This window comes from Nicotiana attenuata, chromosome 7 (genome assembly GCF_001879085.1).
Source record: "Nicotiana attenuata strain UT chromosome 7, NIATTr2, whole genome shotgun sequence".
In the NCBI taxonomy this organism is placed as follows: Eukaryota; Viridiplantae; Streptophyta; class Magnoliopsida; order Solanales; family Solanaceae; genus Nicotiana; species Nicotiana attenuata.
In genome coordinates, this window is record NC_031995.1 from 108,091,331 (window position 1) to 108,159,833 (window position 68,503).

Here is a 68,503-nt window from a genome sequence, read left to right on the forward strand (position 1 = left end):
GTCGCTTCGGTGACTCAGTCGGTGGTTCCAGTCGCTGAGACGGGAGGTAGTTTCTCAGCGGCTGGTAATGTTGGTGAGTTAAGCACTCCTTTGGCGGCTGCGGCGGGAGATTCCACCTCGCCGGCGGCTGAAGGAGGAAGAGATGTTGTAGAGGGTGAGTACGAGTCTGAATCCGACTTGGACCCCGACGACGTCCGTATGTTCCAGGAAGGCTTCACCAATTCAGCGGTGCGCAGAGGGGCGATCTCGCTTCATTGAGGTTCCCACGGAGTTGAACTTATTGCTCCAGGGGAGTAGCTTGGTCCCGTAGTTTGAGCTGCTGTGCTCGGAGGCCGAGAACGCATTATTGAGGGGCGTCACGGATGTCGGACTGATGAATGAAGTGGTCGTCATGGGCTTGAGGGTATGTACTATTACGTCGGTTCGCTTCTTTTTTGCCTTAGTTTGTTCTTTATCTTAATCGTTGTCTTTGCTTTGCAGTCTTATTTGTTGGAGGTGGAGAGCATCCGTCGAGCCAAGGTCCGCTCGGGGATATTTTTGCGGGCGCTGGAGAAGTATCGACGCTACCGAGATCGGTGGCGAGAGTTGCGCGTGCGCTTGAGGAATGATCCCCGTAGCCGGGCCTTGGTCGAGGAACTGGCGAGGCGGGAGCTTCAGATGCAGCAAACACTTGGCAGAACGAGTGCTCTCGAGGAGCAGCTCCGCCGGAAGGATGAGGAGCTTGAGGCGGTAAAGAGGGCGCAGCTGAGTGTGAGCGCCAGGGCCAGGCTAAGGCGGCGGAGGCCGCTGCGGCATGGGGCGGGAAAGTGACTACGTTGGAGGGTGAAGTCGCGGTATTGAAGCTTGAGGTGAGGGATGCCTCGTCGAGGGCTGGGGCGCTGATGGAAGCTATCCGCGTGCACGAGTCTCAACGGGCGTTGGAGAGGGATGCTGCGGCCTTTAGAGAAGCGAGTCTCGAGGAGCGGATCGGTGTCTTTGAGCAGGACGCTCACGTCATGGCGGACCGGATCACAGCCTTAGAAGAAGAGAATCAGCGCCTACGAGATCAAGCCACTTCTTCCAGCCAGGCTCGAGAACTTTGGGTCTTTGCCGAGGCCTAACGCGATGTATATAAAAATTTGTGGGAGGCCGGCGTCGTGACCGAAGCTGCTTTCGAGGGGGCGCGTCAAAAGGCTCGTGAGGCCCGTGCCGATTGTGGTTTTGACGTGGCGACGCTAGAGGCTGACGCTGGTGCAGATGGTGACGCAGATGGCGCCGAGTAAAAAGATGTTATACATTTTTTCTTCTCTTTTTCTCTTTCCTTGTATTGATCGGCCTTGGCCGGGTGTAAGCGGGGATGACTCGCAATTAATTTCGTGGATAAATAAGATCTCTGTTCCGTTATTTGCTTTGTATCTGTTTTGTACCTCCTCATTTTCCCCTTTAGATTTTTCTTTGCATGCGCTCGAAGGGGTGATTTGCCTTCGAGTTCGACTCTGGTAGGCCTGTTAGTTTTTAATTGCTGACGCCTTTTCTTCTTCGACTCGGGGTGAGCGAGTCGGAGCCGTTTCTTGGCGATAGTGGCACTTAGCCTTAGTCCCAGTTCGGGCGCGGTCGAACTGTCGGCCGTGATGACAGAAACGCGGCCTTGTAGTTTGACCGAGGCCGGACTTTACGTGTCCCCAATCTTAGTTTGAGTTGGGAGTACTTACTTGAAGAGCATGGGCGCCTAACCCGTGCCTCGACTCGTTGGAGGTTGGGTTTTGCTGAGTTCAATGATGAAGGCGCTTGGTCCGAGTCCTAGTTCAACTGTGGTTGAACTTGTTAGATTTGAGGACGAAGGCGTCTAGCCTTATGGTTCAAGAGAGGTCGGACTCGTTGGGTTTGATGGCAAAGGAGCGTGGCCTGAGCCTTGGTTCGACCATAGCTAAACTTACTGGTGAAGGCGTATGGGTTTGATACAATTTGGAGGCGCGTAGCCTGAGTCATGGTTCAACTGTATTCGGACTTCTTGGCGAAGACGCATAGCCTTGATTTCATGGCGAAGGCGCATAGACTGAGTCCTAGTTCAACTGTTGTTGAACTTGGCCGGTTTTGGTGGCGAAGGCTCATAGCCGGAGCCCTAGTTCAACTGTTGTTGAACTTGGTCGATTTTGATGGCGAATGCGCGTAGCCTGAGTTCCAGTTCAACTGTTGTTGATTTTGGTTGATTTTGATGGCGAAGGCGCGTGGCCTGAGTCATAGTTCAACGATATTTGAACTTTGTCAATTTTGATGACGAAGGCACATAGCCTAAGTCATGGTTCAACCGTAGTTGAACTTACTGGCGAAGGCACATAGCCTGAGTCCCAGTTCAAGTGTTGTTGAATTCTGTCGATTTTGATGGCGAAGGCGCGTAGCCTGAGTCCCAGTTCTACTGTTGTTGAACTTGGTTGATTTTGATGGCGAAGACGCGTGGCCTGAGTCATAGTTCAACCGTATTTGAACTTTGTCAATTTTGATGAGGAAGGCACATAGCCTGAGTCATGGTTCAACCGTAGTTGAACTTACTGGCGAAGGCGCATAGCCTGAGTCCCAGTTCAACTGTTGTTGAACTTAGTCGATGTTGATGGCGAAGGCGCATAGCCTGAGTCATGGTTCAACCGTAGTTGAACTTACTGGCGAAGGCGCATAGCCTGAGTCCCAGTTCAACTGTTGTTGAACTTAGTCGATGTTGATGGCGAAGGCGCGTAGCCTGAGTCCCAGTTCAACTGTTGTTGAATTCTGTCGATTTTGATGGCGAAGGCGCATGGCCTGAGTCATAGTTCAACCGTATTTGAACTTTGTCAATTTTGATGACGAAGGCACATAGCCTGAGTCATGGTTCAACCGTAGTTGAACTTACTGGCGAAGGCGCATAGCCTGAGTCCCAGTTCAACTGTTGTTGAACTTAGTTGATGTTGATGGCGAAGGCGCGTAGCCTGAGTCCCAGTTCAACTGTTGTTGAACTTTGTCGATTTTGATGGCGAAGGCGCGTAGCCTGAGTCCCAGTTCAACTATTGTTGAACTCTGTCGATTTTGATGGCTAAGGCGCGTAGCCTGAGTCCCAGTTCAACTGTTGTTGAATTCTGTTGATTTTGATGGCGAGGGCTCATGGCCTGAGTCCCAGTTCAACTGTTGTTGAATTCTGTCGATTTTGATGGCGAAGGCGCGTGGCCTGAGTCATAGTTGAACCGTATTTGAACTTTGTCAATTTTGATGACGAAGGCGCACAGCCTGAGTCATGGTTCAACCGTAGTTGAACTTACTGGCGAAGGTGCATAGCCTGAGTCCCAGTTCAATTGTTGTTGAACTTAGTCGATGTTGATGGCGAAGGCGCATAGCCTGAGTCCCAGTTCAACTGTTGTTGAACTCTGTCGATTTTGATGGCGAAGGCGCGTAGCCTGAGTCCCAGTTCAACTGTTGTTGAACTCTGTCGATTATGATGGCAAAGGCGCGTAGCCTGAGTCCCAATTCAACTGTTGTTGAATTCTGTCGATTTTGATGGTGAGGGCTCATGGCCTGAGTCCCAGTTCAACTGTTGTTGGACTCTGTCAATTTTGATGGCGAGGGCTCATGGCCTGAGTCCCATATTGTGGGTATTGAGTGCTGAAACTCGTTTTGGATTCGAGACCTTGAGCGGCTTATCCGTTGTCTTCCCAACCAGGGTATATAGGTTGTCTTGAGGCGACTCTCGGCTCGAGATATCTCCGTGCCGATTTCTGACCGGAGCTCGTATCAGGGACGTGGGAGATGCCTTACAGGGACCTTCCCTTAGGAGGGGGGGGGGGGCTTCTTCTTTTTTTTTGCACCATCTGAGTTCGGAGAGAGAGAGATGATTTAGATCTTGATTTGAGATCTTCGAGTTCCCCTTCGAGTTTGGCGTTTCTTTTCTTTTGATCCAGGGAAGAACTACGCGATTTTGCTAGAAAATCCCCACAGACGGCGCCAAATTGTTTGAAGTATAAAACAATATAAATAAATCACGGGAAAATCATAGCAAACCGTAATAATCCGTTGGACCAAATGAAGGAAACGAAAATAAGTACTCAGGATTAGGGGGGAGAAACATTAGAAGCCTTTATTGATAATATTGGTTTGGTCTGCCTCTCCATGAAGAGGTTCAGAGCCTTACAATGGTGTTCCTCTTGCCCATAATTTGGGTATCGTTGTCTCTTTTTTCTCTCTCAATAGTGGTCAAGAAGAAGCCCCCCTTTCTAGGGTTTCCTCTCTTGGTATTTATAGCTGTAAGCTTCGTGAGCTGGCAATAAGTGGCCGTGACCACATTGGGATTTCGCCTTCATGGTGGCGAATAGGTCATGGCCTTGCTGATCGAATCAGATGCGGGTTGAATATCGTTAATTCTGAGTGGCCGTGCCACTAATTAATCATGAATTAGCTTAAGACGGGATTAGCTTTGTTAATTATCGTGGGGTCGGATTCTGACCCATACAGACCTACTATTATTTAGCCCATCTTGACCCAGTCAATCTCAACCTAAGTAATGAACCCCTTCTCCCCTCTCCCTCCATTTATCAACTTAGTCCATTTTGATCCGCTACACCTAGACTAGACAAGAGTGTTATTTTGAGATATTCCTAATCTCTATATCAAATGTGTTAGAAGTATATAACGTTTCACATCGACCACAGAAAGACCTCAAAAGAGTTTTAAAAGATTTTGAATTACCACACATTTAGATATGTACATTCTTGTGTCATAAAATATATAAATTATTGAATCCCGCGACATAGGTTCAAACTTCTAAGTATGACTTTTTATACCTTTTTAATTTCCTAATCTAAATTCTTGGCTCCACCACGGATCGTCGTCATCACCTTGAGGTCCCCTCCAACTTAGTCCATTCCGCGCATGCTACCGTGGGGCTAACGGTAGTTATCCAATTTACTTCTTTTAACTTTGTTAGAGTTAGACTATTAAAACTGGGACCAAAACTAATGTCACAGTATATGGGTAAGAAAAGACATCGATAACCAAAGAGATTAACTTATATACACCTATGGTTAAATTTTTATACATCGATGATGTAAATAGATTTTTACATTATCAGGTTACATGAAATATATTTATTTGTAGCCCTCCGTAAAAAGTTAAAATATTCTAATCTGGAAAAATAAGATAAGTTACTTACTACAACAGATAAAGGTGATCTAATAGTATAAAGACAGTATCGCGAATATTAATTAAACTCTTTAAACAAAAAATTAATGTAAGATTAATTTTGTTCGCATGCTTGATATAAGCATGGTATAATATCCTAACTCTATTAGTTGAATTTGCAGTTCTCGAACCACGGCCGATTTAGAAATCCGCACCGGGCTTCACATGAGGCCACTGAAGGGGAACCTTTGGAGTAAGAGTAAAGTTGTTTCCGTGTGATTTATAGGTTACAGGTTCGGGCCATGAAAGCAGTCATTAATGATTGGGTTAGGATAGAGTGTCTATATCACACCCCCTAGAGTGCAGCTTTTCCGCGGACCTTGTGTAAATGTGGAATGCTTTGTATACTGGGATTCACATGAGTCCATAGTGTTCAATCATTTTCCCTTGAGATTGTGATATTGTTGGCTATAAGGGTTTATTGTACGCAGCCTTATCCTACATTTCTGCGAGAAGCTGTTTCCACGGCTCGAACCGTGACCTCCTAATCACATGACAACAACTTTACCAGTTACGTCAAGGCTCCCCACGAGGCCATAGTATTCAATTATTTTCCCTTGAGATTATGATGTTGCCTGGTACTACTTGACTCTCTTCTTTAAATTTCTTATATATATCACTTGCATAAAATTTTCTTGTCCTAAGCACCAAAATCAATGACACAATGCTTCCTGCAAATGTAGCTGCTGTAATTATTAGAAATGCCTGCTTGTAACATTGGACTCCAACACAATTCAAATCCTCTCCAGCTTTTCTAGCAATTCCCTTAGTTGCTAATTGTTTCAACGCTTCTTTATCATATAAATAACCAGCCACTCTCACATTGAGTATATATCCACCTATAGGACTAGCTATAGAACCAAAATTATACAATGTAGCATAGTATTTTAGTCCAAATAACTCAGAAATTATAGCCAAAATCAATGGCCATTGAGCTCCAAAACAGAACCCTATGAGAATAGACTAGGCGTAGAGTGAGTTTCGAACACCAAATGCAATGAGAAGATGGCCAACACAAGAGAGTAGAAGCACGAAAGTAAGCATCAAGGGGCGCGGAAAATTGTATTTCCTTAAGAAGATTTCTGAAGCAAAACCTGAGACTACTCTTCCAAGATAATTCCATATACTCACTAATGATACAAATGTACTTATGCTTGAATCTTGATAGTTTAAGGACTTACCAATTTGACCTAAGTTATCGATCGCGGTCAATGTCCCTCCAACCCCAAATGTAGTAACTACAAATAGAATTAACATGTTGTATGGGTCAGAATCCGATCTCACGGTAATTAACGGAGTTAATCTCGTCTTGAGCTAATCCATAATTAATAAGTGGTATGGCCACTTATTCATAACAGGATTCGACTCTTGTCCGATTTAATCTACGAGGGCACGGCCCATTCATTCCCCCATGGGGACGGAACCTCAGCGTGGCCACGGCCATTTATTGCCAGCTCACGAAGCTCACATCTATAAATACTAAGAGCGGAAGCCCTAGAAAGGGAGCTGTTTCTTCACCACTATTCACAAAAGAGAGAGGAGAGAAAAATATACCCATCTTATGGGAAGAGAAAACACCATTGTAAGGCTCTGAACCTCTTCATGGAGAGGCAGACCAAACCAATATTGTCAATAAAAGCTGTTAAGATTTCTTCTCCTAACCTTGAGTACTTATTTTCATGTTCTTCGCTTGGTCCAGTGGATTATTACGATTTGCTATGATTTTCCCGTAATTTATTTGTATTGTTTTGCACTCATAAAGCACACGATAACTTCTGAGCAAACAATTTGGCGCCGTTGAATAGTGCTTGTAAAATTGTGTGATCTTCACCTCTATTTGGTGGCTTAAACGCGCTTTTAAAGCATGAAGTTGTTGATTCAGGCTCAGCTGATGAAGGGATATTTTCCATTTGAATGGATACATTCAATTGTGAAAAATCAGTAGCAATTTGTCTTTTGCTTTTCCAAAGATTAAGTTCTTCTCTAATGACTAAAATTAGTGGTGAGAATATTAAAACCAGAACAACAGCACCACTTAAAGAATATTCAGCCCTGTCAAAAGTAAGCTTTCTTTGGATGATGATCATAATCAAGAGAAATCCAGCAAGTCCAAGTGAAAAATAGAGAAGATTATATAACATTTTGACCTCATTGTCTTGTTGAGTGACCTTCATAATCCGAATTGAAGGGAGAAAAAAGAACGATACAAGGACAGGGAAGCAAGAAATGAGTAAGATCAAAGACTTACCATTATCTCCATAAAAAGCAAGGTACATTTGTGTCATAATCGCGCCACTTAGGCCAACTGCACCTTTTAATAGGCCTAACACGATGCCTCGACTACTAGGGAAATTCTTGACACAAGTAACAGTTGCACCAGTATTTGCAAATGACTGAGAATTTGCACCAATGCATATATACAAACACATTTGCCAAACATGTGGTTTCGAAATTCGCCCCGTTACAGCCAACCATATCATGAAATAGCCTAAAAAGTTCAAGATTGCACCTATAGCAAGAACTGCCCAAGGTGGTATAATTTCCATAACTAAACCTGCAATTATGGCTAAATTACCACCCAAATCCTTGAAAAAGCTAATCAAGTTTAGTGTTGTTTGATCATAACCTAATGAGGATTTTATTTCCCCTGAATATAGGCCAAATATGAAAGTTGCACCAGCCATTGATAGTATCATTAGAGAAGAAAATGCCATGAACCAACGGCTAGTTAACAAATGGAGGCTAAAACTCCAAATGGCTGATCTACATACACTATCTCTTTTCATCTCTGGCATTGCCATTATCTTTGTTTGGAGTTTGGACTGACATATTATGAGGGGATTTAATACTAATGATCATCGGTTTGTATTCGAGATGTTTTAGTATTATATACATGAATTTTGTCTCTTATATTAATTTCTTTTGTAGCAATTGGATCATGTTTCAAAATCTTAAGACGGCAGCTATATGATTGCTTGTTGAATTCTTTGTGTAATCTGAAGTCTTTAAATGAGATTAACTAAGGGAAGTCATGTTTCTTTTGTTTTTGTTTGTAGCCAGTGTTTTAAAAGGCGTGGGTGAGGCGTTTTACATATGTCGCAATGAAGCGTAAGCTTCGAGGCACAGGCGCAAGCCCCATGGGTATTTAAGTTTTAATATTTCATAAAATAATGCATTAAAATTGAAGAAAACTATAAATAAGTGAAAACTATATATATAAATGTACTCCATCCCCACCAAATATTAGTCAAAACAATCTATTATAAGTTACTTACAAGCACAAGTAACTTGTGTTGAAAAGAATATAGTTTTCTACATGAAGGAACAAAAAGGGATGACTAACCTGCAATTTGAACTTTGAACTTGCTGCTACGGAGGAGAGTGGATTTTTCTTTGTATTTGCAAAAAAAGTTGTGTGTTCGTTGCTCTTGGGAGATAGTAAATTAGGACTTATAGCAATAAAAAAAAAGACTTGACTTTTAAATTTAATGTTTCAGTTCCTTTTAAGAACTTTTGAGTAATTACAAACTGACTTTTGAGAATTTAGGTATTATATTAAGGACTTATTCAGCAAATTTTGTTTTAATTTAAAAAATTCTCTCGGGCTTACGCCTCACTACAAAAACGCGCCTCAACACACGGGCGTACGCCCCGAATTGCTAGGCGTACACCTCTTGAGACTTTCACCCTCCACCATCGCCTCGGGGTATTTTTCGTTTGCCTCATCCCAGGGGTCACCCCGGGGCTCACCCCGAATATACCTTTTAAAACACTATTTGTAACAGAAAATTCATTTAACTATTTTTTCTTTTCTTTTTTACTTTACAAAAAAATTTATTTACTCAATAGGTAAGTCCATAATATAGAATAAACAGAGAAAAAATTATAATATTTAAAAAGTATTAAGAAATAAAGATTAATAATTTAGAGGGTAGAATAGGTATTTGACCATCGAAAGTTTGAGAAATTCTAGTTGAGTGACCTTCTGAGTACTATAGAAACAGATAAGTAATTTTTTTGTTACAAACAAAAGAAACATGATTTTACTAGATAATTTTAAATAGTTGAGTAATCCGGACTGGAAAAGGTGAAATGCCAACTTTTATAAGTTTGGCAAACAGCTTAATATAAGTGAACTTCGGAAGTTTTGCTTATCACAATAATTTTCTCTTGAAAAAATATACTTTTTTCCGTTCCGCCTTATCTGACTCTATTTTCTTATTGGTCTGTTTCAAAAATAATAATATATTCTTATATTTCTTAATGAGAAATTTTTCTAGACACAAATGTCATACCATGTTTGGTATATTTGGCATTCTAATATTAAAGTTATAGTATTTTCAGTTTATTCCAAGAAAAATATTCTGCACCTATAAATAGATGGATTTCTTACCTTTTGTTGGTGTGTAAAAAATATCATAGAGTACATGAAAAAATGATTAATATTGAGGGGGGAAAGAGAGTTTTATTTAATTGAAGGAAGGTGTTTTTTTTAAGGTAGAGCTTTTGGACTCAACAACTAGTTCAGACTCAAACTCGCATGTGCTAAAAGTTGTGTTCAATATAATAACTTAAACTTTTAGATGAGTTAATCACACGTTTCAATATATATAAAATGTCATAACCTAGCAGCTGCTGCCCCAAGTTTTCCTCAACTAACCTTCCCTTAAAAATACTTCTATTTTTAATGACGTCGGGGCAACTATTTGGCCTGCAAAAGCAACAAAATAAATATGAAAATTACATAGAGGCCTTCAGATTTAAAATATGAAGGAATTTAGCAGGCCCTATGACCGGCAATACATGTATTTTAAATATTAAAATTATATTTTTATATGCTGCTATTGTCATAATAGTTAGAAATATGACAATCAATATGTTCATTGAACTACTGATCCAAATATATACTTTTTTAAAAGATTCTACATTTATTACGACGTTCCTGTCTTCTTTTAAATAATTATTCTAGATAAATTAAAGCTCTTTCTTTTTTCTTTCATATCTATAGTTTAAGATAAAAAAGAACAGACGATCTCATATATGAAGAAAGAAATTATTGACGTTAATAGACTAATCTATTCATTGGTAGGGCATTTCGATTTGTCTAATTTGAATTATCATAAGAGTTAAAGAACTTTTTCAACATTGCCACTAAAAAGCAAAAAAAAGTTCTATAGTGTAGAAACAATTTTAGTTTCTATATATCCGTCCAAATTAGACGCTACAAAAAGCCTGCTTTGATTTTAGCCTTGTCCATTTCTTCATACACTTATCCATATAATTTATTAGGGCTGCATTTTCATACATAGTATAAATTCATGCAAATTATTTGAGGGGGAAAAAAAGAAGAAGAGAGATCTAGTGAATATATAGCTTTAAATGGAGGATCCTAAGAAATTAGAAGAAGGATTTGGCAATCAAAAGAAACATATTAGTGATGAAGAGATTGATTATAGTGATAATCAAGGGAAAAAAGATACTAGGATTGATAGTAATCAAGATTTGGTTAGCCATGAAAATGAGCAAAAATATTTGGACCAGCCATTGAAACAAGAGGAAGAACAACCTATTGTTAGGCAGAAGAGTAAAAGGGTTGCAACATTGGATGCATTTCGAGGCCTCACCATAGTGGTATAGATTTAACTTATACACACTAACCGTGTAGAATTTTTTTACACGGTAAAGTTATTTTCGTGTGTGACCTATTGGTCACGGCGTCGAGCGAAGCAGCCACTACTGTTTGTCTTAGGGCAAACGTTCTACATCACACTCCTTAGAATGCGGTTCTTCCCTGAACCCTGCATAAAGACGTGATACTTTGTGCACCGGACTACTCTTTTTTTAATTATCAGTATATTCTAGCATATTATAGCGCGTAATTTACCATAATTTTAGATTATTAATTTCATCTTTTATAGAATGTTGTCTATAGTTATCAATTAAGTGATGTGATAAAAAAAAAAGGGTTGCCCAATACATAAGGCATCTCTCGTTCATGCAGGGTCGGGGAAAAGACCGCATCCTAGCTAAGGGATATAATGTAGACAACTTACCCTGATCCAAGCATTAGTGACTGTTTATACGGCTCGAACCCGTGACCTATAAGTCACATGAAAACAACTTTACTGTTGCTCCAATGTTCACCTTTAATTAAGTGATCCGATACTATGCAATATTTTCGGCGTATAGAAATTAAACTCGATGATTTTTGAAGTTTTTTAATGCTAAATTCTCTAACTTTTACAGCTAATGATATTGGTAGATGATGCTGGAGGAGCATATGCGCGTATCGATCACTCGCCATGGAATGGATGCACATTGGCTGATTTTGTAATGCCATTCTTTCTTTTCATTGTTGGGGTTGCAATTGCTCTTGCCTTAAAGGTACACCATCTTTTATATTTTTATTTTTCTTGACTTAACCAATAATATCTTAAATAATCAAATGTACAAAAAACACATAGTGATGTATCACTTCATCTTTCAAAAATATTCAAGTAATAAATTGACAAGTAACAATTAATTTAAATGTTTTTTTTATCGGATGCTCCCGAAGGGACAACTAATATGAAAGCGAAACGAAATATTTGACTTAGAATGGAAAGATAAGTTATTATTTTGTTTAGAATTAGTCGCTACACTTAAATTTATTTGATAAATAGTTTAAATTTATCCTCTGTCCACCTTTTCGTCCATAAATACATACAATGTTATTTCTCGATTAAAAATACCACTCCCGCTAATGAGATAGTTTATGGGTCCCCTTTTAATGTATTGGCAATATTTTATTGGGCCATGAGACTTCCCATATCTAGATGAGGAATTTTCAAAAACCACTATTGTTTAGTAGCTATTAATTTCCTATAGCTACCATATACATAATTACTTCCTATAGCTACTATTCAGTTGTTACGGTAGTGTATTCGTTGTATTTGTGATGCTGTATTCATGAATACAGTAGCAAAAAACGCCTAAAAATCAGGGCAATCCAGTTGTACACGCATGTATTCACATGTATTCATGAATACAGCAGCAAAAAGCGCCTAAAATCAGGGCAGTCCAGTTGTACGCGCATGTATTCACATCTATTCGTGTTGTTGTATTCATGAATACAGCAGTAAAAAGCGCCAAAAATCAAGGCAGTCCAGCTGTACACACATGTATTCGCGCCATGTATTCATGAATACAGTAACGACAATCACCTTAAAAATAGGTATGTCCAGCTGTCTAAGAGAGAGGAAAAACATAAATAGCGTCTTTCACGCCTTATTTCATGCCTCAATGGTAGTATATACCATAAATACTTATTTTGTATAAAATATAAAAGGTAGCTATAGAAAATAATATTTTAAAATAATTTTAGTTTATAATATATAGCGTGTATACCTTTGCTATAAGAGGTAAAATTTCCTATCTAGATTGAGTATACCCGCCCATTTGTTAGACCCGCCACTATTTCAGACCTCTTTGACTGGGCCCGGATCATCCAATAGAAAGTTGGGCTAGTTCTTAGGCCCATTTATCTTTTGGGCTAACACTAGCCAGCTCTATCCTTTTCTTAGGTGGATTTTGGTCCAACTTCACATTTTGTAAAGAAAATTAACCTAAATAGCCTCTTACACACCCACTTAAACTAAAAATAACTGAAGGATGTATAATATATATATGTAAGATCCATCTATAATATATGTATAACTGTGTATAATTAGTGTTTAATCTATGTATACTGGTTAGAAAAGTAAACAGTGAATTCGACCAGCTATTTGCATAAATATCTCTTTTGTAAAAGTGTAGTTTTAGAGCAATTGTATGAATTTCTTATTTAATTAATAGAGCTATTTCTGACTTTTCAGAGAGTTCCCAAGATTAGTGCTGCAATTAGAAAAGTAACACTAAGGACACTGAAGCTTCTCTTTTGGGGAATTATTCTACAAGGTATCAACTGCAAATTTTGAACCTCCTGTTGATCATGCTATTAATTATAAGATTTATTAACTCAAAGATAAAATTAGAAAAATTGCAAAAGTAAATGTTATGACCTGAAAGAGTTTAACTTTCTATACATTGACAGTGTAAATAGGTCACCTAAATGATAATTGTACAATCATCCATAAAAGGAGAATTAGTAACCTAACATATAAGACATGTTACCTGCTAAAATAAGTTACGCCACATTGATAGTGTAAAATTCTTTACAATATCAGTGTATATAAGTTAGCTCCAACAGACCAGACAACAACAACAACGACAATAACATACCCAGCGTATTTCGCACAGTGTGAGGTCTGGGGAGGGTAGTGTGTACGCACATCTTACCTCTACCTTGAGGAGACAGAGAAGCTGTTTCCGATAAACCTGTTTGACTCAAAAGATTTTTAATTCTTTTTAAGCAAATCAATCAATGAAGAAGGGGTAAATCCTAGTTAAGGATAATTAACTCTAGATCCGAGATGAATAACACGAATAGAAAAACATAGCCGAGTATAAAAGTTGGCGGCGATTATGGCCAGATTTAATATCATAAAGAAAGATGAATTAAGTAACATTAAGTGACAATAAAATATAAATAAAGGAAAGGATTTACCCGATCTTGAGCGAAGCGGATCCTCTCTCATTTGATAAAGAAAAAGACGAATGATAAGACAAATACACGAATCTTAGGATCCTTTTTGGATCTCATGAAGTTCTGGGATCACAGATCCTCTTTTTCTCTTTTAAGAGATATGTTTACATATTTTCTAGAGAGAAGGAGAGGGAGAGGGATAGAGAGAGAGCCCTCCTTTTTCGGGAAGTCCTCCCCTCCTATTTATAAGGGGTATTCCCAGAAAAATATTAAAAGAAAAAGTACAATTAGAAGGAATATTCATTAGAATATTCCTTTTGGGGATTCCAAAGGAGGCTAGTTGTTTCATCACTGTCCGACCTCGGCCTGTCCGACCTCGGCTTTATTGATGATGGTCTGACCTCGGCTTTATTGATGACGGTCCGACCTTGGCCTGTCCGACCTCGGCTTTATTGATGACGGTCCGACCTCGGCTTTATTAATGACGGTCCGACCTTGGCCTGTCCGACCTTGGCCTGTCCGACCTCGGCTTTATTGATGACGGTCCGACCTTGGCCTGTCTGACCTCGACTTTATTGATGATGGTCCGAACTCGGCCTGTCCGACCTCGGCTTTATTGATGACGGTCCGACCTCGGCTTTATTGATGGCGGTCCGACCTCGGCCTGTCCGACCTCAGCCTGTCCGACCTTGGCCTGTCCGACCTTGGCCGTATGTCTTCGCGTGCCGAATTTCTTTGGTCTAATTTTGACCCATACAGTTAGTCCCTCCGCTTATCGAGGTCGTCTCTTGGTCGAGCTCGGTGAGCGGACTTCATTAATCGTAGTTCGAGAAATTCGGATGGGGAGATCGAATAGTATGGGTTGCAGCTGAGGATGCCGATGGAGAATATCTTGGAGATGGTAGTGAAGAGAGTGGCAATGTTGACGCCGAGTGAATAGATAGCTGTCTTTTTTGACCATTGATCCGGGTCGTATGTATTCTGCGACTATTTGCGCAGTGACTTTGTATAAAGAAGAATTTTTCGTTGTTATTCGCCCTGTACTTTTCCATGTTTTCGCTTTTTGCGACTTTGTTGCAAGGTAGATTCCCACATGGCGAGTCCCGGTATTTCTTTCCCTTTATATTTTCTGACGGCAATTGGCCTTAGGGACATTTCGAATTCTCTTCAGCGAAGGCCCATGGCCTTGGAGGGTATTATTTCGATTTTGTTGAAATATTGACCCGTCATCATTCGATCGAGGTCGAACACTTCTTCTTGGTGGAGGCCCTTGGCCTTGAAGGGTGTTATTTCGAACTTGTCGAAATGTTAACCCGTCGTCGTTCGATCGAGGGCGAACTCTTCTTTTTGGCGAAGGCCCTTGGCCTTAAAGGGTGTTATTTCGACTTATTGAAATGTTAATCCGTCGTCGTTCGATCGAGGTCGGGCTCTTCTTCTTTGGTGAAGGCCCTTGGCCTTAAAGGGTGTTATTTCGAACGTATCGAAATGTTAACCCGTCGTCGTTCGATCGAGGTCGAACTCTTCTTCTTTGGCGAAGGCCCTTGGCCTTAAAGGGTGTTATTTCGACTTATCGAAATGTTAACCCGTCGTTGTTCGATCGAGGTCGAACTCTTCTTTTTGGCGAAGGCCCTTGGCCTTAAAGGGTATTATTTCGAACGTATCGAAATATTAACCCGTCGTCGTTCGATCAAGGTCGAACTCTTCTTCTTGGCGAAGGCCCTTGGCCTTAAAGGGTGTTATTTCGACTGTATCGAAATGTTAACCCGTCGTCGTTCGATCTAGGTCGAACTCTTCTTCTTTTTTGGCGATGGCTCTTGGCCATAAGGTCGACCCCCTCTTTTTTGGCGATGGCCCTTGGCCATAAGGTCGACCCCCTCTTTTTTGGTGACGGCCCTTGGCCGTAAGGTCGACCTCTTCTTTTTTGGCGATGGCCCTTGGCCATAAGGTCTACCTCTTCATTTTTGGCGATGGCTCTTGGCCATAAGGTCGACCTCCTCTTTTTTGGCGATGGCTCTTGGCCATAAGGTCGACCCCCTCTTTTTTGGTGACGGCCCTTGGCCGTAAGGGGTGTTCCCTGGGGGAGTCCCAATTTGCTTAATTTTGCTTGCATTGGAGAATATGACGTACTTCCTGGGGGAGTCCCAGTTTGCTTAATTTTGCTTGCATTGGAGAATATGATGTATTTCCTGGGGGAGTTCCAGTTTGTTTAATTTTGCTTGTATTGGAGAATATGATGTATTTCCTGGGGGAGTCCCAGTTTGCTTAGTTTTGCTTGTATTGGAGAATATGATGTATTTTCTAGGGGAGTCCCAGTTTGCTTAATTTTGCCTGTATTGGAGAATATGATGCATTTCCTGTTCGTGTATCTCGAAGAGTGCTCCTGCTTCTATTCCATTTAGAGAAATAGTCAGTTAAAACAAAATGAAAGCGTTTGTTACCTCGATTTGATCGGTTGACGCGTGGAGAGGAGTGATCACGTTTCCCTCTTCGGTTACGCTTTTAGTGGCCGCTGCCTGTTTGGCAAGAAAGCTGATACGACGCAGAGCCGAGAGTACTCTGCATTTCGGCTGGAAAATGTCGGTCTGACAATTTAAAAATTGACAACGAGGATGACAATCCACCGAGCTTCGATTAAAGTGCTTCCCTTTAGATTGAAGCTAAATTTGTCCTCTCTGTGATTTTCTGTATTCTACTTATCACTCTTCTGAAGCCCTTTTTTCAAAAATTGATGAGTGGGGGAGCGCGGTACTCACAAAATTAAAAACAAAGTCAGATTTGAAAAGACTTGTAGCTGCACCAATTTACTTGACCAGCTTTATCAAAAAGGTGATTTTCCCGTATTTTATTGTAGAGAGTGAATATTGGAAAAACTTATGTAGCCTTGTTGAAAGAAAATAATAATTCGGACGCTAATTATTTCCCTTTCCGTATTGATTGATTTCCCCTTAGTGGTGCTAAAATTAGCAATGCAAATCTTTTAACTGATTAAGTAGATCTCATTTTGGAAGCTTTAGAGCTATTGGACAAAGGGCACGGTATCTTTTGTGCTATCCTTTGTCACCTTCCTCTCCTACTAAATTTCATATTATCCCATCCAATTACACTTCCAATTTGTGCATTTAGCTCTAAGAATACAAGAGGAACCAACAGATTAAAAATTAAAATATTTTGAATCCTTTGTGCCGTTGTGTTATTAAATTTTGTGCCATTGTCTTACTTGGCAACCTGGATTAGCAGGTCTACCTGCGTTTGATTAACGAGGATGAAAGTCATATGACACGGGCATTTGGATCTAGAGGAAACTAAAATTTTAACTAGAAAATCCCCACAGACGGCGTCAAATTGTTTGACTCAAAAGATTTTTAATTCTTTTTAAGCAAATCAATCAATGAAGAAGGGGTAAATCCTAGTTAAGGATAATTAACTCTAGATCCGAGATGAATAACACGAATAGAAAAACATAGCCGAGTATAAAAGTTGGCGGCGATTATGGCCAGATTTAATATCATAAAGAAAGATGCATTAAGTGAAAATAAAATGTAAATAAAGGAAAGGATTCACCCGATCTTGAGGGAAGCGGATCCTCTCTCATTTGATAAAGATAAAGATGAATGATAGACAAATACACGAATCTTAGGATCCTTTTTGGATCTCATGAAGTTCTGGGATCACAAATCCTCTTTTTCTCTTTTAAGAGATGTGTTTACATATTTTCTAGAGAGAAGGAGAGGGAGAGGGATAAAGACAGAGCCCCCCCCCTTTTTGGGAAGTCCCCCCTCCTATTTACAGGGGGTATTCCCAGAAAAATATTAAAAGAAAAAGTACAATTAGAGTTCCTTTTGGGGATTCCAAAGGAAGCTAGTTGTTTCATCACTGTCTGACCTCGACCTGCCCGACCTCGGCTTTATTGATGACGGTCCGACCTCGGCTTTATTGATGACGGTCCGACCTCGGCCTGTCCGACCTCGTCTTTTTGTTGATGACGGTCCGACCTCGGCTTTATTGATGACGGTCCGACCTTGGCCTGTCTGACCTCGGCTTTATTAATGACGGTCCGAACTCGGCCTGTCCGACTTCGGCTTTATTGATGACGGTCCGACCTCGGCTTTATTGATGACGGTCCGACCTCGGCCTGTCCGACCTTGGCCTTATGTCTTCGCGTGCCGAATTTCTTTGGTCTAATTTTGACCCATACAAAACCCTCGGTTAAAGAACAACAGACCAAACTGAAATTATATTTTTGTAGGAGGATACTCCCATGCACCATATGATCTATCTTATGGAGTGGACATGAAGATAATCAGATGGTGTGGTATTTTACAGGTCTAAACCTCTTTCATTCTTTCTCTGTGAAATATTTTTAGCTATTTTATGAAATTGAAAGTTTTGTTTTTTTATCTAATACAAATTTTTGTTACAATTTGGGCAGAGAATAGCCTTGGTTTACTTTGTAGTAGCTCTAATAGAGATCTTAACTACCAAGCTGAGGCCTACAACCTTAACCCCTGGTCATTTCTCTATTTTCACTGCATATAAATGGCAATGGTAAGCAATCACAGTTTCCTCTTAACTATACCATTCCATATTCATCATGTTAACTGGTTTCATTATGGTTTATTAAATAGGAACTAATTAAGGATTGAATCTTGTGTGTTTCATAAAATTGAGTTTTATAGCTTGACTTTTCACTCATTCGATCCTGGAAAATATTGCATGAAATGGTTAACTAACTATTTCGCCGGATTCAGTAGCGAAGCCAGGAATTTCCTCAAGGGTGTTCAAACTTGAAAGAAGTAAACAAAATTCCCGACAAAGGGTGTTCAACATATGTTATATTTTACCTATATACGCAGTGTAAATTTCCGACAAAGGACCATCCTTACCAAATTTTAGCTTCGCCCCTGACCGGATTGCAAGAAAACGAATTCCCTAATTAGATGCAACAGTTTTCGCGCAGCTGCTGCATCCTTGCTTCCTGTCACTAATCTAAGATAGAAGCACTTCTTTCTCAGAGTCAACTTTCTCCCTTCTTGCTTCAGTGAAATAAGGGGCATTAGCACGAGCTTGCTTTAGTTGGCTTCGCCCTATCTATTTGTCTATTTCCTTCTAAATAATATCCAACAATCAAGATAATGTGAAACTCTTCTATTCCATAGAACTTGATCTTATTATCATCATTTGCAGGCTTGGAGGATTCGTTACATTCGTCGTTTACATGACAACAACATATGGTCTTTATGTTCCCGACTGGAGCTTTATGGCGCACCTTGATGATAGATCTGAAAGATACATTGTATGCAGAGTTAAAACAAACTAATGATCCTAAATTAAAATAGTATTACTAATCATAACAGTACATAACTAAATCTTGTTAGCTGTAATTTTCAGGTAAAATGTGGGATGAGAGGGCATATAGGACCTGCATGTAATGCAGTAGGTTATGTGGATCGACAAGTCTGGGGTATCAATCATCTCTATAATCAACCTGTTTGGGCGCGATTGAAGGTCACAACATATCAGAGCTAAAGTCACTATTTTGAAACTGCTAAATTTTAGTGACTAATAGACTATTGATAATGTATTTAGGCATGCACATTGAGTTATCCAGCTTCAGGTCCATTTCGCGACAATGCTCCTAGTTGGTGTCGCGCTCCATTTGAACCTGAAGGTTTGCTGAGGTTTGTCTATTTAACCACAGACGACTCGGTAGAAATGTACTCAAGAGTTCACCCGGTGCATTGATCCTTTGTTCAAATTGTTTTCAGCTAAGCACAGTTTCTGTTTCCTCTCTTTTTTAGTACAATTTCAGCTATCATGTCTGGTACCATTGGCATCCATTATGGACATGTCTTGATTCATTTCAAGGTAATTATATTGGTATTTCAAGAATTCATTCTATCACGAGTTTAACTTCTATATACTGACAGTATAAAAAGAACTTTTACAGTATCGGGTCATGTAAAAGATAAGTACGGGTAATCATCCATAAAAAGTGGGATTTGTAACATGAAAAATAGAGTAAATTACTTTTACGACAGGTTGAAATTTTGTTTCTTGTCAGTGTATATAAGTTAAATCTTTCGATCAAGAATGTAATAGCAATTGGAATGGATTAAATTCTGTTTCAGGGTCATGGTGAGAGGCTAAAACAATGGATTTCAATGGGGCTTGGTTTACTTATCATAGCCTTTATTCTTCATTTCTCAGATGGTAAATTCGTCAATATAATCAAGAACTATGTTGCTTGGACTCTCTGAAAATATTGTCGGGTGCATGTCGGATTCTCCAAAAGCAGTGTACTTTTGGAGAATCCGACACGGGTGCAGCAGTATTTTGAAGAGTCCGCGCAACATAGATCAAGAAAATATTTTGTGTCTGGTTATGTTGAAAAGTTAATATAGACATTTTAACACAATATTTGGTTCTGTTTTTCTCTTGCAGCAATTCCTCTTAATAAGCAACTATACAGCTTTAGCTATGTTTGTTTCACTGCTGGTGTAGCTGGAATTGTATTCTCTGGATTCTATATACTGGTACACATGTCAATGCTGCGATTTAAACAACTTAAAGCCAAGATTTTAATGTTCTAATTTTATTCTAAGAATTTGCTTTTGGAAAATGAATACAAAGATTGATGTTTGGGGATTGCGAACGCCATTCGTGTGGCTAGAATGGATTGGAATGAATGCAATGCTGATATTTGTATTAGGAGCACAAGGCATATTTGCTGGATTCATAAATGGATGGTTTTTCAAGAATGAAGATAACAACCTTGTAAGTACCATCATCCCCTACTAGCACGAATGAAGTAATGTCTAGTCAGTGGCGTATGCAGAATTTTACACAAATAGTATCGGCTTAATATCATAACTCGACTTGTAAGAGAGTTTTGATTTAGTGGTTTAGATGTTCCAACTTGATATCTACTTTGCACTTTTGTCAAGCAGTGAGGTAAGGTTTGCGTACACATTACCCTCCCCACACTCCATTTGTGGGGTTTCACTGGGTTTGTTATTGTTGTTGTTGTTGTCGTCAAGCAGTATCGGTGTATTGTATGTATGCATATATTTTTTAAGGTTTGGATATTAAAGTTTTTAGGTCTTTTACTTCTTGTCACTGATGCTTATACCAGGGTAGGCTGCCTATATCACATCCCTTAGGGTGCGGCCCTTTTCCAGACCCTACGCGAACTCAGGATGCTTTGTGCATCGGCCTACCCTTTAGGTCTTTTACTTCTTGCACATGTCCTGATCTATGGTTAAGATACGAGAACTTAAGTAGTTTCCGTGAATATTAACGATTTTATGCTAGTTTCACATTGAAAAGATTGTAATAATTAATTTCTTTTCCTTTGTTTTTTTCCAGGTTAATTGGATTCAAAAACATGTATTTTTTGAAGTGTGGAAGTCAGAAAAAGTAGGAACTTTATTGTATGTGATATTTGGTGAGATAACATTCTGGGCAGTGGTTGCTGGGATATTGCACAGACTTGGTATCTATTGGAAACTATAAGAGAATCACAACAGCTAGATTAAACAAAAGATATGCAAATCTATATCAAATTGTAGTTTTATGGCTCTGTAAATTGTATGCAAATCACTCTATTTTACCATTTTTTATTAATGCCTTTTAATGTGCCGTTGTAATTTAACAATCTTGCATATTTCACACCAATTTTCGTCCTGCTATTTACTTTGTCTCAATTATTAGTAATTCTTTTGGTTTGAACAATTTTTTTTCTTAGTTTTCCATTTGATATCTGGTATTTTTGGGTTCCGACTAAATTTGCATTCGAGTCAAAAAGTCCCACATTGAAGGGTAAAGCATTTCCTAACAAAAGCAATTTCATATCCAGAAAACAAACCCGAGACCTCTGATTAAGAATGAAGGAATACTTCTCACCCTACCGTAACCAGTGGCGAAGCCACATGCTTGTAAGGGTGGTCAACTGACCACCCTTCGTCGAAAAATTGTACTGTGTACGTAGGTAAAATATTACGTTTTAGAGGTATATAACACATATTGAACACCCTTTGTCGTAAATTTTTTTTACTTTTTTTTAATTTGAACACCCTTAAAGAAATTCCTAGCTTCGCCACTAACCGTAACATTTTATTAGTTGTTGGTAATGGTGAACAAACTTTAGACAATAAATTGTAGGATAGATACTTTTTAATTACCGCTGTAACATCAACTCATATTTCATAAAGTATCATAAAAAGATAAAATCCCTACGTAAATTGGCTCTTACGTGACTTGATGTAATTGCGTAAAACGACAGATAGGCAGTCACCTTCAATAATAAAGTGAGAAATAATACTTGTACAAATGTTTCCTAAAGTTGGTTCTTGCTTTGGTGCCTTTTCCAATCCAATCATAAGCTGGACAGATAGCACGAGTGGCGAAAGTAAAATTTTCATTAAGCGAATTCAAAAAGTAAAAAAATAAACACGTAAAGAAGCTAAGGAGATTCAACACATAATATATATACATGAAAAAAAAAAATTAACCTTATATATCGGTATAATTTTCGGCAAAAAGAGGTTGAGTTGAACCTCATTCCACCCACCTAGCTTTGCCCCTGACAGGAGGAGTTACCAACATATTTACTTAAAACCCTCAATCTGGACGTAGCTAATTGTTTGTATCTATTTAGAGATTTAATTATGATTAAAAACATCTTATCGTATATGAATTCGAATAGATTCTCTATTATTATTAATATAATTTTTTTTAATCTTCACAGCTTTGGGCGATCAGAGAAAAGTTTGGAACCAGTAATAGAATGAAATCAGTAACCATGCCAACATAACTCATCAGTTACTCGTAACGGCGTTGAGAATTATTTTTACTTCTTTTACTAAAAATAACTTACTACAACTTTCCTCCGTTATCCGGCTAGAAACAAGTTATGCGTTACAAAACTCAAGTAGAATTAGTAGGGGACATTAGGGGTGTCAATGGATATTTGAAAACCGACTAAACCGACCGAATCGATTTTTAGATTTGTTTTAAAGAAACGGTAGGTTTTTATATAAATCTATAACTGTACCGATAATTAGGGTAGGGCTTTTATTTTATAAAAATAAACCAAAAAAATACCGAACCGTGCCGAATAAATTTTACATGTGGAAAATATATTTATATAGTAAGTTTAAAACTAATAAAGCATTAAACTTTGAGCAAAATTCATTTATAGCCCATCGGCCCAAACATATATCATCCGGTAGCCCAAAAATTACAATACACATATTATAGCCTAAAAGTAATTCTAGTGGCTAGCCCAAAAGTAATTAACTAGAGAAACTAAGAGGCTCAGATCTACAAAGACAGATGCGGAAAGAGAGGCGACCATGCCATGGCTTCAAAGACAGATCTCACCGCCGATCCTCATAGATGCTCCGCCGCTTCAATCACCGCCATCATCGACTGTTTCAACCCATCAATTTTAGTTTCCAAATTCCGAAGCTTCCCCATCAACAAGCAATCACCCTCTTTTCATCTCTGATTTTAGCTTCTTCAATTTTTCCCCATGCTCTGGTGTTAATTCTTGGCCTATTGAGTAATTAATTGTAGGAAAGAGCGTAGAAGGTTTAAAATCAGCCAGTTTAAAAGAAAAAAACTGTTTAAGATCATTGTATGGAGAAAACTATGGAAAAACGTATAATGTGGGAGTGGTGGAGGATTTAATCATGCATGGCTTATTAATTTGTATACATTGAGTGGCAGAGGTGGAGCCAAGATTTCAAGTTTTCGGGATTCTAATATATTTATGTTAGTGGTTCTAAAATAAGAATTTGTAACTATACAAAAAAAATATAAAATAGACTGTCATTATACAAAATAGACTGTCACTATATAAAAAATATACAAAATAGACTGTGACTATACAATTTATATACAATAGATTGTGAGTATACAAAATAGACTGTCACTATACAAAAATATACTAAATAGACTGCCACTATACAATTTATTTACACTAGACTGTCATTACAGAAAATATATACAAAATAGACTGTCACTATACAAAATAGACTGTTACTATACAAAAAATATACAAAATAGATTGTTACTATACAAAATAGACTGTTACTATACAAAAAATATACAAAATAGACTGTCACTATACAAATAGACTGTTACTATACAAAAAATATACAAAACAGACTGTCACTATGCAAAAAATATACAAAAAATAGACATTTCGTATATGACCTGCATTACAGATTTCATTCAATTGTTAGCTAATACTTATCAGATCCAGAAGTACATTTAAAAAGGCAAAAAAGGGTTGCTCTATCGCGCCAGGTAGTGGTCGAACCTACGACCTTCAGCTTAGGAAACAGGCGCTCTATCCACTAAGCTACAGGCGCTTGTTGTCATGCTTATTCCTTTCGGCTACTATATGCAATACGTTTGGGCCGAAGGGCCATTTTTTGTAAGTAGGACAAAACATGGGCTATTAAAATTTTGAGGGGCTATAGAGGGTAGTTTTCTCTTAAACTTTTCATTGGGCCTTGGAATTATGAAAACTGTTACAAGCCAACAAATAATTAAACTCAAAATACTAATTCCTAAAACCTATTATGCTACTTATACTTAAACTAAGTTATTTCAAGTATCTTTATTAGCAAGACACAAAGTATTCTAGCGATTATGAGTAGCAAACTACAATGTATTGAATATATTTCCTTTCATATAATTTAGATTTATCATTTTGAATATTTAATATAGACTTTATTCTTGAGTCCCAGCTTGGTTAATATCTTTTCACTCGTGTGATTTATATTTTCTTTACTTTTACTTGGTTTCTTTTACGTTGTTGTCGAATAGTCGATGGATCTACACTCTAGCCATCTTTTATTTTTTTTTTAACTCATCACCCTTTAAAAAGTAAAAATGTCTAGAGAGTTTTGCCAAGTCCTATAAAAGCACGTATGTTATTGAATTCTACTTCTACTGGTGAATTTTACATGACATTTAAAAAAATTCCGAAAATTAACCGAACCGTACCGATACCGAAGTAAAACCAACATGATTGGGATGGTTTCGAAAAGTATAATTTTGGTTATACATAATAGAATAACCGAAATATAGTATGGTACAAATTTTATAAAATAACCTGCCGAACCTAACCATTGACACCCCTAGGGGACACCAATACCTACTAGAAATCGCCTCACCTAGTCATTATCATTATTTACAAACAGCAATACTATCCAACAACAAACCCAGTGTAACCCCACAAGTGGATCTCGAAAGGGTAGTGCATACGCAGCCTTACCCCTACCTTATAGCCTTACCCCTACCTTATGAAAGTAAAGAGACCGTTTCCGATAAACCCTCAGCTCAGGAAAAGCATAGTCACAACAGCAAAAGGCAAGTAAAATACATCATTTTATGGTTACTATATCACCTGTACATACATACAACTTCTATAAAAACTACACTAAAAAAAATCTAACATCTTGACATAATTAACATGATTCTACAAGGTTAGTCTTGCAAAATCTTGATTTGACACTTGACATACCTAGCTTTTTCACCTCTACATTATACACTTATGTACATATGGTGGTAGAACTAATAGAAGTATACTGCACATGAGTCAAATGAACTTTTTGCTATGAACACAGAACTGTACATTCAGTAGCTGTTACTCCCACCCCATCAACATCTTCCAAACAGCTTCCTCAATCTTGTTCCTCGAGGGACCCGAGCCATTCCCTTCATCCAATAAGACTCGGTAAATTTCCCATTCTCGATCACCGATCAGGTATCTCCCTATCTCAGCCTGGAAAATGCAATTAGCAACCAAGTTAAAACTACTACCTTTAAAACCTAAAATACATACGCTACGTAGCATTACCACACGCAGCATTTTTTTCTTTTTTCTAATTTATCTTTTGAGAAGGGGAGCCTCGGCGTAACTGGTAAAGTTGTTATGTGACCAGGAGGTCACCGGTTCGAACCGTGAAAACAGCCTCTTGTAGAAATACAGGGTAAGGCCGGTACATAGACCGTTGTGATCCGGCCCTTCCACGGACCCCGCGCATAGCAGGAGTGCACCGGGCTGCCCTTTTTTTCTAATTTATCTTTTGATTCAGGTTGATACAGTGTGCTAAGAGTGACAAGGTTAATAGTAAAGCGTAGAGTGATACATCATGACATACCGAAAAGATACCAACATTGAGCATCTTGAGAGCCAATGTAATGTCATAAAAGACAATTGGCCGACCCTTGCCGGATAACTCGACAGGGTTTGCAACCAGTAATTCTGCGTCAGGACCTCGGTTCATCAATGCCACTCTAAGAGGACGACATAGTTCCATTTGAAGACGTGAGCACAAAGCATTCAGTTTGCTGGGATCTACTATTTTCTTGCCATCAGCTTGCATTATGAACAAGTCGAGCTCACATTCTGTTTTAGTTTTCGAAGTGAACCGCCCATATGATATCTGTTGTAACAATGAAGTAATTGGTGAGAAAATAGGTTTATATTAGTTCATTTATCATTGTGGGTGCATGAAGAGCAAACACATCAAAAAGAAGAAAAGTTTTTTATTTGACCAACATAATTTGCCCTTCGGCAGCAAATGATGATGTATAGTAACATCATATGCGGAGTCAGAAATTTCACTCAGATGTGTCTATATATAAAGAAATAAACACATGAAGAAACTAAGGGGTTTCAACATATATTATATATACATAGCTATACAATATAATTTCTAGATTGCTGATTAATACTCTGTTTGATGAAAAAACAAACTTAGGATAAATCAGACAATGCACTAAATCTCACAAACAAACAATGCAAAGATACTATATAGGTTTACTCAATAGGCAAATTTTAAATTCAAAACCTATCTCTGAATGGCATACTGGAGTTCACCACGTATATGGTTATCGAGCTATTTTATATATTCGCTACGCAGATAAACACGAGGCTTTTCTTAGAAAAGACATTTCTGTACCTGAATATTGTAATCTTTCAGCGTCCTCATTATGTCATACAGAAGACCTTTGTGATCTTGGCAAACGATCTGGACGAGAGTATGACCAGGGCTCAACAAATTATCAACGGCGATAGACGCTTTATTGCAGGCAAGCGATCTACTCTGGTGTTCATTAAGAATCTCGAAGCTAAACATGTCTTCGGCAATTTCTTGAGGAAGGAATGATGGCCCTTGAGAACAACCAGTGATTTCGGATCCAACCATTTCTATGTCGCAACTAATCATCGTGTCACCCAGAACAGACTTCAACTGGTCATATGTGTCTTCTTGTCTCTTCTTTGTATGTAGAAGTTCTCTGATAAACAATTCCTTTTCTGAATTAGGACTCTTATCACACAAATGATAACCAAAATACGATTTGAGTTTTGTCAAATAAAGAAGAAGGTCCATATTGATTTTGTTAGCTTAAAGTTTCAATAAATTACTAAGCAGACAACATACTTCAGAAAGGAGGTAGGGGTAGAGAGAGAGAGAGCGCGCGCACAGCAGCAGAAAAGGATTTACGTCTAAGAAACTATGAATCATGGGCAAAAACATTAAAGGTCAGCCTGGTGCACAAAGCATCCCGCGTTCACGCAGGGTCCGGGAAAGGACCACACCCCAAGGGGGTGTAACGTAGGCAGCCTACCCTGATGCAAGCATCAATGGCTAATTCCACGGCTCGAACCCGTGACCTATAGATCACACGGAGACAACTTGAACGTTGCTCCAAGGCTCCCCCTCGGCAAAAACATTAAGAGACCAATTATTTCCGAACCTTGTGTCAGTGATGAAGAACAGGTCCATCACTTTTCCATCCGGTGTGGTGGATACCTTCACCTTCTTTATTGTGAGCTCAAGATCACAAAGTACTGCCGTGACATCTGCCATAATTTTGAAAAAAATTACTACAGGTATAAGCAGATAACCCTCTCGGACAAGATATTTGCTAGCCGGTTGCCACCAACAAGAAAGAACCAGAGCCATTAATTGTTTAAATAAGTAAGCTAAACAGCTAAAAATAGAACACATTCACAAGGTTTAGATTTTAAAATAAGAAGCATTGTGCGGCAAGTTTAAAGAACAAGGTTCAAATTAGTTACCGTGTAAAAGACCCCTTCGATCATAACAACAAAACGTCAAGAGGAATACATCAGGAGGCCTTGGCGACTGTAACTCAGCGCAATAATATGACATGCCGGAGGCAGATGAACAAGATGGACAAACTCCCATCAATCTCTTCTTTAACAAACTCCACCTTGTCTTTGGTGTTCCCACCACCCAAAACACTATGTAGCACCATATCCCGTCGGTAGATACATCTTCAACAAAAGAATCAAATTTAATATGGCAAATTATAGATCAAAATTTAAGATGAAAAATTTACAAAAATGTCCACTCTCCAGACACACAGAGAAGCTCTCTTCACTCCACTAAAAAATAAGGGCAGTCCGGTGCACTAAGCTCCCGGATCCGAAGGGCCGGGGACACACATACACACCAAAAGTAACCAGTAGGTTCAATTCTCCTTTGCACCATAGAATCCCAGTTGAAAAACATAAGCATTCCATTCATAAATTCAGTACCAGCAGATTCTCAACCAAATTTCAGAAATTCAACAAGTGATTGATTATACCAAAAAAAAAAAAAAGATTGAATCTTTTCACTCCCTGCCACACACACACACACACACACAATGAAAGCAATAATCAAGAAAGATTGAATCTTTTCACTCTCTGCACAAACACACACACAATGAAAGCAATAAACAAGAAAGATTAAATCTTTTCACTCTCTGCCACACACACACACACAAAAAAAATTAGCAATAATCAAGAAGATTGAATCTTTTCACTCTCTGCCACACACACACACACAAAAATGAAAGAAATAAACAAGAAAGATTGAATTTTTTCACTCTCTCACACACACACACACACACAAAAATGAAAGCAATAATCCAGAAAGATTGAATCTTTTCACTCTCCCCCCCCCCACACACACACACACACATGAAAGCTTCACTATAGTTACTATGTAAATGGAAGTGGAAGAAGATAAAAGATGGAGCAAACATACCAACTCTGACAATAGAGAGACCAAAGAAGAGAATGATGCGACAAAGATCAGAGCCTAAGCCAGTTTTATCAGGACAATTTACAGTAATCACACTTGGGTCTCCTTCTCTTTCTGATTGATTCACAAGCACTACATCATCATACAATATTCCCATCTATATTCTGTCGAGGAGGAGTTTCTTTGTTTTCTCCTCCTTTTTCACCAACTAAATAGCAATAAAGATTCAATATTTTTTTCAATGAATATGCTGCAGCCCCTTATTTCTGTAAGAGAAAAAGGAAATAAGAGAATCTTCTTCTTTCTTTGTTTTACCATATACCTCTGCTTGCTTAGTTTTGTTCCTTACAGATGTTTCTAATATTAGGATTTTCTTGGTGGATATTTGAGAAAATGATAAAAATGGTCTCTTGAGTTTGGAGGTAGTTTAAGATGGTCCATTAAGTATATTCTTAGCAATTTTGGTCCTTTAGAATTGTTGAGAATGAGCACCTTTGATTTGTGTTAAATATTTGACAGGCCCTGATTGTTAAATTTAACGAAGATTATAAAATAAAAATGTTAATGTGAACTCACATTTAAAGGTACAGTCACTAATGCGTGCATTAGGGTAAAATATTACATATACCCCTGGTGTGCGAATAGTCTTCGAACCCTGCATGAACACGGAATACTTTGTGCATCGGACTGCCCTTTACATCTGAAGTAACTTCTGTTATTTTTGGTGTCTGGTACTGTTTTTAAGTGCAAGATTATTTTTTGTTATTTTTAATGTTCGATGCAGTTTTTGATGTGTAATTTTGGGATTTGATAGTATATCCTAGTATTTCTGGTTAAATCTTTTTTATTTTATAATTTTCATTAAATTTAATAGATAGAAAAGGAATGCCCAGTGCACAAAGCATCTCCCCTTCACGTAAGAGAAAGATTGTACCCCAATGGGTGTGATGTAGACAGAGTTACTAAATGTTTGACATATACCAAAAAGGCTCAAGAGAATATTTAAGAGGTCATTTTGAACCTACTCCAGACATAAAGGACCATTTTTATCATTTTCTCATGGATATTTTGGTTTTCACTTTTCCTNGGTGGGGGGTGGGTATAGTGAAGGCTTTTATATATTTTTATATCTAAATTTATTAGCGAGAAATGGAAGGCTACTTCTAGATGAATTTAAGTTATACTAGCTTTAGTGTACGTGCGTTGCACGTATTTTTTGCGTATATTAAAAAAAGTGAATAAAATTGAGAATACGGATAAATTATGTGCAATAGCAATTGACGTCGAGATAAATACAATATTTATTTAAATTGAAAAATAAATGTTACATGGGCGAAATAGTTGAATGCAGAGTTATTGGGTATCTTCTGAACTTGCAAAGATTAAAAATTTAAGTAGGTTAATTATATAACTTTTGTATTTAATATATTTTTATAAAGATAATATGATATGTTATGTGTTGTATTTGACCTAATATCTCTTTATTGACGATGTTCTTGGAGTAAAAAATACTAATCCAAGTATTAAATATTATATATACCATATAGTATGTATATTGTCCTTAGTAAAGTGTTCTAAACTATATGTTTTTTTGGATTTGGTTAAGGTTGTTCGAATGAGTGAATAAAGTATGATAAAATTTCTTATTAATCAGTACTTTTATCTCCCACTTAAAGTTTGATTTTCCCTTCTCTGCTATATTTATTTTATTTTTATGCTTCTAATGATTTAGGGCATGTTTAATGAATATTATTTCCTTTTTTTTTTCTTCACCATCTAGGCTCCTTAAAATTTTAGATTTTAATAAATTTTAGTGGCTTAGAATTGAAAATATTCTTTAGACTTGCTCATCGATTATATTCAAGTCTTTTCAAGTTATTTAAATATTTGCTCGCAAAATATGACAAGTGGTACGTGATACCTATAAAAAGTGATAATTAGACCATATTAAATTTTATATGTCTAAAATAATTGCACGCACGACAAAAAATTATAAAATATAATTTAATGCGTCTAAAATAAAGTTTATGAAAGATTATAACATATAGTAATACACTAATGTTAATAAAGCTATCACAATTGGTCTCATATTTGCTGGAGTAATTTTTTCCTGAATTAATTTTATACTTGATGGACGACATCTCTTAAAGTTGATTAAAAACTAATATCTAAACATTAAAAAAATAATACAAGATATTCTTAAAAATATACTTCACAATTCTCAAGTGTTTAATTCTAAGACAAATGTTTTGAAGAAAAGCTTTTCCTAATGTTTTAAAAACTTAGAATCGTAATAGTCATACGATTTAAATAAGGAAATAAAATCTTAATTAATTTTAAATACCTAAGTATTAGGAGATACATAGTTCAAATAAGGAAGGATTTAATAAATAAAATTTAGTTGATTTTAAAGTTCTACATATTAGGAAAATAATATAAATACAATTACAATTTTGTCCAATGTGAAATTCATTTTGAAAGGGTAAAAAAGACGAATGACATTTCGCTAAGTGCCTTCGTGCTTTTAATATAGTACTAGTCTCTATATACGTGCCTTGCACGTTCATGTTTAATCAGTTATTTATATATAAAAGAGCAGAAATTAAATTTGTTATAAATATATGAAAGAACAAGGAATTAGATTTATTAAAAGTTACATACAAGAAGGAAAAGTCATTGAAAAGCAATTGTCTTAGTAAAACTACGTACAACAATCTTTTAAATTAAAAATCAATCATATTATCAACATAATAGTTGAACTCAAAACGAACGAACATTGTGTTAAACGCATGCTTTAAAAACAAATCATGTTATCAATCTTTGTCTTTTCTGTAAAGTCTTTAGAAACTTATTCTTAAATTTTATTATAAGTTTCCTACATTAACAATTAAGTCATTTGAAGAGGATGCTCATTCAGATCTGTGTTAGTGAGCCATATTGCTTTCAAAAAAATATCAGTAAGNTAGTATGTTAGTTTCTTCGCAGTTCTTTCATAATATTTCTTTTTTGAATCACTCGAGTTTTAATTCGTTTACTCTTTATGTTTACGGCCGAGATAAATATTTGAATCTAACCTTATTTGTGCGGTTATAGTCCAAGTAGGATTGGTATGTGTCACGACTCAAACCCCCGCACTGGTCGTGATGGCGCCTCTCGTGAAGACGAGGCCAACCAACTAACACAACTCGTCTTTTCAAAAATAATTAAACATTAATAAGCATTTTAAACATGATTTAATGATATAACTAACGGAGGCACAAACCCGACACAGCCCTAATCGGGGTGTCACAAGTCACGAGCGTCTATTAGAGTGTAAATCCAACTACAAGGTCTAATATATACAAAACCGGAATAATGAACAAAGAGAGAAAGGCGGTGCTGCGAACGCTGGCAGTCACCTCGTTAACTCCTATAACTCTGCCACTGATCAGCCAAAACCTGCTACCGGGTGAATAAATACCTGCATCTGCACACGAGGTGCAGGGAGTAAAGTGAGTACTCCAACTCAGTGAGTAATAAAGGTAAATAACAACTGAGCAGAAAGAAATCACGTAAAGCAACCAACATGCTATATAGAAGCAGGGTACAATCCCTTGAGAAAATAGTGAAGCTGTGAAATCTTTAGAAATATCTTGGCTCAGTTTAAAACTCCTTTGAAAATAGTCTTTTCAACAGTTGCGAAATAATTTCAAAATAGCTAGTGCCGATATGCACAGAAATCCGCCCCTCGGGCACAAATACCACAGTATAACAAGTAAAGACAAGTAAGTATACAAGATGAGCACATAAAAGCTTGCCCCTCGGGCAATATCTCAGAGCGGTACCAGCGAAATCTCTAGCTCGCGACGCCTTTGCCCCTCAAATCGGCCTCCACGCGCATCGAATTTATCCAAAACCAGAACGAATACGTCACAATATGCCAATGGAACAATACCCAATCGAAAACAATCGAAAAATATTAAAAATCTCGAAATTGGCAAAACCCGAGCCCCAGGCCCACTTCTCGAAACTTAGAAATTTTAACATCAACGGGTTCCTTGTCTCCTCACGAGTTCATACATACCAAAAGTTCTCAAATCCGACCTCAAATGGTCCTTCAAATCCCTAAATCAAATTTCAAAATCCCAAGCCCTTTTCCATGAATTTCTAGGTAGATTACACAATAAAAACGAGTTTTAAGTTCAAAAATCTTACCTCCAATCGATTCTCCTTGAATCCCTCTTCAATTTCCTTCAAAAAGCTCTCAAAAGATCAACAATGGAGTAAATAAGCCCCAAAATCGCGGATGAAATGTTTTAAAACATTCTGCCCAGGTCTGACCCTTCCTTCTTCGCGAACGCGGTCAAACTCTCGCGTTCGCGAAGCACAACCTTGCATTGATCCAATTTTACTCTATGCGAACGGGACACGCAGGTCGCGAACGCGATGCCTCAGCTCCCAGACCTACGCGAACGCGAGGCACCTGATGCGAACGCGAAGAGTAATTCCACTGGACCCCAAATCCTTATACGCGAACGCGAGCGGACTCATGCGAACGCGAGGCACAAACTCTTAGCCTTCCGCGAACGCGAGCCCTCAAACGCGAACGCGAAGGCTTAAATGTCTGCAACATCTGAACTGAAAATCTGCAACTTTTCAACTTAGAAAATGGTCCGATTGACCACACGAAACTCACCTGAGACCCCCGGGACCTCAACAAAAAGCACCAACACATCCTAAAACCTCATTCAAACTTGTTCCAATCACCAAAATACCTCAAACAACACCAAAACCATCAATTCACATTGAATTCAAGCCTAAGTTTTTTCAAAAACTTCCGAAACACGCATTTGATCAAAAACCCAACCAAACGACGTCCGAGTGACCTGAAATTTTGCACACACATCACAAATCACATAACAAAGCTATAGCAACTCTCGGAATTCCATTCCGACTCCCGGATCAAAATCTCACCTATCAACCGGAAATCGTCAAAATACTAACTTCGCCAATTCAAGCCTAATTCTACACCGGACTTTCAAGACCAATTCCGATTACGCTGAAGTCACAAATCACCTAGCGAAGCTAACCAAATCATAAAAACTCCGATCCGATCTCGTTTACAAATAAGTCAACTCTTGGTCAAACCTTTCAAATTCAAAGCTTTCAACTGGGACTATTCTTTCAAATTCATACCGATTTCCGTGAGAACCAAAACCAACGATCTACATCAGTCATAATACATAACACGAGGCAAGTCATGCCCGAGAACTGGCGATCAAAGTGCAAAAGCTCAAAACGACCGTTCGGATCGTTACAGTATGACGACATTGGAATTTTATGTTGTGTGAGAAGAAGTAGGCTACTGTCACAAATATGCAAAACGATAAAGACCCAAATTCAATTTAGTAGGCTTGGCGTATGTGTAGTTTAAATCGAAAAAGAATTTTAGCCTTAGGTGATTTTACAATTATATCCTTAAATTATATAAATATTTAAGGTTATAAAAGTCGATCAATATTTCAGGAATATTTTAATCGTTCAACATTTAGCACAAATTATTAATATAGATAAGTTCACATAAATTTGAACAAAGAGAGTAAATGACTATCCACTAATATCAGTAAAATTGATAAATAACTATTTATTTCAATGTGAGATTTATTTTTGCAGTAGTTGTAACTTAGCACTTTAAAACGAAAGCTATCCAAAATTTTCTAGTTGAAATAGAAAAATAAATAAATTAAGGGCTCCTAACTCTAAAAGAATATAAAAGAACGGGCAAACTTAAAAGTGCTCAAAATAAGAAATACTCCTACAACTAAAAATAGTTGTAATAAGAAACTTGGTAAAGGACTTCTAAAAACCGAGAAGCATTGAAACTTTTACGTTTGCCTTATGTGTAGTTTAAATGGGAAAAGAATTTTAACCTTAAGTGATTTACAATTATATCCTCAAATTATACAAATATGTAAGGTTATAAGAGTCGATTAATATTTCGAGGCTATTTTAATCGTTTAACATTTAGCATAAATTATTCGTGCTTTTATAATAATATAAATATAGATAGATATAGATATAGATCTATAATTGATAGCGGAAAAAATTATATTATATCTAATAATATATATTTCAGTACTTAATGTTTATCAATAACAACCATACCTTAATTCAGCTATATTTATATTTATCAGGAATATAATGTACAAATAGCACGCTTATCAGCATTCTACTAAATAAATTGAAATTTGTTATACCTTAGTTAGACACATTGAGTCCACTATTTTGAAAAAAAAAGATACTAAGTAGTACTATATTGGTAAGTTAATTTTATTTTCTAACAAAAATTTAAAGTGATTAAATAGTTGCAAAATTCAAATGTTCAAATTGAGGATAGGAAGCTAAAGCAGTACAAAACCCCACGTGGCAAATGACAACTGATAAGGATTGAAATATCATTAGTTTTATGTCTGTCGGTTTGACTATAAACTTTATTAGGTCAATGCATTATCTTTTAATCTCATTTGCGGATATCTTGGAACTCAATTATATCGTGATAAATTTTGATAGTATTTTATCGTGAATTCTCGTCAGACCCACACACTTTTTTTAGCCGCCGGTCACGTGTCTTATTTTCTGGATGCTCCCTCTCACGTGCTTATCTGACGGACTTTTCAAGGAAACAGGAAAATAGTTTGTTTTTTTAAAAAAAAAGGAAAACAATTTCAATCTAACCAACCAACTTTGAAATAATGTTCATTTGTCTAAAATAGATAAATTTTCTTAGTCCAAAATTAATACTTTTTAATATCTTTTATTACAAAAAGGTGCTTTGAGACTAAATTTATACGGATAATTTAATTTTTCAAAAAAAAAAGTTAATGTAAAATTTAGATGATTTATTCGAATTAAAACAATATTTTTAGGAGTAATCTTAATATTGTGCTCGAATAAAATGGGACATTTAAATTGGATAAATTGCAAATTAGCAATAGAATCATTTCTCTGATTGAGTTAATGGTTTGTTAAATATTGTCAAACCTCTTTATAACACAATCTCATTTATTCCTATATTTTTTGGCTGCTACAGTAAATTATTATTATAAAAAACATATAATATGAAATGCTGGTTTTAAAGAAAACTTGGCTGTTATAATGAACTGATGTAATAAATAATATCTGTTATATAAAGTTGTCACCGTACAAAGGGGGGAAAAATTGTAATATCAATTTCACTTTTATTTTTTCTTCTTCCTCATCTACTAAAAGAAGTTGATAAAGAAGCTTTGAGATTGGAACGTCTAATCTATTGGTAACAAAGCACCCAAAGAAGTATGAAAATTGTTGCACTCTTTAGCTTTTAAATTTCATCCAATTGTATAAAGGAAATGAGAAGGAAAAAATTGCGAGAGTGAGGTCATAGTGGATAACAAGATTATGTAAATATCAATAATTGAATTGTTTATATTTGAGAAAAGTATGAATGGGATCTTGATCTTAGGATAAAGTTGGAGAATAAAAAGGTTAGTGATATTAAAGTGGAGGTTGGCCAAAATCCAATTTTAAGTAGTGCACACCTTCTTTGTTCCTTCCTTATTTTTGGTTCTCATCCGATGTCCGTTATCTATATTGAAATCCGACTATATTCGAATTTACATCGTGTAGGGCCCCATTTGGGGAGAACCGCACCCTACCAAGATTTTTCCATACTCAGGATTCGCACCCGAGACCTCAGATTAAATGAAGAGCAATCTCATCCGCAGAAACACATCCTTTGGTGATTCCTTCCTTTGTTGTTTTTCCAATGCTTTTTTGTGATAAAGTAAATAAAATGACAATTCAATACAAATAACGTGCGCATTAAATCTACTTATGGTGGCTAATAAAAATTACTTAATTATTTTATTTTTTTTGACAGTGAGAGGTTGAAACTTGGTATTAAAAGCTCCCAATACAAGTGGGGTTTTGTAACATTGTTATTGCATTATAATATATATAATAATGATCATGCTTGTAATTTAATATGTGAAAGTGGAAGGACTAGGAATAGATTCATATCCCTTTGCAAATTAAGTATACAAATCGTCTAACATTTTTTTATATGATGCCGTTTTTTTCATGTTTTATTATAGCCTTTATAGGGGGAGGGGGAGGGGGCGAGTGCGAAGTTAAGAAGGGAGTATATATATATATATATATAAATTAATTTTTTAATTACAAATACAAAGTATGGACCAAAATTAACGAGGCTAACCGATATAGAGAATAGGCAAACATAAAGAAATAGCGAGCTTTGGTTGTTTGAACTTAATACTTACGACATGTTCAATTTTATGAGACGTTGAGTATAAATAATAGGTCGTGAACCTATTAATGAGTTCGTAGTAGAATTTTAAATTTGAACTCATAATATTCAAATTTTGAATCCATCTCTGTGAAAAAATAATAAGCGGGGCATAATTAATCATTCCAATTATGTAGCTATATTCAGTAAATATTACTCAAACTCGATCAAACTAACAAATGCAAGATACATATGTTTCATTCATTAATATACATATTCTTACTGTACTTTTTAACTGCTAAAATTAAAGTACTTAATATGAGGTAAATAAAGAGTGTCACTAAATTCAAAACCGGATGTTTTCAAAAGTAAAGATTTAGAAATTTGGCCCTAAATTATTCAAATATTGAATGCTACCAAGTTGAAAGTGATTTTTAGTGTCAGGGTTTGAAATTTGATTTTGAAATAAAATCAATCCTTGATGAACACTTGTTAAACTTATCTTCTTTTTTCTTAACGAGGGAACCCGCATCCGCTATCATACGGATGAGCATAGAGTAAATCTTGCTTCAGTGTAATAACCTGCAACTCACCTAGAAGGGTAAATTGTACCAGGCAAGCGCATGCGACGACACGCTCGAGCGAAGAAGTATGCAAGTGATTTTCGAACCCTAGATTTCCTATTTGAAAAGTCTGTTACTCAACCAACTCGGGTACCCCAAAAGAGTAACTTCACTTGTATATCTTAAAAACTACAAAATTGGAAAGTTTCCTCAATCCATGCTTTTAAGATATTTTCATGCTGTTAAGGATGAAAATGATTCAGGAACACAAACATGGATGTGTGATTTCAAAAGGCTAGAGTTGGACAGTATCATGATGGTGAAAATGACTTATTTGTCTAACCCTTGTGAAGAAAAAAAAAAGTTGTATATTCTTTATTTCTTTTATTTATATACAAAAACTTTTATTTGGTTTTTAGTGATTTTTTTTTCTTCAAAAAATTACTTGTCACACCATTGGCAAGAAACAATTTTTAAACTATTTTTTTTTTGTTACAAATACCTCAACTATTAATTCTGCATAAGATAAAGTACAAACTCGATTAAACAATACTCTTCGCCAATCTTGATTCAGGAAAAGTGACATAGTAAATTAATAAGGGTTTTTTATAAAATAGCTGATCAGATTTACTGTTTAATTTTTTTGCCAATATATATAATATATATAATATATATATATATATATATATATATATATATATTTATGTTGTACTATACACTAAGTATAAGTGTATTAGGTAATATTATATCGAATATGGCTTATATNTAGCGTAAGTATATATATATATATATATATATATATATATATATATTATATATAAGTTATACATATATTATATATTCATCGGCTAGTTTTAGTTTACAATTATGTGAGCGACGATTTAAGTTGAAAAAATTACTAAAAAAGTAGCTAAGTGCAACAAGGGAATTGGCACCACGTAGTACATCAACTATAAATGACCACCAGAGGTATCGGGTTCGAGCTCTAGGTATGGACAAATCCTTGGTAGGGAGCGCTTCTGTAACGACCCGGCCGGTCGTTTTTGGAATTTACGCCCCGATCCCCTATTAACTGCTTCCCCCAAGTTTATTTCTGCTATTTTGATTTGCCGGGATGTTCGGTTTTGAGTTTCGGAGAGTTTCGGGACACTTAGTCCTTAAATGAGAGCTTAAGTGTTAGAAAATTGACCGTAGTCGGAACAGTGTGAAGACGGCCTCGGAATGGAAATCTGATGGTTCCGTTAGCTCCGTTGGGTGATTTTGGGGTTAGAAGCGTGTTCGGATAGTGTTTTGGAGGTCCGTAGCTGATTTAGGCTTGAAATGCCGAAGTTTGAATTTTTGAAGTTTCCGATCGGATAGAGAGATTTTGATCCGAGGGTCGGAATGGAATTCCGGGAGTTGCAGTAGTTCCGTCATGTCATTTGGGATGTGTGCGTAAAATTTCAGGTCATTCGGACGTGGTTTGGTTAGGTTTTTGATCGAAAGCGTATTTTGAGGAAAATTTGGAGTTCTTAGGCTTAAATCCTTGATTAATTCGAGTTTCCGATGTTGTTTTAGGTGGTTTAATGATTGGTACAAGTTTGAATGAGGTATTAGGTGTTATTGGTGCTTTTGGTTGAGGTCCCGGGGGCCTCGGGATGATTTCGGATGGTTGACAGGAAGGTTGAAGATGTGTTGCAGCAGCTGTAGTATTGCTGCTTCTGGTATTTTCGCATCTGCGGCTTGGGAACCGCAGATGCGGCACCGCAGAAGCGGCTAAAGGGCCGCAGAAGCGGCTTGGGGTCATTTCTTGAGAAAACCACAGATGCGGTGTGAGGCTCGCAGAAGCGGAACCGCAGGAGCGGTTAGATGCCCGCAGATGCGGAAGCTGGTCACTTAAGGGAAAGTCGCAGATGCGACACTTATTCCGCAGATGCCCCAGGACCACAAATGCTGAAATAGCTGGGCAGAACATATAAATAGTTGCCTTCGCGAAATTGAGCATTCTTTCACCATTTTCATCCGGGTTGAAGCTTTTGAGAGGGGTTTTTGAGAAAATCAAAGGGAAATCACTTGGAGGTAATGTCCTTGACTTCATAACTCGTTTTTATGTCATTAAAGACCTAATTAGTGGTGAGAAATTTGGGGAAAAGGGGTAACTAGGGCTTGAGTTGAAGAGACCTGTAATTGAGGATTTGAGGGGTCATTTGGACCCCGATTTCAGTGTTCTTGTGATGAATAGACTCGTGGAGTACGAGGTTTCTAGAAATATAAATTTCACCCGATTCCGAGACGTTGGCCTGAGGGGTAGTTTGGTCATTTTACATGATTTCGCATNNTTTAAATTGGGACTACGGGACGGCATCCCGGGAGATCCCCTGTGCGTATTTATGATCCGAATTGAGGTGCGGGATACCAAGAGATCCCTGGCACGTGTATAGAGGATACCAAGAGATCCCTGGCATATATATTGAGGATACCAAGAGATCCTCGGGATACCAAGAGATCCCTAGTGTGTATATTGAGGATACCAAGAGACCCCGACTATTTATCCCGTTGTGAGGGGTATTTCCTTGTAGTTTGCCTTTATCTCTGTTCCCGTTATTGCACTCTTATCCTACTGTGTAGACCCTTATTATAGACTCTCAGTTTTACTGCTTATTTGCCCTGTCATTTCATTATATATATATATACTTATCTCAGTAGGTCCCTGACCTTCCTCGTCACTACCCGACCGAGGTTAGGCTTGGCACTTACTGAGTACCGCTGTGGTGTACTCATGCCCTTCCTGCACATGTTTTTCATGTGCAGATCCAGGTACCTCTGCACAGGCTTACCATCCTTGAGGCAGGGAGAGCTTTTGGAGACTTCGAGGTACATCTGCCGCGTCCACAGACCGAAGAGTCTCCCTCTTTATTCTATCTTGTAGTGTTAGCCCTTCTATCAGACTGTTGATGTAGACATTCCGGAGTTAGAGCTTTCTTTCATCTTGCGTTCCCGCGAGTTTTCGGGTTTTGGGATAGTGATGTAGAAGTTGAGATATTGTGTTGTATTTGCCGAGCGACATTCTATATACCGTGCCTTTTTTGTTATACTTCCGCAAGTTTCGATTTGTTTTCCGCACTTGTTAGGCTTACCTAGTCGTAAGGACTAGGTGCCGTCACGACAGTTCACGGAGGGCGAACTGGGATCGTGACAAGTTGGTATCAGAGCTCTAGGTTCATAGGAGTCACGGAACACAGGCCGGTTTATTAGAGTCTCGCTGATCGGTACAGAGACGTCTGTACTTATCTACGAGAGGCTATGTAACTGTTAGGAAAAAAATTCTACTTCATTGATTTCCTTGTCGTGTGATATTTTGACATCACAATTCTAAACTTCTGTCTTCTATTCTCTCACAGATGGTGAGGACACGTGCTACTCGAGACGATCAGGCACTCGCGCCCCCTACTGGAGCCGTCAAAGGCTGGGGCCGGGGTAGAGGCCGAGGACGCGCTCGTGGTGCAGCCAGAGCACCCGCGCGAGCTGCCACCGAGGTACCACCGGCAGTGTCAGCCGGAGTCCAGAAACCTGACACGTCTGCCACTACTACTCCAGCACACCAGGAGACTTTGGCACAGTTTATGAGCATGTACACCACTTTGGCTCAGGCAGGGTTGTTTCCTCTTGCTGCAGCCACATCCCGGGCTGGGGGAGGAGTACAGACTCCCGCCGCCCGCACTCCTGAGCAGCGAGTGCATGTTGAGCAGGTCCTAGAGGTTATTCCTGCGCCGCTCGCAGTACTAGTTCAGCCCGAGGACAGGGCAGCGGCTTCAGAGGATGAGCAGCGGAGACTTGAGAGGTTCAAGAAATATGATCCTCCTGTATTCAGTGGGTTAGCATCAGAGGATGCCTTGGGATTTATGGAAGAGTGTAACCGTATTCTCCGCACTATGGGCATATCAGGATCGAGCGGGGTTTCCTTCACTACTTTCCAGCTTCGAGGAGCCACCTATCAGTGGTGGCGTGCTTATGAGTTAGACAGTCCGGATGAGGCAGCTTCCCTGACTTGGGCTCAGTTTTCAGATATGTTCACGAGGGAGTATGTCCCCCAGAGTCTTAGGGACACCTGGTGCGCGGAGTTTGGGCATTTGCGCCAGGGCACTATGACTGTCTCGAAGTATGATGTCTGTTACATTGACTTGGATAGACATGCACCAGCCTTAGTTTCTACAGCTCGCGAGATGGTTCACCGGTTCATTGAGGGGCTTATTCCCAACATCAGATCTAGCATGGCTCGTGAGTTAGAGATGGATATATCTTATCAGCAGGTGGTGAGCATTGCTAGGAGGATTGAAGGTATGCATGCTAGGGACAGAGAGGAGAGAGAGGCCAAGAGGTCTCGAGAGTCGGGCCATTATACTGGTGCCCGTGCCCCAGCTGCAGGTCGTCATGGTAGGGGTCACCCCATTCATTCAGCTCTTCCAGCAGCCAGTGGTATTCTAGCTCCACCTAGGCCTCAGGAGCCTTATTATGCACCTCCAGTCTCTAGTGCGCCTCCTGCACGGGGTGGTTCCAGTGGTCAGTCCAGCAGACCTGGCCCGAGCCAGTCACAGCCGCCGCGTCCTCCCAGAGCTTGTTTTGAGTGTGGTGACACACACCATGTGGTGAGGGATTGCTCCAGACTTGGGAGGGCTTCACCCCCACAGACCCCTCAGCCGCAGCGCACCCCGCAGAGCTCTCAGGCTATGGTCCTTGCACCAGTTGCTACTCCACCGGCCCAGCCAGCCAGAGGTGGAGGTCGGGGAGGTAGAGGTCGCCCTCGAGGGGGAGGCCAGGCCAGATATTATGCTCTTCCAGGCCGTACTGAGGTCGCCGCCTCCGATTCTGTCATCACAGGTACTATCTTGGTCTGTCACAGAGATGCATCGGTGCTATTCGATCCAGGCTCCACTTATTCTTATGTGTCTTCTTATTTTGCTCCGCATTTGGGTGTACCTCGGGATTCTTTGAGTTCCCCAGTTTATGTTTCTACTCCTGTGGGAGATTCTCTTGTTGTGGACCGCGTTATCCGGTCATGTTTGGTTATTCTTGGTGGTTTTGAGACCAGAGTCGACTTATTATTGCTCAGCATGGTCGATTTTGATATTATCTTGGACATGGACTGGTTGTCACCCCATTATGCTATTCTTGATTGTCATGCCAAAACCGTGACACTGGCCATGCCAGGTGTACCGCGTATTGAGTGGAGGGGTGCCTTAGGTCACACTCCCAGTAGAGTTATTTCTTTCCTTAAGGCTCAGCGTATGGTTGAGAAAGGTTGTGATGCGTACTTAGTTTATGTGAGAGATGCCAGTATGGATACTCCTTTTGTTGATTCAGTCCCAGTAGTACGGGATTTCCCTGATGTGTTTCCAGCTGATCTTCCGGGCATGCCTCCCGATAGGGACATTGATTTTGGCATTGATTTCTTGCCGGGCACTCAGCCCATTTCTATCCCTCCGTACCGTATGGCGCCTCCTGAGTTGAAGGAGTTGAAGGAGCAATTGCAGGAACTATTTGATAAGGGTTTTATTCGGCCCAGTGTATCGCCTTGGGGTGCTTCTGTGTTATTTGTGAAGAAGAAGGATGGTTCTATGCGCATTGTATTGATTACCGCTAGTTGAATAAGGTGACAGTGAAGAACCGCTATCCTTTGCCTCGTATTGATGACCTGTTCGACCAGCTGCAGGGTGCCTATGTATTTTCTAAGATTGACTTGCGTTCAGGCTATCATCAGTTGAAGATTCGGGAGCCAGATATCCCGAAGACTGCCTTCAGGACTCGGTATGGTCATTACGAGTTCCTTGTTATGTCTTTTGGGCTAACTAATGCCCCAGCAGCCTTCATGCATTTGATGCACAGTGTTTTCCGGCCATATCTTAATTCGTTCGTGATCGTTTTATTGATGACATTCTAGTGTATTCCCGGAGTCGGGGAGAGCATGAGCAGCACCTGAGGACAGTGCTCCAGACCTTGAGAGAGAAGAAGTTGTATGCTAAGTTCTCAAAATGTGAGTTTTGGTTGGATTCCGTGGCATTCTTGGGTCATGTGGTCTCGAGAGAGGGTATTCAGGTAGATCCGAAGAAAGTGGAGGTCGTGCAGAGTTGGCCCATACCATCCTCAGCTTCAGAGATCCGTAGTTTTCTTGGCTTGGCGGGTTATTATCGCCGATTTGTTCAGGGGTTTTCATCTATTGCAGCGCCTATGACTAGACTGACCCAGAAGGGTGCTTCGTTCCAGTGGACGGACGAGTATGAGGCGAGCTTTCAGAAGCTCAAGACAGCCCTGACTACAGCCCCAGTTTTGATATTGCCTATCGATTTGGGGTCTTATACTGTCTATTGTGATGCCTCGAGAGTTGGCCTTGAGCGGTATTGATGTAGGACGGTAGGGTGATTGCCTACGCGTCCAGACAGTTGAAGATACATGAGAGAATTATCCAGTCCATGATCTTGAGTTAGCTGCCATTGTTCATGCCTTGAAGATCTGGCGTCATTACTTGTACGGTGTGCCTTGTGATATATATACTGATCACCGGAGTTTGCAGCATCTGTTCAAGCAGAAGGACCTTAATTTGCGTCAGAGGAGATGGCTAGAGCTGCTGAAGGATTATGACATCACTATCTTGTATCACCCGGGCAAAGCCAATGTGGTGGCCGATGCTTTGAGCCGCCGGACAGAGAGTTTGGGGAGTTTGGCTTATTTACCAGCAGCAGAGAGGCCTATGGCAATGGATGTTCAGGCCCTAGCCAGCCAGTTTATGAGATTGGATCTTTCGGAGCCCAGCCGAGTTCTAGCTTGCATCGTCTCTCGGTCTTCCTTGTTTGATCGTATCCGGGAGCGTCAGTTTGATGACCCTCATTTGCTTGTCCTCAAGGACAAAGTGTTACATGGTGATGCTCGAGATGTGACTTTCGGTGCTGACGGGGTATTGAGGATGCAGGGTCGAGTATGTGTACCCAATGTCGATGGGCTTCGAGAGTTGATTCTAGAGGAGGCCCATAGTTCGCGGTATTTCATTCATCCGGGTGCCGTGAAGATGTACCAGGATTTGAGGCAGCACTACTGGTGGAGGCGGATGAAGAAGGATATAGTTGGGTTTGTAGCTCGGTGCCTTAATTGTCAGCAAGTGAAGTATGAGCACCAGAGACCGGGTGGATTGCTTCAGCAGATAGAGATTCCAGAGTGGAAGTGGGAGCGGATCACCATGGACTTCGTATCTGGGCTCCCACAGACTTTGAGGAAGTTCGATGCCATTTGGGTTATTGTGGATCGGCTGACCAAGTCCGCGCATTTCATACTTGTGTGTACTACCTATTCCTCGGAGCGGTTGGCGGAGATTTATATCCGAGAGATTGTCCTTCTGCATGGTATTCCAGTTTCCATTATTTCAGACAGAGGTACTCAGTTCACATCGCGGTTCTGGAGAGCCGTACAACAGGAGTTGGGTACTCGGGTGGAGTTGAGCACAACATTTCACCCTCAGACAGACGGATAATCCGAGCCCACTATTCAGATTCTTGAGGATATGCTCCGTGCGTGTGTGATTGAGTTTGGAGGTTCTTGGGATCAGTTCTTGCCATTGGCGGAGTTTGCCTACAACAACAGTTATCAGTCCAGCATTTAGATGGCACCGTACGAGGCCTTATATGGTAGGCGATGTAGATCTCCGGTGGGTTGGTTCGAGCCAGGTGAGGCCAGATTATTGGGCATAGATTTGGTTCAGGATGCTTTGGAGAGAGTCAAGGTGATTCAGGATAGACTCCGTACAGCCCAGTCCAGACAGAAGAGTTACGCGGACCAGAAGGTTCGCGATGTTTCCTATATGGTTAGAGAGCGGGTTCTGCTTCGGGTTTCGCCTATGAAGGGCGTTATGAGATTTGGAAAGAAGGGGAAGTTGAGTCCAAGGTTTATTGGACCTTTTGAGATATTGAGGCGAGTTGGGGAGGTTGCTTATGAGCTTGCCTTACCTGCCAGCCTGGCAGGGGTTCATCCGGTATTTCATATTTCGATGCTCCGGAGATATCACGATGATCTATCGCACGTGTTGGATTTCAACTCAATCCAGTTGGAGAAAGATCTATCTTATGTTGAGAAGCCAGTGGCAACATTGGACAGGCAGTTCAGGAAGCTGAGGTCAAAGAACATTGCATCCGTGAAGGTTCGGTGGCAGGGTCAGCCGGTCGAGGAGGCGACCTGGGAGACCGAGCAGGATATGCGCAGCTAGTACCCTCATCTTTTCACTACTTCAGGTATGTCTTTGTGCTCGTTCGAGGACGAACAACTGTTTAAGTATGGGAGGATGTAACGACCTGGCCGGTCGTTTTTGGAATTTATGCCCCGATCCCCTATAACTGCTTTCCCCAAGTTTATTTCTGCTATTTTGATTTGCCGGGATGTTCGGTTTTGAGTTTCGGAGAGTTTTGGGACACTTAGTCCCTAAATGAGAGCTTAAGTGTTAGAAAATTGACCGTAGTCAGAATTGTGTGAAGACGACCTCGGAATGAAAATCCGATGGTTCCGTTAGCTCCGTTGGGTGATTTTGGGGTTAGAAGCGTGTTCGGATGGTGTTTTGGAGGTCCGTAGGTGATTTAGGCTTGAAATGCCGAAGTTTGAATTTTTGAAGTTTCCGGTCCGATAGTGAGATTTGATCCGAGGGTCGGAATGGAATTCCGGGAGTTGCAGTAGTTCCGTCATGTCATTTGGGATGTGTGCGTAAAACTTCAGGTCATTCGGACGTGGTTTGGTTAGGTTTTTGATCGAAAGCGTATTTTGAGGAAAATTTGGAGTTCTTAGGCTTAAATCCTTGATTAATTCGAGTTTCCGATGTTGTTTTAGGTGGTTTAATGATTGGTACAAGTTTGAATGAGGTATTAGGTGTTATTGGTGCTTTTGGTTGAGGTCCCGGGGGCCTCGTGATGATTTCGGATGGTTGACAGGAAGGTTGAAGAAGTTTTGCAGCAGCTGTAGTATTGCTGCTTCTGGTATTTTCGCATCTGCGGCTTGGGAACCGCAGATGCGGCATCGCAAAAGCGGCTAAAGGGCCGCAGAAGCGGCTTGGGGTCATTTCTTCAGAAAACCGCAGATGCGGTGTGAGGCCCGCAGAAGCGGAACCGCAGGAGCGGTTGGATGCCCGCAGATGCGAAAGCTGGTCATTTAAGGGAAAGTCGCAGATGCGACACTTGTTCCGCAGAAGCGGGACCGCAGATTTGGTCCCAGGACCGCAAATGCGGAAATAGCTGGGCAAAACATATAAATAGTTGCCTTTACGAAAATTGGCTATTCTTCCACCATTTTCATCCGGGTTTAAAACTTTTGAGAGGGGTTTTGAGGAAATCAAAGGGAAAGCACTTGGAGGTAATGTTCTTGACTTCATAACTTGTTTTTATGTGATTAAAGATCTAATTAATGGTGAGAAATTTGGGAAAAAGGGGTAACTAGGGCTTGAGTTTAAGAGACCTTTAATTTAGGATTTGAGGGGTCATTTGGACCCCGATTTCAGTGTTCTTGTTATGAATAGGCTCGTGGGAGTACGAGATTTCTGAAAATATAAATTTCACCCAATTCCGAGACGTTGGCCTGAGGGGCATTTTGGTCATTTTACATGGTCTCGCGTATTTGCTTAGAATTTAATTATAGAATCAGTTATTTGAAGTGTTATTTACAAAATGCAACTGAATTGAATAGATTTGGGCCATTTGGAGTCGGAAACTCGTGGCAAAGGTGTGGTTTCGAGTTGATTTTGAGTCGGTTCGAGGTAAGTGGCTTGTCTAACCTTGTATGAGGGACCTTCCCCCTTAGGATATGATATTTGGTAACTGAATGCCTTGTACGCAAGGTGACGAGCGCGTACTTGATCTAATTGTTGAAAATCCGGTTTTACTTTAAGTATTTTAACTGAATTCTTTTCTCACTTGTTTTATTCTACTTGCAAACATAGCATGTGTTAGTTTAGAAAAGCATGCTTAGTTGACTTAATTGCCTATTTTCTTAAACTGCCTTAATTGCATTACGTGAAGCATGTTAGGCTAGAATTAACTGTCTACTTGTTACAGACTTAGTATTTATTTCGATATTCTTGAGCTGCTGCTGTGTGTTTTAAATTGGGACTACGGGACAGCATCCTGGGAGATCCCCTGTGCGTATTTATGACCCAGATTGAGGTGCGGGATACCAAGAGATCCCTGGCACGTGTATTGAGGATACCAAGAGATCCTCGGGATACCAAGAGATCCCTGGTATATGTATTGGGGATACCAAGAGATTATCGGGATACCAAGAGATCCCTAGTGTGTATATTGAGGATACCAAGAGATCCCGACTATTTATCCCGCTGTGAGGGGTATTTCCTCGTAGTTTGCCTTTATCTCTGTTCCCGTTATTGCACTCTTATCCTACTATGTTGACCCTTATTATAAACTCTCAGTTTTACTGCTTATTTACCCTGTCTTTTATATATATATATATATATATATATATATATATATATATATATATATATATATATATATATATATATATATACTTATCTCAGTAGGGCTCTGACCTTCCTCGTCACTACCCGACCGAGGTTAGGCTTGGCACTTACTGAGTACCGCTATGGTGTACTCATGCCCTTCCTGCGCATGTTTTTCATGTGCAGATCCAAGTAGCTCTGCACAGACTTACCATCCTTGAGGCAGGGAGAGCTTTTGGAGACTTCGAGGTATATCTGCCGCGTCCGCAGACCGAAGAGTCTCCCTCTTTATTCTATCTTGTAGTGTTAGCCCTTCTATCTGACTGTTGATGTAGACATTCCGGAGTTAGAGCTTTCTTTCATCTTGTGTTCCCGTGAGTTTCCGGGTTTTGGGATAGTGATGTAGAAGTTGAGATATTGTGTTGTATTTGCCGAGCGGCATTCTATATACCGTTCCTTTTTTGTTATTTTGGTTTTTGATTTATATTTCCGCAAGTTTCGATTTGTTTTCCGCACTTGTTAGGCTTACCTAGTCGTAGGGACTAGGTGCCGTCACGATAGTTCACGGAGGGCAAAATAGGGTCGTGACAGCTTCCCCCGAATGGGGCCCAACACGGTGCAAATCCGGATATAGTCGGGCTGTAATGCGGGTACCGGACACCGGGTGGGAAACGAAAAAAAACTATAAATGATTATTGGAACATAGTCAATGAGCAATAAATCATTTGGACTCAAGATAGAGACTTTTACCACAAAAAATTCACTACAAATCTTTTGTCGATGCCCCCTTTTTCTAAAGGCGAAATCGGGTTTACGACATTTGGGCGGACAACTCTATTCCTTTTGGGAATTTGGGTTTTGAGATTTAGAAGACTCGCCACCTAATGATTGAGTGCATTAGGACACTAAGGAGTAAAAAAAAGAAAAGAACCAGAGAACGGGTAAGGGCTTGAAATTATCCCAGGGGGAAGGTGTTAGGCACCCCCCAAGATTCACTAGTGTGGTTCCCGGACATGCTATAATTTGTGACTTTAAATACAAGTAATCAAGCAAGCATTGTAAATACTAGGTAACTTTCACATAACGGTTGCAAATAAAAGAAGTACAAGAGGTTTAAAGAGTGCTGAAATTTGGAAGAAGGTAGTTTTATAATTAAAGAAAGATACACAAGTAAAGGAGAAGGGGTCAAATAACTGGTGCAAGTAATTCGAAGAAAAAAAAGTAAAAGAGGCCGAAGTTTGGGGAGAAACAGTACTGAAAATCAGACAATTAAAAGAGAGATTTTGCATAATAGGTACAAGTGATTGAAGTTAAAGAAGAAGTTAAAGAAACTGAAAACTAAACAGCTTTAAAATTCTGGAAAAAGGAAGCAAAAAAGTAAAGAGGGAGGGGGATCCTAGGTTTATAAATAACATGGATCATCCACGCAACACCCGGTAACCAATTATACGCGTGGTGTTATCACGCGATCATCATCTCCATGTCTACCCTTTCCCACCCTGTTTAAGGTTTTAAAGCGCGGAATGGTCTCGTTACTTATCGCATGCTATTATCCGTCCCAATCCTATCAGCCCCGAAGGTATTAAGGACTACTAGTCCTAAAGGGGGGGGGGGGGGAAGATTGGCTTTTAGAGTTAAAAAGGACAAAAGTCTAAGGCGACATTCAAAACATACATGACAAATATGGGGAAGCACATGACAGACAAGGCTCAAACAAACCTCCTTAAAACATAAAGAACACATAGTTTTAGCATGTCTTTCAGATACTGATTAGGTCTTTAATTAAACTTACGTAAAGGGGGGTGGTTGATTTATCACATATTTTCAGATAAGAAGTCCGAATTAGGCCTGTCCGTTGGTTGTAATTATTAAAGACTGGTGTAATTAACTGATTACCTAATGGTTTGCCTAGGTGAAACCTATAGGCATGATATCTAACAAGGTCAAACATACCGATTTTAAAGAAGATTACTGACTTTAAATATAAACCAATTTTGCGGATGTTGACAACATTATTACCGATTTTAGACTTTGCGGATGAATCAGATTTAAACGATTGCTCCTATATGCATGAATTCTAAGCGTTATTGTTTTTAAAACGATTATGTAAGTGCAGGAGTCCTATGAGCATGGTATCTAAGATGAAATTGATTATTTTTTAACCTATGGATTGTTTGCCTAATGACATGTGTATATGCAGAAGTGCAGAGACTTATAGACATGATTTCTAATGAAATGCATAACTTATAGACTGGATTTCTAACGTAGTAATGAAACAACTTATAGGCAGGATTTCTAATGCAGTAATGAAACAACTTATAAGCAAGATTTCTATATGTAGATGCATAAACTTATAGGCAGGATTTCTATATGTGGATGCATAAGCGAAAAAACAGGCTATGATTGCAGAAATAAATACCTAAAGCATGATGTCTACCCACATGCATAACATGAGTGACCCTCCCCTTTTCACTATACACCCCCAATAGTTATTACAAATTGTTACAACCCGAATGAATCAAAAAATAAAAATAAAAGAAAAATTACTATCAGAAATTAAAGTTCCAACCAAGGAGAGCCTAATTCAGACTCCTAGTCTGAACATGAGATAAACCAACTTCCAAAGATCATATTTCCAAAGCCTTTCTCATCCTTTGGGTGTGTCAAAGTTCTAAGGAGCTTCATGAACTCCAGGCAGTGCTCACACCCAATTACATTTGCAGGATCAGATTGTAGTGCAGTGTGGAAGGGCCAGCCCTCAAATGTCCAAGTTCAGAGGGAACTCAAGGTCCCCAAGGCAAGGCTCATAGGAGGGGGGCAAAACTTAGAGTCTAAGAATAAGTGTAAGTGCAATAGAGGGGGAATTAGGGAAAGCCATGACAAAACTAGTGGTCATGCCCAGCAATTAAGGTGCTGGCACACCCCTGACCAGCCTGTCAGCTTGAGTTTGGGTGTTAGGACCTATTGAAGGTCAGGTTCAGACCTGAGCAGCAATTTGGATGCGGCCAGGCCATGAACTTTAACTCAACACACATAGGGGAATGGGGGGTATGGGGATTTTACAGCAAGCAGTAAATATAAAGAAAGAACATGCTTAATACAGAGTATAAACAACAAAGTAAACCAGAACATGGCAACCGTAAAGTAAACACATAGGGAGGGAGCTGGAATTAAATTGGGACATACCAATTTTAGGGAAAACAAATAAGTAAAACAGCAGTCTTGAAAAGCCAAGTTGCATGCAAAGCAGTACAAAAGTCTCAGAAGAGAGTAGAGAATTGAAAGAGTATTGTGATTGAGAGTATCCATGTGAGAGTATGAGTATTGAACTTAGGATTAAAAGGTTCAAAAGTTGTTTTAGTGCTGAAGGGTCGAGCCCCTTTTATAGTGCAGCAAACAAGTAAGAACGGGGTAAGGAAATAACATTGAAATCAATCTCCCTTCAATTAAGGGATTCAGATTTCAAACGGGTAAGAACAATTAAGGAAAGGGATTTAAAAAAAATATTTTTCAGGCAGTACAATAAAGGGTAAATACATAGATAAATCGAAGCATAGACAGATTCACACATGCGAGGTAGAAAAAAAAGAACATAAGAACATAGCATAGACAGATTCACACAAAGAAAAGAAGAAGAAGAGTCAGAAAACATTTTAAAACTTTTTCAGAAACCTTAAATCGAAGAGAAACAAATTTTGAAAGAAAAGATTGGGGAAAACGTTTTAAAACTCCAGTAGAACATAGATATAGCATAGATCTAAGAAAACAACCAGAGAAAAACCTCGAATAGCTTAGGGTTTCAGAGAAACCCTAGAAATGAGAAAGGCTTGGAAGAAAGTCCGATCTTGAGTCGGACGAGTTAGAATCAGGCTCCTAATGCTTTGGATGTGCCGGAGCAAGGCCGGAAAGGCCTCAAAACCCTGGATCTAAGAAGATCTGAAAGAACACCATCGAGGTCAGACCTCGAGACTTCGAGTACCAGGAGTTTAAGAGTGAAGGGAGGTGAGTACAGGCCATCCATGGCCTGAGAAGCCATGGATTCCGGTGAGGTTATGGTCGGAGAGGATGAGAGAGGCTAGGGTTCTAGGGAACCTTCGAGAGAGTTTGAGAGAGGGAGAGTATCCAAAGGCGGCTAACAGGATGAAATGGGGGGATTAGGGTAGGCTTAGGTGAATTAAAAAGGAAAGGGGTAATCGTGGCCATTGATCAAAAGGATCAACGGCCTGGATTAAAAGAAAACCGGGCGGGTTGGATAAACGGGTTAAGGGGTTGGGTTAAAATTGATATTGGGCCGGTACAATTGGGGGTTAAGATTGGGTCAATTGGAGGCTAAAATTGAAATGTAATGGGCTACAATTGAAACGAATTGGGGCTATATATTAAATAACCAGTTTTCCCTTTTATTTTATGAAAAATAGTAAAAAATGATTTTGAAATTTAATTAAAAGTACTGAATCAGTAAACAATATATAAATATTAATTTAAAAATACTGGAACCAATTTTATAATTATAAAATGCTATTAATCTTAAAATAGGCTAAAATTGCAATTATATGCAATTTAGCTTTTAAAATGCCAAATAAATTCGTAAAAAATATACAAAAATTACTTTAACTATATTTTGGTATAAATATGGGAATAAGATAAATTGTTCACCAAAAATGGATGATTTTGGGAATAATTATTGATTTTGTACTGCTAAAATGGACAATAAATTAAATTTAAAAACCCCTTAAAAATTAGGAAAAATACCAAAATACTTGGGCATGCTTATATATGCATATACATTATTTTGAAAGTATTTTGTATATGAAAAATACATAGAGAAAAATTGGGTATCAACATTTTGGGGTTGTCATAAAAATATGTTACTACTTTTTAGTCACGGACAAATTGTCTACTCATGTGTGCTAAAGAAAATGAAAGATAAAGACTAGTCCACCTATAATAAGAACTAATGTTGCTTTCACATTTTTCACTACCACTTTAATGTTACTCACAAATGGGAAATATAATCAAATATGACGCAATACTATGATGTTATGTATTTAATGAAATTCCTTAATTGCCTAAACATAGTTCCAACATGGAGAATTAAATATTGAACCATTTCATGTTGATATAAATCTTTACTAAGGATATTGTCTACTTCATTTTCTGTATTTTCTTATACTTAATTGGGGAAATTGTCACGACCCGAACTTCACACATTCGGGACCGTGATGGCGCCTAACATTGCACTCGCTAGGCAAGCCAATGCTACAAAATATTACACCATTTTTCTTTATCATTTTATAATTAAAATTTTAACAGCAACTAAATCGGCGGAAACAAAAGCGAATGCACATGATTTAACTAGTTACGCTTACACTATTAACGAAGTAAATACCACCCAGAAATCGGTGTCACAACTCACGAACAGTCTACGAATACTACAGGTATTGGTTTGAAAGAAAAATATACATCTGTCTCGGAGAAAAATAAAACAGAATAAAATAAAGATAGGAGGGGACGTCAGGGCCTGCGGATGCCGGCAGGACTACCGTGGGTCTCCTGAGTGCAGTGAAAGCAACCAACCTCTCGATCAGCCACTAGCTCCGAAATCTGCACAGAAAGTGCAGAGTGCAGTATCAGTACAACCGACCACATGTACTGGTAAGTGCCGAGCCTAACCTCGACGAAGTAGTGAGGAGGCTACGGCGGGGCATAACAATATATATAACCTGCAACAGTTTATACTAAAACAAAAAGGAAATACAGAATGAAATAAAACAGTGACTTGCATTAAATGAATACGAAATTCGGTCGCTCTACCAACACCCAACTATAACCAATCCTTAAGGGAATTCAACACCACAATAATGAACCTCAGCAGAATATGAATACATAAACAACAAATGATGCGGCGCGCATCCCGATCCCACCATATAATCAATAACAGTATAAGCATTTGCCCTTATTACTCCTTGTAGCGGCGTGCAACCCGATCCCACCAGTCCACCCTTATTACTCCTCAATATATCACCCTTATTCCTCATGTTGCGGCGTGCAACCCGAACCCACCTGTCCACCCTTATTACTCCTTGTTGCGGCGTGCAACCCATCCCACCAGACAATCACATTCACCCTTATTCCTCCTGTTGCGGCGTGCAACCCGATCCCAATATATATATCAGCACCAATCACAAAATAAAGACAAGTATTTCACAAGTTAACTCAAATTCTCCACGACACTTATACCTCAAACCAACACAAGGGAATATCATTACAATTATGAAAGTTCACCAGTTAAAACTACACAGCGAGACCAACTAAAATGTACCATGAAGCACCAATAAGCCAACATAAATCAACAGTGTAATATAATGGAACAATGGAACAATTAACAACACCAATAGAGAAACAACATTGAACAAGAAGCAATTAGACATGGAAGCATCAATAAGCAAGTAGCAAGTAAAACGGGAGAGCAAATTATAGGGAAACGAGGCAAGGGAACAGGCTAAGCAAGTAATTTGGTGACGCATTGGTGCTCTTCACCACACCTATACCACACACATGGTATTTCACATAGCAAGCAAGTCGGGGATCCCTAATCCCTCAAGTCAAGGTTAGACCAAACACTTACCTCAAGCCAACGGGTAGTTCACAGCTCAAATACCTCTTTACCCCTCGATTCCACCACCAATCCACTCGTATCTAGCCATATTTAAATTAATAACATCAATAAACGCTAAAGAACCCAATTTCAATGCATAATTAAAGATTTCCCAACATTTTCTCCAAAGAGTCAAAAATTGACCCCGGGCCCGCTTGGTCAAAACTCGAAATTCGGACCAAAATCCGATTATCTATTCACCCCCGAGCCCCGATATACAATTGGTTTTGGAATTCTACCTCAAATTGAGGTCCAAATCCCAAAATTTCGAAAGCCCTCAAAAACACCCAATTCCACCATGAAAAACCCTAGATTCTAAGATGAAATCTTGTAAAAAAGTTGGAATAGATTGAAAGAAATAAGTTAAGAATCATTTACTTATGAATTAGGAAAGAACTTGCTCGAGGAAAATCACCTCTTGAAGTTTAGGTTTTGAAAAATGGGAGAATGAACCAAAAATCCCGTCTAAGTTATGTTTTGAACAGTTGCAGGTATCGCATTTGTGATCACAGGTTCGCAAATGCGACCAATGCTTCGCAAATGCGAAGCCTGGCCTGGAAATGCGAACAGTTATTCGCAAATGCGGCTCTGTTCTAGTCGCAATTGCGACAATGAGCTTCGCAATTGCGAAGGTCCCCTTCCCAGCCCTCTGATCGCAAATGCGAAGTAACTTCGCAAATGCGATGCTCACATTTATGAGCCAGACTTCGCAAATGTGAAGTCTGCAGATCTGCAACATACCAGAAAATTCCTTAAGGCTCAAAACACTCCGTAGCCTATCCAAAATTCACCCGAGCCCACGGGGCTCCAAACCAAACATGCACACAAATCTTAAAATCATAAGAACTTGCTCATGCGATCAAATCGCCAAAATAACACCTAGAACTACTAATTCAACACCAAAACACATGAAATTTTCAAGATAGTTTCAGACTTCCTATTTTCTCAACCAATGGTCCGATCACGTCAAATTACTTCCGTTTTCCACCAAATTTTACAAATAAGGTTTAAATATTATAACGGAACTGTACCGGGCTCCGGAACTAAAATACGGGTCAACATCAATATCAAACATTATTCAATTTGTAAAAACCATTATATTTGAGTTAACAATTTTCTTCAAAAATTCATTTCTCGGGTTAGGGACCTCGGAATCCAATTCCGGGCATACGCCCAAGTCCCATATTTTACTACGGACCCTCCGGGACCTTCGGAACACGAGTCCGGGTCCGTTTACCCAATATGTTGACCGAAGTCAACTAAAATCATCTTTTCAAGCCAAAAATCATCTTTTCTTAAATTTTTCACACAATAGCTTTCTGGATACGCGCTCGGACTGCGCATGCAAATCGAGGAGGGATAAATAGAGGTTTTTAAGGCCTCGAAATACGGAATTGGATTCCAAAACAAAAGATAACCCTTTGGGTCATCACATTCTCCACCTCTAAAACAGCCGTTCATCCTCGAACAGACATAGAAAAAAATACCTGAGTTGGTGAAAAGATGGGGATATATGCTCCGCATATCGGACTTGGACTCGCAGATAGTTGCCTCAACAGGCTGACCTCACCATTGCACACAAAGCGAAGGGTAACCTTCGATCTCAACTGACGAACCTGCCGGTCTAGAATAGCTACCGGCTCCTCCTCGTTGGTCAAATCCTTGTCCAACTAGACAGTGCTGAAGTCTAACACGTAGGATGGATCGTCGTGATACTTCCGAAGCATGGACACATGAAACACTGGATGCACAGCTGATAAACCTGGCAGCAACGCAAGTCTGTAAGCCACCTCTCCCACTCGATCAAAGATCTCAAAAGGCCCGATGAACGTAGGTCTTAGCTTGCCCTTCTTCCCAAATCTCATCACGCCCTTCATGGGCGACACTCGAAGCAACACTCTTTATCCGACCATGAATGCTACGTCACGAACCTTACGGTCGGCATAACTCTTTTGTCTGGACTGAGCTGAACGAAGTCTATCCTAAATGATCATAACCTTATCCAAGGCATCCTGCACTAGATCTGTACCCAACAACTGAGCCTCTCTCGGTTCAAACCACCCAAGTGGCGATAGACACCGTCTACCATATAGGGCCTCATAAGAAGCCATAGGTGCTCGACTGATAGTTGTTGTTGTAGGCAAACTCCGCCAACGGCAAGACCTGATCCCAAGAGCCTCCAAAGTCAATAACACAGGTGCGAAGCATATCCTCCAAAATCTGTATAGTGCGCTCGAACTGTCCGTCCGTCTGAGGATGAAATGTTGTGCTCAACTCGACCCTCGTACCCAACTCACGCTGCACTGCCCTCTAGAAATGCAAGGTAAACTGCGTACCTCGGTCAGAAATGATAGACTCGGGCACACCATGAAGACGAATGATCTCCCAGATATAGATCTCAACCAACCACTCCGAAGAATAGGAAACTGCCACAGGAATGAAATGCGCTGACTTATTCAGCCTATCAACAATAACCCATACTGTATCGAACTTCCTATGAGTCCCTGGGAGTCCAACAACAAAATCCATAGTGATACACTCCCACTTCCACTCAGGAGTCTCAATCTTCTGAAGCAAACCACCAGGTCTCTAATGTTCGTACTTTACCTGCTGACAATTCAAACACCGAGCTACATATGCATCAATATCCTTCTTCATCCTTCTCCACCAGTAATGCTGCCGCAAATCCTGATACATCTTGGCGGCACCCGGATGAATAGAATATCGGGAACTATGGGCCTCCTCTAGAATCAATTCACGAAGCCCACCTACATTAGGCACACAAACTCGCCCCTGCATCCTCAGAACTCTGTCATCTCTAACTGCAACCTGCTTGGCACCTCCGTGCCGCACTGTGTCCCTAAGGACAAGCAAATGAGAATCATCATACTGCCGGTCTCTGATACGCTCAAATAATGAAGACCGAGTGACTGTACAAGCTAGAACACGACTGGGCTCAGAAACATCCAACCTCACGAACTGATTGGCCAAAGCCTGGACATCCAAAGCAAGCGGTCTCTCACCGACTGAAATATAGGCAAGCCTACCCATACTAGCCGACTTCCTACTCAATGCATCGGCCACCACATTGGCCTTCCCGGGATGATACAAGATGGTGATATCATAGTCTTTCAATAGCTCCAACCACCTCCTCTGCCTCAAATTGAGCTCCTTCTGCTTGAACAAATGCTGCAAACTCTTATGATCCGTGAACACCTCACACGACACGCCATATAGATAATGCCTCCAAATTTTCAGCGTGTGAACAATGGCTGCTAGCTCCAAATCATGAACTGGATCATTCTTCTCGTGAATCTTCAACTGCCGCAAAGCATATGCAATAACCTTGCCATTCTGCATCAACACCACACCAAGTCCAATACGAGACGTGTCACAATATACTATATATGGCCCTGAACCTGTGGGTAATACCAACACCGGCACCGAAGTCAAAGCTATCTTGAGCTTCTGAAATTTTGNCTCTGGAGAGGAGGTGGCTCTGATGGGAGGCTGGTGGTGCACTATAAGACTGGCGTACCCTAAACGGAGGGTACATAAGGACCACGACCCCCTGAAGCTCCATGGGATGCCTAAAGCACTGAATGAAACAGCCTGGGATGATGGCCTCTACCAAAGGTACCCCGACCTCCATATGAGGTCCCACTGAATCCACCGGAGTGACGAGGCCTCTTGTCAGACCCCTAACCACTACCCCGAGCTAAAACCATCTCAACTCATCTGGCCACATTGGCTGCATCCTGGAAAGAAATCTCACTTTATGTCTCCTTAGCCATCTACAATCTGATAGGCTGAGCAAGTCCCTTAATAAACCTCCTCACCCTCTCTCTCTCTCTTGGTGGGAAGAATAAGAAGAGCATGACGGGCCAGGTCCACAAATCTGATCTCGTACTGAGTAACGGTCATAGAACCCTAATGAAGGCGCTTGAACTGCCTCTGATAGTCCTCTCTCTTAGTGATAGGAAGATACTTCTCCAAGAATAGCTGCGATAACTGGTCCCAAGTGAGAACTAGTAGGAGATCTACACTAGTCTCAAGACCCCCTATAACAACCACACACAAACGATAGTCACGGTCTACAATAATAGAATCCCCTACTAGGGTGGACACATACACGGGAGCACTCAAAGAATCACGAGGTACAACCAAATATGGAGCGAAATAAGATGACACATAGGAATATGTAGACCCTGAATCAAATAGAACTGAAGCATCTCTACTGCAAACTGAAACCGTACCTATGATAACTGCATCGGAGGACTCAGCCTCAGGCCTAGCTGGAATAGCATAACACCGGGGCTGGGCCCCACCACCCTGAACTATATCCCTGGGACGACCACCTATTGGCTGGCCTCCACCTCTAGCGGCCTGGCCTCCACCTCTAACGGCCTGACCTCCACCTCTAGCGGGCTGACCCCTACCTTTGGCTCTCTGACTCCTACCTCTAGCTGGCTGGACAGGCGGTGCTGGAATCATGGCACGAGAACTCTAGTGCTGCGATTGAACACACCACTAATCTCGGACAAGTCCTCCGGACATGCCCATACTCACCACACTCAAAACATCCATCTGAATGCTGCTGCTGGGGAAACTGAGAATGACCCTGACGGGCCGGCTGACCGCGATAATAACTCTAGAGAGGAGGTGCTCTGATGGGAGCTGGCGGTGCACTATAAGCTGGCTGCCCTGAAGGAGGTACATAAGGACCACGACCCCCTGAAGCTCCATGGGATGCCTAAAGCGCTGAATGAAACGACCTGGGATGATGGCCTCTACCAAAGGTACCCCGACCTCCAATGAGGTCCTACTGAATCCACCGGAGTGACGAGGCCTCTGTCAGACCTCTGACCACTCCCCCGAGCTAAAACCAACTCAACTCGTCTGGCCACATTGGCTGCATCCTGGAAAGAAATCTCACTCCAAGTCTCCTTAGCCATGTACAATCTGATAGGCTGAGCAAGTCCCTTAATAAATCTCCTCACCCTCTCTCTCTCTCTCTCTCTCTCTCTTGGTGGGAAGTATAAGAAGAGCATGACGGGCCAGGTTCACAAATCTGGTCTCGTACTGAGTAACGGTCATAGAACCCTGCTGAAGGCGCTTGAACTGCCTCCGATAGTCCTCTCTCTTAGTGATAAGAAGATACTTCTCCAAGAATAGCTGCGAGAACTGGTCCCAAGTGAGAGCTGGTAACCCAGCTGGTCTGGCCAAACAATATTCTCTATACCATTTCTTGGCGCAACCTGACAGACGAAAAGCAGCAAAGTCGACCCCATAGGTCTCCACTATCCCCATGTTCCGTAGAACCTTATGGCAACTGTCTAAATAGTCCTGGGGATCCTCTGAAGATGTACCGCTATAAGTAGTAGTGAAAATCTTGGTGAACCTGTCCAACCTCCACAAAGCATCCGAAGACATAGCTGATCCATCACCGGCCTGTGCTACAACACCCGGCGGGACTACCCCAACTGGCTGAGCTGCTGGAGTCTAAAACTGGGGAGCCATCTGCTCCGGAGTGTGAGTAGCGGGAGTCTGTGCTCCTCCCCCAGCTCGAGAGGCGGCTGGTGCTATTGGAAGTATGCCTGCCAGAGTAACACTCTCCATAAGGCCCACTAGACGGACCAAAGCATTATGAAGCACCGGGGTAACGATGAACCCCTCTGGAACCTGAGCTAGACTCGCTGGAACGGTCTGGGCCGGAACCTCGTCATCAAACTCAACCTGAGGCTTCCCCGCTGGTGCTGCTACTCGAGCTCTGGGCTGAGCCCTGCCCCTGCCTCGGCCTCTAGCACGGCCTCGGCCTCGGCCTCTGCCCCTCGTAGGAGCTGCCACTGGGGGCTCGGGCTGCTGATCAGCTGATGAAGCGGTACGTGTTCTCGCCATCTGCGAAAGAACAGAGTAGAAGTTCAATTAGCATTAAGAGATCAAACCGCACAACAGAGATGAATAAAAGTGAAATTGTTCCTAACTCAGTAGCCTCTGGGATAAGCACAGACGTCTCCGTACCGATCTCTCAGACTCAACCAAGCTTGTTCGTATTGTGAGACCTAGGCAACCTAGTGCTCTGATACCAACTTGTCACAACCCGAACTTCCCACCTTCGGGAGCGTGATGGCGCCTAACATTGCACTCGCTAGGCAAGCCAACGTTATAGAATATTACACCATTTTCCTTTATCATTTTATAACTAAAATTTTAACAGGAACTAAATCAGCGAAAACAAAAGCGAATGCACATGTTTAACTAGTTACGCTTACACTATTAACGAAAAACAGAAGTAACTACCACCCAGAAACTGGTGTCACAACTCACGAACAATCTACGAATACTATAGGTATTGGTTTGAAAGAAAAATATACATCTGTCTCGGAGAAAAATAAAATAGTATGAAATAAAGATAAGAGGGGACGTCAGGGCCTGCAGACGCCGGCAGGACTACCTTGGGTCTCCTGAGTGCAGTGAAAGCAACCAACCTCTCGATCAACCACTAGCTCTGAAATCTGCACAGAAAGTGCAGAGTGCGGTATCAGTACAACCAACCACATGTACTGGTAAGTGTTGAGCCTAACCTCGACGAAGTAGTGACGAGGCTACGGCGGGGCATAACAATATATATAACCTGCAACAGTTGATACTAAAACAAAAAGGAAATACAGAATGAAATAAAACAGTGACTTGCATTAAATGAATACGAAATCCGGTCGCTCTACCAACACCCAGCTATAACCAATCCTTATGGGAATTCAATACCACAATGATGAACCTCAACAGAATATGAATACACAAACAACAATGATGCGGCGCGCATCCCGATCCCACCATATAATCAATAACAGTATAAGCATTTGCCCTTATTACTCCTTGTTGCGGACGTGCAACCCGATCCCACCAGTCCACCCTTATTACTCCTCAATATATCACCCTTATTCCTCATGTTGCGGCGTGCAATCCGATCTCACATGTTCACCTTTATTACTCCTTGTTGCGACATGCAACCCGATACCACCAGATAATCACATTCACCCTTATTCCTCCTGTTGCGGCGTGCAACCCGATCCCAATATATATATCAGCACCAATCACAAAATAAAGACAAGTATTTCACAAGTTAACTCAAATCCTCCACGATACTTATACCTCAAACCAACACAAGGGAATATCATTACAATTATGAAAGTTCACCAGTTAAAACTATACAGCTAGACCGACCAAAGTGTACCATGAAGCACCAATAAGCCAACATAAACCAACAGTGTAATATATTGGAACAATGGAACAATTATCAACACCAATAGAGAAACAACATTGAACAAGAAGCAATTAGATATAGAAGCATCAATAAGCAAGTAGCAAGTAAAATAGGAGAGCAAAATATAGGGAAACGGGGCAAGGGAACAGGCTAAATAAGTAATTTGGCGACGCATAGGTGCTCGTCACCACACCTATATGCCACACACATGGTATTTCACATAGCAAGCAAGTCGGGGATCCCTAATTCCTCAAGTCAAGGTTAGACCAAACACTTACCTCAAGCCAACGGGTAGTTCACAGCTCAAATACCACTTTACCTCTCGATTACACCAACATTCCACTCGTATCTAGCCATATTTAACTTAATAACATCAATAAACGCTAAAGAAACCAATTCCAATGCGTAATTATAGATTTCCCAACATTTTCCCCAAAAGTCAAAAATTGGCCCCGGGCCCGCTTAGTCAAAACTCGAAATTCGGACCAAAACCCGATTACCCATTCACCCCCGAGCCCGGGTATACAATTGGTTTTGGAATTTGACCTCAAATTGAGGTACAAATCCCCAAATTTCGAAAGCCCAAGGTTCTACCTAAAAACACCCAATTCCACCATGAAAACCCCAAGATTCTAAGATGAAATCTTGTAAAAAAGTTGGAATAGATTGAAAGAAATAAGTTAAGAATCATTTAGCTATGATTTGGGGAAGAACTTACTCTAGAAAAATCGCCTCTTGAAGTTTAGGTTTTGAAAAATGGGAGAATGAACCAAAAATCCTGTCTAAGTTATGTTTTGAATAGTTGCAGGTATCGCATTTGCGATCACAGGTTCGCAAGTGCGAACTCGCAAATGCGACCATTTCTTTGCAAATGCGAAGCCTGGCCTGGCCTGCTGCCTTTGCAAATACGAACAATTGTTCGCAAATGCGGCCCTGTTCTAGTGGCAATTGCGACAATGAGCTTCGCAATTGCGAAGGTCCCCTTCCCAGCCCTCTGATCGCAAATGCGAAGTAACTTCGCAAATGTGATGCTCGCATTTGCGAGCCAAACTTCGCAAATGCGAAGTCTGTAGATCTGCAACATACCAGAAAATTCCTTAAGGCTCAAAACACTCCGTAGCCTATCCAAAACTCACCTGAGCCCTCGGGGCTCCAAACCAAACATGCACAGAAGTCTTAAAACATCATACGAACTTGCTCATGCGATCAAATCGCCAAAATAACACCTAGAACTATGAATTCAACACCAAAACACATGAAATTTTCAAGATAGTTTCAAACTTCCTATTTTCTCAACCAATTGTCCGAATCGCATCAAATTACTTCCGTTTTCCACCAATTTTCACAGATAAGGTTAAATATTATAAGGGGCCTGTATTGGGCTCCGGAACCAAAATACAGGCCCGATACCAATAATATCAAACATTATTCAATTTCTAAAAACCATTATATTTCAGCTAACAATTTTTTTCAAAAATTCATTTCTCGGGCTAGGGACATCGGAATCCAATTTCGGGCATACGCCCAAGTCCCATATTTTACTACGGATCCTCCGGGACCGTTGGAACACGGGTCCGGGTCCGTTTACCCAATATGTTGACCGAAGTCAACTAAAATCATCTTTTAAGCCAAAAATCATCTTTTCTTAAATTTTTCACGCAAAAATTTTCCGGATACGCGCTCGGACTACGCACACAAATCGGGGAGAGATAAATGGAGGTTTTTAAGTTCTAATACAAAAGATCACAGAAATTAAAATGTTTGTTTATATGGAAAATAACAATTCTAAAAAAAGAAATAATTGGAACTGAGCATATTTAGAGGTGATTATTATTTTTTTGAGGTGATTATTATTTATTAGTTTGTAGATGTAAAATTTATTTATATAGTTGCAATTAATTTATCGAGACAAAACCTTGACACATTCATCAACTAGTTATATATTGCATTCATTAATTGAAAAGGTTCAGGTTCTTACATCTAATAAAAATTACTTTTTTTTGAGTCGAGAGTTTATTAAAATTAGCCCCTTTCAAAGCAGAAATAAGGTATACGTACATATTACCGTTCTCAAATCCCACGCTATAGGAATATACTGAGTATGCTGTTAAAACGCGCTTGAATATTTTGTATAGAATTTTAAAGAAGAGAGAGCGATAGTGATTTTTCTAATTTGGGTAAATAGAGAGAGAGAGCTTTAACTGTACAAAAAATCTCTAGATTGCAAATGGTTAACCGGCTAAAAAGGGTATAATATGTATTAGAATTGTTTCAAATGAATTATAAAAATAAAATGAGTTTATCTTGAGTTTATAGTCAATATGTACTGCTAGTCCAGTTAATTATTCTTCTAAATAAGATATTTTATTTTGGGAACATTAAAGTATTGGCCAGCCGACTCCCCACTTTTAGTTTTTTAATCAAACGTGTTTATATTTCAAATTTTTTATTTTAATAAAGTACTATAAAGGACAAAGATGCTATAGAAACATTTTTTTTTGGGGGTAGAAATGCTATAAAAACATAAAACAGAGGACCCCATGTGTAATTACTCACAAAAAAAAAGCTTTTTAAAATATGAATCTTTATATCAATAGCCGGATGATTTTATTGTTTACTTTTGGGAAAATGACATTGTATAACCGCTCTCAAAATAATAGCCAAAAAAAATGTATATTTTTGTATGTATATACATTCTATATGTTATATATAAAAAATATACAAATTTTATACATTTTTTTGGCTACTGAATATAAATAATTTCTTGCGCGGGCTAGAAGTTATAATACTCCTTACTTTTTTCTAATCAATATTTATAGATTATAATTATAGATAGTTATACACATATTATATATGTATTATATATATATATATATATATATATATATATATATATATATATATATATATATATTATACACTCGTCAATTTTAGTTTAAGTGATTCGGTGGTCGACTATTTATATTAATTCTTCTTTGAGATAATTCTTCTAATACCCCCGCTCAAATAGCCCGGGAAAAAAAAAAAAGCACGAGACAAAGCAATTTGCTTGATATTTTTCAAGTTGGGAATAATTGGAAGGGACAAGAAAATTGGGGACCCAAGAGAAATAATTATTAGATGGAGATTGTGAATTTATGTTCAAATAATCTTAAAAATAACATAAATGAAATTCTTTCCTAGTATGCATATATTTTAAGGACATGTGTATGTATATTTTTGTCAATGAAAGCATATTCTTTTAGTATATATTAATTTAAAATTTTGAATTAGCGTTTAACATCGGCCGCAACTTGTTGCGATTTTTTTTTAAAATCGCCATCTTTAGAGGACCACAGTATAAGTGAATGGACTAAAACTGGTTTTCTGAATTGACCATAGGGGTGGGCATCGCCCAATTAGGTTTGGTTATAAATATTATCGGTTTACAAATTTGATAAACTGATACCGAACCGATAAGATATCGGTTATCGGGTATCGATTAATCGGTTATCGATCTTTATCGATTCTGTTGTCGATTTACCCGATAAGATAACTCAATCTAGAGTTAAGCAAAAAAGAAAAGACAATTCACTGGAGTTAAGCAAAAAAGAGAAGAATTCACATATAGTACACTACCCATTTCTGCGTTCTATCCAATGGACACAACTGGGATAGTACTAATTCTTCAACAACAGTTTTCCAAATACATTAATAATAATAATAATAATAATAATAATAATAATAATAATAATAATAATAATAATAATAATAATACAAAGTAGTAGCAATTTCACCTTAAAATTAACAAGCCCAAACATATAGTACTAATAGTTCAAATTCAAGTTAACAAGACAACAACTATTCAATCTTATAGGCTTCACCAACAAATCAGTGGATAGATGCTTATCAAACTGCAGCAATTCCCACAAAATATTCCAAGGCATTAGCTGCCTCCTCCGATATAATAACAACAATAGTTGATTTAGAATTTTTATTTCACACAATACTGCACTACCACAAGCGTTGAAGCCCTCAAACAGTCCAAGATAAACTGGATGTTGTTTGTCAAATGCTTAACCTGAAAAAAGAAACCATAGAGCAATCCCTATATAAAGATGAATTTCGTTATAGAAATTAAAAGCCTAATGTATAAGACTAAAGACTTACGCTAGGAGTAACTAGAATAAGGTCTATGAAGAATGAAGATGAAGCAACTGAAGAGTGCGGCTGAGAAAGAATAGGAGAGAATGAACTGAAACCCTAGCATATGTGTATACTTAAGGGTAAAGTCGTAATTTTATTAATTCTTATTGGGTTATCGGTTAACCCATTAACGAAATTGGCAAACTGAGGCCCAAACTGATAACCCAATAGTGAAAAAATGCTAAATCGTTACCGAAGCGTTAACCTAATAACTCGATACTGATAACCCAATAAACAATTAACGGTTCGAGTTATCGGTTTTACCCGATATATGTCCAGCCCTAATTGACCACACATTTTCAGCTCACACCTTTTTTAAGCCCCCAATAATAATAATAATAATAATAATAATAATAATAATAATAATAATAATAATAATAATAATAATAATAATATAAGGTGATAAATTAATATGGGTGTCAATTATATGTGAGAAATATATGGAGAAATTTAGTTATCGTATTAAGATATGAATATATAGAGCATTTTATATTGATCGATTAAGTTTTACAACACCTATAACAACATACTCGGTGTGATTTCACAAGTACAGTATGAGGCGATTAAAAAATGTACGTATACCTTACCCCTAGGTTGTATGTAGGGGCGGAGTTAGGGTGGTAGAAAGGGTTCATTCGAGCCCCCTTCGTCATAGAATTACATTGTATATATAAGGTTAAAATTATGTGTATGCATAAATAATAATATATGTTGAATCCACTTAGCTTTTTCGTGTGTCTATTTGTTAATATTTTGAATCCCCTTAGTGAAATTCCTAGCCCCGTCACTGCTTGTGTGACGTAAAAAGATTGCTTCCAATATACCTTTGGTTCGACTGCCTACTAACCTTATATTCAAATTCTCGACCTCCGTAATCACTTAACTTTGGTATAATAGAAAGTTACTAGTAATGAACTTGATAGAAACAGCAATTATCCAACCACGTTTGATTTTTAGAAAAAATTTTCCATAAACATTTTCATTTGAACTTCTCCGAAATGAATTTCTAAAAAAAAATTCCAAACGTTCTGTTGAAAATTTTGTTTTGGACCAATTTTTGAGCATCATCATTAATTATGAGTGGAAATAAATAGAAGCACATTAAAATAGTGCTCACTTGCAAAGTAAGAGAAAAAATAATGAAAGAAAATACCAAACCAATGCTTATACATTATATTGGTTTACTTTTTTTTTATTTTTGATTTTATATTGGGTGTCCGATATTTATATCGGGGCTCCGATTAATCTGAATTCGCGATGCGTAAAGCTATTTAAAAGGAAAGCACTCCCCTCCATCCCTAGGACTCAAAGCCGAGACTTTTGATTGAGGAGGGAGGGATCTTATCTATTCCACCATGTACAACTCTCGGTGATTATTTGTCTTACTTTCATCTAATTAAGAATAAAACAAATTACTTGGAAAATTCTCTTCTTCATTCTGATTTATTGCCCTATCACTTCACCAGAGTCTTGAAAACAATAACTTGGTTTTCAGCAAAAATTTTAACACATTAAATAGTATAGTAATTTATAAGGTGGCAAACTTTGGTTTTAGTAGCAATTACGCAGAACTTTCTTTTAAGACTTTTCAACAAACATTCACCTAAATTTCAACCAAGATCTTATACACTGAAACAGTTGACTAATAGCTCACCAACCCATGATGTATTCAATTATTATTTAGTTGAAATCCAATTTTTGAACAACTTTGTGAATACATATGGCTGTCACAATTTAAGGCCACCATATTACCATAATATAATTATTTTGCAAACTTAGAAAGCACCAGCCACCACTACTTTCATATGGTGTAATGGTGCCAACTTAAAGTGCAGTTCGCTGCACTAAGCTCTCGTTATGCGTGGGGTTCGGGGAAGGGCCGGACCACAAGAGTCTATTGTACCGCAGTCTTACTGCATTTATGCTAGAGGCTATTTCCACGGCTCGAACCCGTAATCTCCTAATCACGTGGCAGCAATTTTACCAGTTGCACCAAGGCACCCCTGTGCCAACTTACTTGATTGAAAAAACTTATCCACCAAACTATTTTATTTGAAACTTTGTAAAGATGGTTCTATATAGTTCTTATGCTTTTACAACTAACAACTCTCTACTATTCTATTTGAAACTGTGTAAAATCAGGTAAAATATTTCTACAAATAATAAAAATTTCTAATTTAAATGAAGTGACATTAATGAACCTTTATTTCTTGGCTTTGTGGGCAGGCAAAAGTGCCTCTTTTTTAAACCTCACAAGTCATATGGCCTAAAGTAAAACCTATCCTTCTAAAAATTT

The 68,503-nt window shown here is 39.3% G+C and overlaps 2 protein-coding genes, 1 non-coding gene and 1 pseudogene across 3 annotated transcripts; 1 reads left to right on the forward strand and 3 right to left on the reverse strand.

Moving 5' to 3' along the window:
- Positions 5,612-7,979, reverse strand: LOC109230343 (annotated as a pseudogene).
- Positions 10,558-21,415, forward strand: LOC109230344 (heparan-alpha-glucosaminide N-acetyltransferase-like). Its single transcript, XM_019395851.1, has 13 exons — positions 10,558-10,809; positions 11,425-11,562; positions 13,032-13,113; positions 17,988-18,064; positions 18,171-18,286; positions 18,926-19,034; positions 19,130-19,246; positions 19,328-19,419; positions 19,540-19,606; positions 19,870-19,951; positions 20,183-20,274; positions 20,372-20,515; positions 21,107-21,415. The coding sequence occupies exons 1-13, from the start codon at positions 10,558-10,560 to the stop codon at positions 21,251-21,253; spliced, it is 1,515 nt and encodes a 504-aa protein (XP_019251396.1). The 3' UTR covers positions 21,254-21,415.
- Positions 24,045-24,117, reverse strand: TRNAR-CCU. Its single transcript has one exon. It is a non-coding gene; the product is annotated as a tRNA-Arg (tRNA).
- Positions 25,112-29,172, reverse strand: LOC109229662 (ACT domain-containing protein ACR10). The gene is made up of 6 exons (XM_019395188.1): positions 28,822-29,172; positions 27,846-28,064; positions 27,521-27,626; positions 26,722-27,058; positions 25,918-26,202; positions 25,112-25,538 (listed from the first exon to the last, which is right to left on the reverse strand). Exons 1-6 carry the CDS (start codon positions 28,973-28,975, stop codon positions 25,401-25,403), a joined length of 1,239 nt encoding a protein of 412 aa, XP_019250733.1. The 5' UTR covers positions 28,976-29,172; the 3' UTR covers positions 25,112-25,400.

Coding starts and splice junctions, on each gene's coding strand:
- LOC109229662 (XM_019395188.1), bottom strand. CDS start 28,975: ATGGGAATATTGTATGATGATGTAGTGCTTGTGAATCAATCAGAAAGA. Junction 27,059..27,520: donor TTCTTCATCACTGACACAAG/GTTCGGAAATAA, acceptor ATTGTTTATCAG/AGAACTTCTACATACAAAGA. Junction 25,539..25,917: donor TCAATGTTGGTATCTTTTCG/GTATGTCATGAT, acceptor TGCATTTTCCAG/GCTGAGATAGGGAGATACCT.
- LOC109230344 (XM_019395851.1), top strand. CDS start 10,558: ATGGAGGATCCTAAGAAATTAGAAGAAGGATTTGGCAATCAAAAGAAA. Junction 11,563..13,031: donor CAATTGCTCTTGCCTTAAAG/GTACACCATCTT, acceptor CTGACTTTTCAG/AGAGTTCCCAAGATTAGTGC. Junction 18,065..18,170: donor GATGGTGTGGTATTTTACAG/GTCTAAACCTCT, acceptor CAATTTGGGCAG/AGAATAGCCTTGGTTTACTT.